General features: G+C 35.0%; 2 protein-coding genes and 1 pseudogene across 3 annotated transcripts; all 3 read left to right on the forward strand.

Moving 5' to 3' along the window:
• The first annotated feature begins 22,904 nt into the window (after positions 1 to 22,904).
• On the forward strand, positions 22,905 to 32,863 carry LOC114736062 (uncharacterized; annotated as a pseudogene).
• A 20,139-nt stretch (positions 32,864 to 53,002) lies between these two features.
• Positions 53,003 to 56,662, forward strand: LOC114735994 (protein DETOXIFICATION 14). Its single transcript, XM_028923785.1, has 7 exons — positions 53,003 to 53,348; positions 54,242 to 54,786; positions 54,869 to 54,955; positions 55,044 to 55,100; positions 55,214 to 55,452; positions 55,556 to 55,761; positions 56,204 to 56,662. The coding sequence occupies exons 1-7, from the start codon at positions 53,094 to 53,096 to the stop codon at positions 56,264 to 56,266; spliced, it is 1,452 nt and encodes a 483-aa protein (XP_028779618.1). The 5' UTR covers positions 53,003 to 53,093; the 3' UTR covers positions 56,267 to 56,662.
• An 8,573-nt stretch (positions 56,663 to 65,235) lies between these two features.
• On the forward strand, positions 65,236 to 70,595 carry LOC114735971 (origin of replication complex subunit 4-like). 2 transcript variants are annotated; one of them, XM_028923762.1, is made up of 16 exons: positions 65,236 to 65,574; positions 65,680 to 65,770; positions 65,860 to 65,916; positions 66,482 to 66,529; positions 67,346 to 67,396; positions 67,484 to 67,527; positions 67,605 to 67,668; positions 67,849 to 67,935; positions 68,185 to 68,276; positions 68,370 to 68,451; positions 69,205 to 69,290; positions 69,392 to 69,501; positions 69,630 to 69,722; positions 69,801 to 69,865; positions 69,986 to 70,129; positions 70,466 to 70,595. In XM_028923762.1, the coding sequence occupies exons 1-16, from the start codon at positions 65,465 to 65,467 to the stop codon at positions 70,499 to 70,501; spliced, it is 1,260 nt and encodes a 419-aa protein (XP_028779595.1). In that variant the 5' UTR covers positions 65,236 to 65,464; the 3' UTR covers positions 70,502 to 70,595. The 2 variants fall into 2 exon arrangements, with proteins under 2 accessions (XP_028779595.1, XP_028779600.1); XM_028923767.1 differs by lacking the exon at positions 67,849 to 67,935.
• The last annotated feature ends 1,494 nt before the right edge of the window (positions 70,596 to 72,089 follow it).

Consider the following 72,089-nt stretch of genomic DNA (forward strand, 5'->3'; position numbering starts at 1 on the left):
GACTCAAAATCAGTTAAAACATTTTTAATCGAGAAAGGGTACATGAACGGAGTTTTGGTGAACTTTTTTCCATGCACGCAGAGATTGGTCATAATTAATGGTTTTCACTTGCACAATACTATAATATAAATATATATTATTTATTATAAATTATTTAATTAATATATTCATTCCCTTTTCGAAAGACTTTATTGGACTAAAATTATTGTCTAATCTTATCGTATATTTTAGCATCGATTTAAATATTTATAATAATATAATACTAACAACTAAATTTTATTATAGGATATACGAATATGATTACTTTATGTTCTTTTTTTTTTATACGCCAGACGTACGAAAAGAACAATTCAGCTTTGTTTTAATTTTGAGAATCAAAGTTCTTGCCATCATTTTCATAGCATTAGCTAATTAAGCCTCTTTAATTAATTAATTAATTGGTAAAAAGGAAACTTTATTAAGACAAATGCCATAAAATATGGAACCACGTTCACACTATAGCAAACACCTGGATAGCATACTATCATAGTACAAAAAGGTAGAGCATTTTTAAATGGAAGTAACAAATAGATCTACATTTTAATATAATTAATATCGTACCACATACAAATTAAAAAAAATACTTCTAGATCATAGTAGCAATAGTTCATCAAAATAATAAGCTTGTTTCCTGTTGTTTTAATTTGATTTCAGTTTCATTGAAAAAAACAAAAAAGAAAGAAAGAAGGGTTGTCAGATAAGCATGGCCATAAAGTCATGTGCATGCAAAAACGTGATAAAGCATGATCCGTGATAAAGCATGATCATAAAGGTTTAAGGGGAAAATATGCTGAAGGATCAATATGAAAAGCTAATTTCGCTCAAATACATCAAGATTATGAATTTATTGTGCACCCCCGGAAATAAGGGAGCGTAGAAGGAGGAAACTGAAGAGCAGTTTAGTTCTTTTTTCTTTTTGTAATTTTATTTTGTATAGGTCAAAGCATCCCCAAGCTACTGTGGCTTTAAAACTCATTTAAAACTAATTTCTATTAGGTCGAGAGCATTAAAACTAAAACTTTCCTAACAAGTATGTTTCTCAGAAGTTAAACTTGTGTTATCTTCCTTATAGAGGTGAGACTGCTTACCCTTTTAATCAACAGCTCATTGGTTGTAATTTTTTTTTTATTGTAAAGGACCAAAGTATTTTAAAATAGTTTTAGAAATTATAGATTTTTCACTTAATTAATTTCTGAATAAAAAATAATCTGAAAATACATATAATTTCATCTTATTTTTAATTATGTATATTTTTTTTCTTTATCTGAGTTTTTGGGAGAACTGCTATAGAGTCCTAAGAAATAAAATTACTAAAAAGTCTAATAACAACTTAATAATATAGAATGACAAATTTGAATTCAAGAAATGACATGTTTCAATTACTCGCTTCTTCTTATTGAAACTTTTTAATAATACTTTTTTAAAGATTTTATAGTAATTTTTTCCTTTTTTGGACACTCTTTTGGGTTTAACCTGGGATCTGCACGTCCCTACATTGATGGATTGATTGCAATATATGCTCTCTCCTTTATCACATCAATCATGCATTATTTCTTATATATATTATCAAGTAATTTTAATTCTCAATTGTGCTTGTTCTACTGACAAAGCGAGAGATCCAAAATAGTAAATAGCATTCTAAAAATAAAGCATTTTAGATCTTAAAATTAACGGAAATAATACAATTCATATTCTGGTGGGGTTTTCCTTTTCTGAAAGTGAGATAATGATGAAACCAAAATAATTATGTGAAAAAAGTAATTTCTGCTCTAGAAGTTTTCACAAAAAAATACTTTAAGAAATTTTTTTTAGAACAATGTTATCTCAGAAATTGAAAAATCGTAACAGTATTACTCTGTCCTAACAGATTCAAAAGGTCAATGTTTGTTGACCAACCTATGGTTTGGTAGCATGCCATGTGGCATTCACCTCACTTTTTTTTTTTTTTCACAACTTGCTGCAAAAAAATTTAAAAAAAATTGCAGAACCTCTCTCCTCTCTTGGACATGCTTCTGCCCCGGCCTCCTGTGATACCTAGTTCAATCTCTCCCTCTCCCTCTGAAATTCTCAGGCCTCTCCCCTCCTGTGTTCTACCACCCATACCTGGTATGTTGCCATCTTTTCTCTCTTTTTCTTGCCTTCTCCACCTTCGCCAATCACCGATCTCTATCGTCATTAACTCCAACAAACCACTTCCACTTGGTTCATCTTTGCTGCCACTCACAATGATAATCAAAGCCCCTTTAGCACTGAGACTCAAAGTTGTGAGCATTTTCTCCCTCCCCATCGCCAGATCTCTACGAACCTAACACCCCCTCTACCATTGGAAGTTGAAGTCAAAGAAGATGAGAGGAGATGTCGACAATAGTGGAGAGACCTCCCATTTCTTCTTCTTCACCCTACTATTTACAACCTCTGTCAGCGAGGATGGTGGATTTTGCGGGAAATGGCGGATTAAGTTCATGATATCCACGGCGACGTTAGTGGTGTTCGCGTACTAGAAAAGGTAGAGGGAGGAAAAGAAAAAGAGGGAAGCGAGTTGAGGCCAAAAATTTTTGAGGGAGGTAAAGAAAGAGGAGGAAGCTTTTAATTGAGTTGAGGTTGCAAAGGGGAAAATTTTAATTCCTTGCTCGAAAGTTCTGAGTGGTCAAAAATTTCTAGAATATAATTTCATAATTGACAACCTATGTTTTACATGCATTTTCATATTTCTTTGGCTGGTTTTTGTCATTATTTTTTGTCTTTGATTGCATTATTTGAGTATAATTCATATTAAAATGCTTTATCTCGAATTAGGGCATAATAGAGATAAAATTGTCATGATTGTGATTAATTGATCTTTAAGGACAATGAATGCTATCCTGTTTTTGAATTTTGATTTCAGGTTTTGGGAGAATTAAAAATAAAAATTAAAAAAAGAAAGAAAAAAATTAAATAAAATAAAAACGAAAAATAATAATAAAAAAAAGGGGCCACAGGTAGTAAAACGGTGCGTTTACTACCTGCCCTAAACTTATCATCACCGTCTTCATTCAGCAAACAGAGAGCAGTGGGAGGACGGCGTGAGCAAGAATGAAGGACCAGAGGATTGGGACAGAGGAGACCAGAGGAGCTCGATGGCGGAAGCATGGTCTTGAGCCGTTCTCTCCCATCATCACCATCTTCATCTCCGCTGAATCTTCTTGGTGGCAGAGAGATCGTGGCAGAGATGAGTAGGGCAGAGAGACAGAGCGAAGCACCAGAGTCGATGGCGTGAGGAAGAACCATGCTATGACATATAAAATAATTAATGGATAAATTAAAGCAACAGAAAAAAGCAAAGTGATGAAGTTTTGATACATGACCATTTCCTTAACTGGAGTTTAATTAGTTGAGCCAAAAAAAATCGAGTGATAATAATAACTAAACCAGCCTATAGAATAATAAGGAAACAATTATTTGAACCCTAGAATTAATATCTTATTCAAGTATTGTTTCCTTTATATTAGTGTGTTATGGCTAGATCCCTCTGGTTCTCAAGTTTGAGTCTCATAAGAGACACCTATGGTGGGAGGGGCAATCACGAATCCCAGACCGGATTAGCCAGTTATTTGGATAATTGGTAATAGAATTTAGGATAAGCATCGGATACCAAATAATAGCAGAAAAAGAAAAAGATTTGTGTGTTGTGGCGCAAAGAGAGGAATAGCAAGCTGTGTGGAATAGAGGATCCATTGTTATATCATGAAGAAAAGACTCGTTGGATCATATAGTGCCGACATATTGTTAGATTAGAGATTTAGTGGGAATCGTCTTGTTGTGCACCTTGTGTCCTAAATATTAAGCACTTTAGTCTATTTTTTCTGTTAGGGTTTATTTCTGCATTAATAGTGGTCCAATGCTGTCACCAAAATCTTTACTTACCATGTCGAGGACAAAGCAAAGAGGTACACCTCGATCTCCACTTATTGAACCATTTCTTTTTTTTAACAAAAAAATTATATGGACGGAAGATACTCCCACAGAAACTCTCTGCCTCTCATTATTCTCAATTATTTCACGCTTTCCAAATGCATGGTTTCTAAGGTTCATTTGTTGATATGTTACTTTCTTCCCTTTTGTCAATGTCCCTTAATTATATATCTTTTCATCATTGATCAGGAAACCATGTTTTTATATATAAATACTCCTTCCGATTTTAAATATATGAGTTAGTTGAAGAGTACTCTTTGATCCTAAATGTGTTATTCCCTCTCATCCTTAATGCAAGAGCTGCTTAATCAATTTGGAGAAATTAAAAAAATCAAGTAAATTAATTATGACAAATGTAATGTGATCTTGGTTTGCATTGTCAATCATGATAGTTTCTAATGCAAATGATTAAAGTGGATCTTGCAGAGAAACCAACACATATTTATTATAAGTAATTAACTTAATTAATTTTCTTAACATTTGTAAATTAGTTATCTAACTCTTACGTTTAGGATCAGAGGATGTGGACCTCTCATGTGGATTCCAATCTCCTTAATAATATTTAGCTGTTTTTTCCTTTCTTGTTGTTAAGTGGCCAGGTGTTTCCAGTTTGCACAGTTACAAACTTCTTCGACCATAATCCACATCTTCAAATTCCACTATTATTGTACGAAGCTTTCCTTGCCACGAATGCTCCCAAATATTGCGATGTTTGATTGGAAACCATATATTGTTAGGTGATGTGTATCATAGTTAGTGGGAAGGAAAAAGGATAACTACACACACACCTATATGATTACGTACGTTTTATAGCTCATTATTGGGCCAACCTCCTTCCCATCACCTTGTATCACTTTACTGAGTGCTCTGTGAATCTCTAGTGAAATTAAAGTAGCTAAAGAAGGGAAAAAGATTGACCACCTTAATAAAACTATTTTGTAGGATCCCTGAGGATATTGTATTTGATTAATTCCTCCAATTGTAAATCCCAAAACCCGTTTGATGCGGTTAATATGGGCATACTACGAATTTTGCAATCTTAGACATCATGACTAGCTAGGTATTTGTTTGTTAGTGACGATTCTGTGTCTGTTAAACTCGCACTCGTTTATATTCTTGATTTTGATGCTTATTTATACAATAAATTTTTGTTCTTCGGCCAAAAGCTCATATCATGTCTGGCTAACCGGGGAAGAACTCAATATACTTTCACACACTTTCATGTTTTGTGCAATTTTCAGTTTGATTGAGCTAATTATACGCTGCTACAGATTTACCCATATTTGACACTTAATGCTTGATAGTTAAAGAAAAATCGTCAAATATGATGAGAGGAAGTTGGGGCAAATTTATATTTGACTATTATTATGGTAACCATCAAGTATATTTAACCAATATTTGATGGTCTAATAAAACAATCCTCAAATAGGATTGCAAGTTCCAGTTATTTGTTTAATTTTTTTAATTTACATATTGTAATTATTTTTGTATGGAAGTTACGCTAGAAATGATTCATGCGTGAATGCTTGGTTGTTGGGTTACATTTCCTAGTTATTGAAATGAAGCTATGAAAATACAGTGGTTATGTGGATAGGGTTACTATGTTTGGTCCTCTAACTAGTTCGCTTCTAATTAAAATTATGCATGATAATATTCTTTAAATTGAATAAGCGAATTGGATAATTACGACTGGTTGATGTATGATATTAACTGTGTCCGAGAATGACAAAATTTTTAGTCCCCGAAAATTTCCTCAATTATAGATTTGATATTGAAGATTAAATCTTATTAATCAAGCAGTTTTATGGTCATATAAAATTACACCATATGTGTATACCTATAATGATATGTGGATATGTTTGATAAAAATTCATTAACTTGATCAATCTTTTCGAAGTTAAGAATTAGCTTTCTGTTAATACTGTTGTTCTTGTGATTAATTGTGATTACTATATTGTTGTGTTACAAGAGGACACTAAGTTCAAGAAATAGTTGTTTTTAAGCTATTATGTTGCCGAATATTATTTTACAAGTGAAATGGTACATGATTGAAAAAAATTTATTTCAATTAGTAATGGTATATGGTTTGGGTTAATCATTACTAATACCTAGCCATCACTACTGACTGCTTTGTATTGTTAATTAATTAATTAGCAATACATTAGGTTTGTTCACTTGTGACTGAGTTTAAGTCAGGAAGCAAGTAGCTTGTGACTCATTGACTCATTCCCTATATTTCTCTATCTTTCCAAATAGCAATCAGTCATTAATAACTCCCTTTTATATGGTTCATGCGAGGTGGAGAATGAATGGGTACCAGTCACCTATATAAGAAGTACTGGGATGGACTAGCAGATTTCATTAAGTATCCAGTGAGGCATGTCAAAGAAGCCACCATAATTATTTGCCCTTATGCAAAGTGTGATCTTCCGGAGCTAGTTCCTCCATCCACTTGTGAGGAGCATTTAGATCAAGATTATGGAAACAATAAAAGTTATAATTGTTAATGAATAAAGTATGATGAGATAGGCAATGTGGTTAATAGTAGCTAGGCTTGACGTAAGTTGTGGATCACCTAACTTCGATACAAGTACAAATAAGGCATACTATCTTGAAAATATGACCAAAGCAACTAAAGGAAAATTGGAGGATTGTTCATAATGTTTAAGAGATTGAAAAGTGATGTGTAGAAGCCTTTGAATGGTGGGCGTATTGAATTCACAATTGTTTGCAATGTTGGGATTTCACAAGTTGAAAGCAAGAAATGGATAAAGAGACATGAGCTCCACAAAATTGCTTTCACTTGTGAAAGAAATAGTACCGAAAGAGAACAAGCTTTCAAGCCGAGTGTATGAAGCAAAATAGGTATTACGTCATATTGACCTAAGCTACGAGAAGTTACATAATTGTTCTAACGATTGCATTTTTTAAAAAAAAAAAGTTACATGCTTGTCCCAATAAGTGCATGTTATGTAAGGAAAAAAACATGAATCATTAACTAATAAGTCTCCTAAGTATATATAAAAGCCTCACACTATGAAGAGAATAGGAAAAGTCTAAAGAAGGTATTATAGTTATTTCCCATTTAGGCGCATGTGTAGCAATTTAGAATATAAAAAAAGATTAAGGTGACATGTAAATGAAGAGATTATAAATGGCATTATTCGGTATTCTACTGATTCTTCTAAATGGAAGAACTTTAACTTTGACTACCTTGAATTTGACCCCAAAAAAAGAAAAAAGAAAAAAGAAAAGAACCTACGTCTTGTATTATCTACTAATAAGAGGTAATTAAAACACTCTAGGAACAATTTTCATTGATCAAAAGTCAATTCAAAAGGTAGAAATTAGTAACTAGACACCAGTAGGGTGAATTCTGATCCCTTGTGCCCATATGATGGGAATTCTCTCGTCATATTATTATTGCTTTTTCTTATTTTTCTCTTTTCTCATTTAATTCTCGATTCAAATATTTTCCATTATTTTTTTACTCTTCTTCTGAATCAAATTAATTAAAATAATTAAATCTGTTGCCTCCATGTGATTATTTTTATTACAAAGATTGACCCTGTCTATTCGTATATAGGAATGAGCCGATCGATCACTTATAATTATCCTTTGCGATTCTCCCACGATCTCCCAAGGTTTGTTAGCCTTAGCGTCATGTTTAAAATTCCATTTCCTTCGTCATGAAGCGTTTTGTGTATCATGACGCATCTTCCAGAAGGTGTGTGGAGTGGAGAATCCATTATCATGGAGAAATAATAATGACTATTAGGATCGTTGAGACATGATAGTTGGAGATAACTAATTAGTGGGAATCGTCTTGTGTTACACGTAATATAATGGCCTAATTTTAAGTACTGCATTCTACTTATCTAATTATTTTTGAGATGTTCAACTCGCACTTACTGGTGCGTATATTTAATATTATTCTTCATTCCTCATACTTGTATTTCATCCTTTGAGATTAATCTACCACGTCCTCCCATGGGTTCTAAATCTTTGTATCACCTTTAAAATTATATTTCCTTGAATTTGTATCAAATCATGCAGACATTTTTTCGGGCTGATACACGACAAGAATAAAATCTTTAAAGAACAAGTTTTGAGCAAACATTATTAGCATATCTTGAGAAGGAGAATAATAATATGGGACCACAAATAGGACAATATATTCTACTAAAAAAAGGGGAAATTTTTCGAATATTCTATTTGAAGTGGGAGACTCACCAGAATGAGGAGGCATACATGAGGACATATTGGTTTATTGGAAAAAAATAATTGAGGAAAAAAATTGGCCACCATCAAAAATAGATTTTGTAGGTTCCTTGGATTGCAAGCGTTTGTGTTTGGATTAGTGGTAGGAAGAAATTTTTTTGAATAAAACTGATTTACAACAATTGCTTATTAGATGCTCCTTTAAATAGCTTATGACTAAATCAACATTTGTCAAAAAACATATTTTAACATTATTAAGACGTGTGTTTGGATATTTTTAGGAAAACCATTTTTATCATATATATAATTGATTATAAATTCAGTCCAAAAGAGTAAATTCTCGAATTGTGAGTCCTAGGAATTTTACAATCTTTCCATAACTTTAAATTTGTTGATTAGTATCGATTCTTTCCGTGTTAAACTCGCACACATTTTGTGAATATTCTGGACTCATGATGCTTATATTTGTCCTTTGAGAATGTCCCTAGGATTCTTAGACTCAATTTCACAAGTAAAATTCCAAAATTCCTTTATCATGAAGAATGTTGCGTATATATTGTGACGCATATCTGGGAAGAGAGCTGTGTGGAGTAGAGAATCCATTATCATGAAGAAAATGCTCTTTAATGTAATTTGGATCGTTGTGACATGATGATTGGAGATAACATGTTAGTGGGAATCGTCTTGTTGTGCACATAGTGGCCAAATTTTAAATACTATCTCTAATTTTTAATATAAAAGCTGATTAACTAATTTGAACAGCTTAAAGAAATTTATTAGTTAGTTATTTGTAATAAATATGTATTATTTTTTTAAAAATATATTTGCTAATTATATGTATTAGTTAGAATTTTTATTTAATAGAATCTTTAGTACGTGCAATTATAACAAAAACTACTTGTTCACAGGCTAAGAAAATAAAAGGTGAATTGCTGCAAGTTTTAATAAAGGATGTCTTTAATGTTGAGTCCCAGCCTGGATGCATAGCTTCCAATTTCTATGTTAGAAAACTCACCTGTCTCCCACTCACCAAGTTTAGAAAACCAAAGAGGTTCCTTTCCCACCATGGCCAAGCCTAAGTTGAAGGGAGCTCAGTGTTGAAGTCAAGACCCCTTAATCGGCGTCCTTCCTATTTTACTGAAGTATTTGTTTTTTTGTTCTGTAATAAGCCCAGACTTGTTCATTTAGGCCCAAGAGTCCTTTTCACTGTGTGTTAACGAAGGCCCAATTCAACGTTAATCAGATAGCTAGCGGCACAAAATTATTTGTTACCTCATCATGTGGCGTAATCTTCCATCCATTTGTGGGCCTTGGGCTTGACTAACACACTTAGGAGTACTTAGTTAGATCTTCAGTTGCTTTAGAACTTTTAGTTGTTTAAAGAAAATTTTTGTATATGTAACCCCATAAATTTTTTAAACAAGGCTATGATAAAAATGAGAAAACATTAAACCTTGATATATATACAAAAAATTTAAAGAAAGTTATCCACAAAAGTTACATATATAGTGGACAAAATGAGATTTCAATTTGAGTAAAGTTCAACTAAACTAAAAAAGAAAGCTGATTCAGAATTTTTTTTTTTTCATTTGGCAAGCTTATTGCTTACAGTCGGGGATTAAATATTGGTAAATGCCACCAAAAGGTGGCTTGAAACTAGAAAAGAATAAAAAAAAAGGAACAACTAGCAAAACGGAAAACTAACAGTAAAAAATATTTTAAAAAAAAAAAACAGGTGCGACAACATCCTGCATCATCGACCCCACTCTATCCCATAACTAAATAATGTATGTTTAAATGTTTAATTTTATTTTTTATCCATTATATTTTTGTCTTAAAAAAGCATTTTTGACCTTTTACAAGTTTAAAATTTATAATAAAATCAATATTAAGAAAAATCACAATAGTTAAATGACATCAAATATTTACTGTTGCTTTAAAGTTTCTAAAAAATCTATATTAGAAAGCAGAACACATAAATTTTTTTCATTTTATAAAATTGATCCTTTTATTAAAAAAAAAAACTAGACTGTTATAGCTGTGCAGCTTGTTCTCATTGAACTGCAACAAAAAAAGTTTCGTTATCATATATGATGGAACAAATAATAAAATGTAACGGATAAGAAGAGTGCTGCATGAGAACACGCAACTTCTTACATAGCCTCACATGATCATGGACTTCATACATTCCTAAATATCTTGGGATGCACTACATTTGTTGTTGTGTTCGATGTATCATAATCACTATGAGCGACAACAATCTTCAAACCTTTCATGCTCTTAACTCTAGACAGTGCTACATATAATTAGCCATGTGTAAACATAGGTGTGTACAAGTATAAACTAACGTAGCAAAGAGATTGACCTTGACTTTTGTTGATTGTAACAGCAAATGAGAGTGATAGTGGAAATTGCCTTCTTTGCATCCGAAATGGCCACCTATTCTCTGAGGGATTCATATCCATTCTATGAATAAGGACTTTTTGATTTGGATTGGACCCATTCAATGTGATAGCTTCTCTAACCGATTTCCCTAACTTAGATATACGGAGCCATATGCCATTGCATAATCTTGATGTTTGGTCAATGTTTCATAATAACATTATAGGTGCACCCACTTTTAGTGTTAACTTATGGGGAGACATGCTTGAACAGTTGATTGTGTTGAGGAATTCTGTTGTGTATAGATTATCAAAAGTATTAGTCTTATCAGTAGTCTTGCAAACGGAATCACAGCTTAGAAATTCAAATGACTCTCCAGGCAAAGATGATGACATATACTCATTGATGAGGTTAACCATCTCAATGATAGGTGCCAATATTGCTCTTTCATTGAAATATTCATTGCAATTTAAGGTGTCTATCAAAGCAGAGTAAGTGAATTGAACAATAGAATGCATTGGGTCTGGAGAATTTGAAATTAAGAACTTTGAAGGAATTTGAATTTCCTCAATTCCATCTGCTGGAGAACCTAATTTTCCATCTCCAACATCTAATAGCCATTGAGAGAACCAGGCAAATTTTTTTGTGGCAACAACATTTTGGGATGAAGACAAACACATGTTCTTTGTCAACCTGAAAATAGTGCAATGACTCTATACGAGGGATGAATTAATACATGCATCTACAATTGTTGCCCTATCTCCTTTAGGAATAACTGGGAGAATCTGACAGAAATCACCACCCATAATAATGCATTTTCAGCCGAAAGGTCTCTTACATTGCATGATGTCTTGCAAAGTCCTATCGAATGCCTCTATGCATAACTTTTGAACCATTGGAGCCTCATCCTAGATGATCAGTTTTGTACTCTTGATCAAATTTGCTAGTAGAGAGTTCTGATTTATTGAACACATAGAAGACTCATTGATTTGGATAGGAATTGCAAACCTTGAATGAGCAGTCTGACCAGATGGCAATAAAGTAGCTGTAATCCTACTCGAAGCAATAGTTATGATGATATCACCTTTTGATCACAAAGTAGAAGTCAATGCATTCCACAAGAATGTCTTATTGGTACCACTATTTCCATATACAAAGAAGCCACCTTCACCTTTTTGAGCATGCAACATAACCTCATCATAAATTTTTTTTTTATCGGTGTTAAGCAAGTTGAGCAACTTGTTCGATTCACATTGCATCTCAAGCTTGTTGTAGCTTAGCTCTTGAATAATTAGGTAGTGCATAATATTTATTGCCTGACTTCCATTAGGGATTAGTAATGATAGATAGTCATGTAGGCTCTTCCCATTTTGACAGAGTAAGGAATCGATATCTTTAAGTGCGGCTTGTTCTTTATCATGCAAACTACTATTTAAGCCTGGGAAGTATATATTGAAAATAGTAAGGATGAAATATAAGAATATAAATTGTGAGACATTAATTGTTCATAAATAATATATATAATTGCCTGAAAATGCAGGATCACTACGAGGGAAATACAACATATCCTTTGAAAGCAATTTTGATGTCTTACTCCATACATAGTCGGGCTGCTGAAGACTACAAGACAATAACATGATTTCGTAAAAAAGTTCCAGTTGCCCACATACATGCTTCTTTTATAGCTATTACGTACTCATTATCATCATCAAGAAGACCATATACAAAACATGTATCCTCAAAAGTGGTATGTAAAATATTATTAATTGTCTTGATTGCATCGAAGGAGGATGGGCCTTTAACTTTGGTCAACAACACATAAAGATAATATAATTTTCCCCAGCAGGCGGTAAAATATGCGTCATCCTACCAACGACAAAGCCTTTCTTCCTATGCTTCCATCTTTGCTTATTCTTTTGGTAGAAGTAATGATTAGGGAATTCAATATATGTCAAACTTCTAGCAAAACTATCATTTGAGCTTTGTTCCATCCAAGATAGAAACTGTGACTCACCTACCCTTGGCTTCTCCAATAATTCAACAACATCATCGATATTGGCATATATGACATGTTGGTTTGGTAGATGAAAACTCAATCTTTCTCCCGCAGGATTCCTGTGATGGATATTGAAGCCAAATATACGCCAAGTAGCTTCACATGAAGATATGTATCTACAGTTATAATATTGTTGGACATCATCAATAATTTTCTCTTTCCCACTGACATTGTTTTGGAATAGTGCAGTAACTACTCTATTATTTTACTTTACTGATGTACTTGAATAAATATTTTACCACATTGAGTGGTTGCATTTCTCAATAATATATGGCCTTGAAACAATTGTAGTAAGATTGGATTATACGGTACAACATACCGATTATCTAGATGAACACCTTTGATTTCAATAGTTCTACCATCATCTCTTTATCTATAAGTAGGGTACCCATCCTTTTCAATAATAGTACGATGATTATATTTCTTTAAAAAATATTTGGTGCATTTCCTTTCCTTCATACAAGGCGACTTTGGGTTACTAATACAACATGGGCCATGTATCATGTATTTCTTTACTAGCTCATACAGAATGGGGTTTGAAGATATATTTAGCATTTCTGCACACACAACTGCATCAATGTTTACAGGATCTTTGATTTTGTCTTTAGAGTGGAGGAACAAAAGTATATGAGCATGTGGGAGTCCCCTCTTCTGGAATTCAATTGTATAAACTTCTGAAAAGGTGAATGACGTGACATTACAGTAAAAAATTGCATAATCATAAATAAAGTAAACACAGACAATGATAGATAGGGCAAATAAAATAATTGAAGTAGCTAACCTGCTATGATTTCACAAGAATCTTTTTTGTCTTAAAAAATTTCATGAGGCAATGTAACTTAAGTTTAAAAACATGAATCAATATATCGGGTTGATTTGAGGGCTTGATGGCATGTTTTGTGCAAAATCTTGTGATCTTCGGCCAAGTAGGATTGCAAGTGAATGTCGGAAATAGATCAGGATACCCAACAGACCTACAAAGAGCCACTGCATCTTGATAATTGTTGACCATATACCTTGCACTACTTGTGAAAGAAGATGGTAGAATGATCCGCTTTCCAATTAAAGTAGCATTTCATTCCCCATTAACTACAACATCTGATAATCCTTGGTACAAGTCTACATGAAGCTCCTTCTGGTGTGTCTTGACCCAAAGCAGCCTTTGTAATTCTATCATTGTGTAACCATCGACTACAAATTGTTGGAGCAATCTAGAAGCATGCAAGATAGTAGATGTCTTGTTTGGTCTTAGCATCAAGCGATAACTGAAAAACTCATGCATACTTAACCTTTTCCTTGTTTTGGTCACCCTAATAGTCTCTTCTCTATGTTCAATATCATCTCTATAATTATCTTCTCCAAAAAGGAATAGGATAGGATGTTGAAGGGGTAAGTAAGATGCATGCAATTCAATGATTCTTTGAGGAGTCCCAAAATATTCTTGTATAACAATATCCCTAACTGAGCATGTCATGTCTAAATCACTGACAACTAATAATGCAACCTCAGAAGTTGTAGGTACATTCTAGATTCGACCATCTGTTTGTCTTCCACTAAGCACACACAATTTAAGTGGTCAATGTTGAGGACTACTAAGCAATGATGATGCAAGACGGTATTGTTGGACAAAAGGATTTACTTCATTTAACTCCTTTTTAATTTGTTGTACTATGTTTGGATCAATGACTGCTTCATTTTGATACTTACTGCAAGGAAGCCAACCAATATAGACGTCAAAGGTTTAAAGTATCTATATGCAAAGAAAGGTAATTAAATTTGATTTGGAGATTATTACCTAACAGCAGTAATTCTATTGGTAACCTCATTTTCTGTGTCATATATATATATATATATAGAGCTGTGAGTACACCGGATGACAATCCTCTGGTGGTAATAAACTTCAAATGTGATGGTAATTCATTCTAGATAATACAAATGTGTACGGACCTCCACCATTATTTTTGGAGTGATCTATCTTTCCTCCCAATGATGTGAATGAGAACATATTATTATATTGTCTAATATTCTGGTAGAAGTTTCTGGATTTTGGTGACTGCTTTTTGAAGAACAACCTTGTTAATGTTGGCGGGGGCAACGTCATGGGAGGCAAAACTACTTTGCCTTTTAGGCAACATAGCGAGAATGTGTCCACGTGCCTTTGCTTCCTATCTTTCTTAATCCTTTTATTAAACCAAAGATTTGCTCCGCAAAACTTGCAAACATGTATTGGATCCCTTTCATTTATATATCCTGTGAACATATATAATGTATAGGTTGCAGATGACAGTGATTAATTAAAGGAATAGTTTTTGAAATCTAATTGTAATGTACCAGTGAATGTAATCATGGAGTCATCATGATCAGTTGAAACATTATCTTGGGATAGAGAGTTAAGCCCATCAAACTATGCACTTGATATTTGGAAAAAGGATAGTAACATGATGTGAAATGCAATAAAATAAATTTAGGTAATGCTTATTTGTCATTTGGCAAATGTGACTAATTCTAATATCTAACCATTGTCCAAGTCAAACTGAGCATCATCTGACCCTGTACCATTACTACTATTATCTTGAAAGTTGAAAGTACTGTTCCTGTAATCTACATGTTCAAGCAACCATTAGTTAGTCACTATAAGCCTAACTACCACTTACTTTTCTTAATAGCATTGTCTTGTGCATTTCAAAACAGTAAATAGAAACTAATATCAACTGTACGAATATACCTAATTCTATCTCGTTGATAGACTTGTTTGGCTGACAATGTAATTGATTGACATGATCTAATTCTTCTGGAGGAAAACCTTTACATACCAAAAACAGAGATCATAATGACTTTTTTTTTAAAAATTTTTCATGGTACTTGTATGGAATTCCCCAAGTATCGTTTCCCCACCCTCCATCTATCTACACATATATATACACTTCCTTTTACTATATGTTAATAATTTACTTAATCCTATCAATATCGCATTGAATAAACTTTTTACCTTTTTTGCGATTCCCAATTATATTCTTAAAGCATACATTCTTATACATGCTAAATTATGCATTGTGCACTATGAATCCAATTACAATAATCCTTTTGCCATATGCAGCCAAATAAAGTTTTTTTAAGCTCTATGGTAGTCAAAAATGTATATCCATATTACATGCCCATAACTTTGAAATATATGGTATAAAGCCCAAAATGATATGACATAATTATTGTTTCATATAATATGTAAACTGTATTGATTATCACCTGATCTCAAAGCTCTTATTGCATCATCTTCTGATTGACCAGATGGAGTTCTTCCTATGTATGAGCTTTCATCACTCATAAACCCATTTGCTGGAAGTAATAATTCATCAAAAGTCAAGATATCTTGTAATAGAGCTAGAACTTAATGTGTTAAACTCTTACTTTGTTATACAATAAGCAATGAAGCACTATGCGGCACAGAGCGTCTAAGTGGATCTATTCACCGTATATGACATCTAGGGGGAAAAAAGTATAAACCATACCTTTATTGAGATATGTGTGTATTCTCTTCCTTGTTCTTTTATTGTTAATGCACATATTTTCAATGCCTCTCATTCATGCGCTCTTCCATGTTAAAGGCTCCTTTCTTCCTTCTGTATTTTTTTTTTGTATAAGGGAAGAGTAAAACAATTATTAAGACTCTTCAATAATCTGCTTGAATTGATTTCGACAGTATTATAGCAATACTAATGTCAAAGTGGACTACCAAATTTGATGGCAAGTTTGTTACATCTATCAAAGCAGTAGCTCTCCTTCTTTGCTTTCGTGTGCTAATAACACCAATTTGACTGAAAACATGATACGACTAGGTTTGATTTGAAGAGTTCACATCCATCGTCGTTATTAAGATATCAATGGACACTGCAAGTGGGTTAGATGGTATGAATATATATTGAATATAATGGGCAACTTCTATGATAGTAGCTTCAGCTTCCATATACAACAGTATAAAACTGATAGGTTAAACATACAAACAAAATAAAAAAAGATACCTGATTAAGACAATTCACATTCATTTGTTCTATGGGAGAATTTTGGAGTTGTCTTGCTTGGATTGTTGGAAGCCATAATATTCACATCAAAGTTGAGAGAGCTCTATGAAGATGATATTTGGCTATTATCTATATTATATTACTCATTTTCTATGAGCAAGTTTTTAACTTTAACAGTCAAAACGTACTAATGTCATGTGAACTGTTAAAAGCAAACTTGATAAGGACATGACTTATGTAGTATTGGCATGAGCTATGAGGTTTTCAAGGTAAGCATGCAAGCATTAATTATATGACACTGATATATACTTGACATGTATTTATTTGTAAGCCCCACATGAAATGAATTAAATATTATGAAATAACGCTAGAAGACAAGTGACTGTAATATGCAAAGGTTTATTTAATTATAATCAGGGAATACCTATTTCACCAGTTGAGGATAATTTAAATTTTTTACTAAAAGTAAAAAGATGATGGTAAGTCTAAACAAATCACTCCCCTAATCCTATTTAGAGGACATATAGAAGATTTTTCTTAGTCATATTTATGAATCACTTCATTAAATTTTATCATAAATATACTATATTGTCCTTCATTTATTATAATGCAGATAATTAATTTTTGGAAGATGTATATCTATTAAATAAAGGTAAAATTAGAAAGTAACTATATAATAATAGAGAGTTAATACAGCTTAAGGTCTTTCTTAATCTGTACAAAATATGTTAGAAGTATCTTATAAACAGGATCAAAAAAGTAATTTGGCCGGGTCATTTAACTCTTCAGTTAAACAAATCAATTTTATTTGATCCGACATATGAAAAGTTAAATGAGGAAAAAATTACTTATAAGTTTTAGGTAAGAAAATTAAATAAAAATAGGTCTCAATATTTTCATATTTATAAGTCAAAATTACATGTTTATAAAGTTTAATTGCGTCATTTACAAGTCAAATTTAACTATTTATTTTTCTTAGTGAAAATTTCATACTTACTAACATGTATCATTTAAATAAAGTTTCAACTAAATTCAACTTATCAAATTAGTGAATTCAACATGTTAACCTATCTTTGGCCAAAAAAAAAAACATGTTAACCCATCCAACTTGTTTTTTTGTTGGCAAAAATTTTTTTTTTTGTATGGCAATTACTTCCAAATTCTTAAAAAAATAAATTTGTGGAATCTATGTATCTCATTAATCTAGCTAGTGAAGAAAAATTCCCATCTATCTACTACCGTCTATAGTCATCTACCACATGTTTTACAATAACGGTTTACTTAATGCCATAAAAGATACTCATTCGATCTTAATTGTAAAACATATTTTATAGTGTAAAACGTTACATTTAAGACTGAATGGAGTATAATGACTTTCCAAAAGCTTTTAGAGTTTAAATTTTTTATTCTAAAAATATCATTTGTCATTTTTAATGAAAAATGGAGGGGAAATATATTTTTTCGAAATCAATGGTATTTATCAAAAGTATAAGGGTTAATATAACTTTTGGTCCTTTAAATTTAAGTCAATTTTGGTATTAGTCCCTGGAATTTCAAACACATGGTATTGGTCCTTGAAATTTTAGCCATTACAAAACGTTGATCCCTGGTACCTACACACCGTTAATTTCATCTGACACTGTTAACTTGATGAGGTGGAGACATAAGTTGGCACACTAAGCTTGATGACCTGGACATAAGTTAAAGAAAGAAAGAAAAAATGCACGCACACAACAAAATGAAAAACAGAGACAAGGACGCTTACTAAATATCCAACTATGACGCTGTTGATTCGGTTTATAAGGCGTTAGTCATTTGTTAAAAAGCATAGCTTACAGCAATATCCAAATATTATTATACGCAACTGAAGTTGATCATATCCAGCTATGATGCTGCTGTGGCGTTATTAAAATCCATGATATCCGACTAAAATAAAGTCAAGTTATAACTCAAATTACATCTCTGTTTGTCTCTGTTTTTGAGACCAAAAACAGAGCTAATAAAAGAAAAGGTATCTTCGTGCAGTGGGAAGCAAAGAGGAGGAGGAGAAGTATCCATCCATCATTGCCATGGTTCTAAAATCTGATAACCAGTTACTTTCCTGCTTTTGTAGTGGATCTAAAGTTTGATACTCATGGAGGGAAGGGACATGTGACGTGAGAGCTGAATCAGAACCTCTCTGAACATGGTATTTCAACATGTGCTGCGAGAGAGAAAGCATAGACGGGACTTTATATGCAAGATAGAATGGGATGAATGATTGAGAGGGGGTGCATTATATTGGTTTGTGTGTCTTTGTGTGTGTGAACTTGATTATCGAACCGGCTTGGATTGAATGGACCTGTTAAGCCAGAAGAGAATGTGAGTGAATCAGGATAGTGCCAGAAGAGATGCAAGGATAATGAACACTGATTGACTAGACCTTTCTTGCCTTCACCCTTCCGTGCCATCATTGACCCTCCTCTTGCGCTTACTCCCCCCCGCCCCCGGCCCGCTTTCCCGTCTCAACCACGGTGTGCGTTTTTAAATTCTTTTATTTGTATTTTTTTCTTTTTCCAGATAAGATGCACGCATGTACCAACTTATATGTCCAGCTAATCAGGTTAACGGTGTTAATACCACCTCAGATAAAATTAACGGCGTGAATGTATCAGGGACCAACATTTTGTAACTGCCAAAATTCCAGGGACCAATACTATTTGTTTGAAATTTCAGGGACCAATACCAAAATTGACTCAAATTTAAGGGACCAAAATTTGTATTAACCCAAAGTAAAAATTAAAATTAAAGCAAACTTAAAAATTTTTAATAATTAACTATTTTTTTTATTCTAGTGATGAAATAATTAAAAGTGATTTGTATTAAATACGGAATTATTAAAAATACATCCATTAATGAAACAATGATGATAACATAAGTATAATTGTAACACGTCTACGAAAATTTTTTCCTTGTATGTATTTATACATTTGGAACTGAAAGTAATTCAAAGTAACATAAAATAAATTTAGGAAGAAAACATATAGACATATTATGTTTCTAAATATTAATTAATTTTATCATCTTGAGTTGTATAATATTTGTTGATTTGTTGATTAGTGATTTGTGGATTTTTTGATTGTCGATTACATAGTATAGGATAATAATAGCCTGAATAGTATTTGATAGGGAATGCATTAGGTGAAGGCAAACAAACTTGATTAAACTAAACAGCACTACATTCAACTTGGACTACACAGAAAACATAGGTAGGGATACTCAAACAGACATGTGACTTAAAGTGAGAAATGAAATGTGGGAGCTTAGTGTTCCTAAAGCTACGATAACTTGAACTCAACACAGTAACAACATGGAACTTATGAATCTAACTTCATAGTTCCTCCTACAGTTATAGGAAATCACAATGGACTCACAAACACTCTAACAAATAACACGCTACTTCTTCTTCTTAATGAGCTTATAGACTCTTCCTTTGTCTGGATCATTGGCAACTGAGACTTATGAAGAACTGGCAGAAACATCCACTTCAACATTTTTTTTGTTGGCCGACCTTCTCCTCACCTTGTTAAGCACTAGTGTCACCTGGTTGGCAAGCTCAGCAAGAGGAACGTCTTCATCTTTAGTTTTCTATGGTTGAGTAGACCTAGTGAGCAAGGGTGAGACATTTTCATAGCTATCCTGACTCTCAATAACTTCAACCAATAGAGGAACATCCTGGAGCAATAAAACCCAAACAAATCTAAACCCTTAATTAAGGACTTCAACAACAACAAGTAGATGCTAATATTATTGCTGCGTTTATTGTTATTGTATTCACGCATCCAAACCTGGCTATCATTGTTGGCGTCATGAGTATCAGCTTCACCAACTTCAGCACTTGCCTGTATAAACTACTGAATAAGGTCTTCACAAAAGGTAAATTGCCCAACGCTGATCACAAATGTTGGATGCTTCTTGTTATACTCTTTAAGCTTTATTTTTACAAGTAGTACCTTTCCCACTAGATCATTTTACTCATCTTGGAAATCATATATTGGCCAATTGTCCTGTGATCATTGATAATGTTATAGCATTAGTTCTTTCTTCCCCACCACATTTATCGTATTTTTTTAGTCTGCTATTAAACATGTCCATTTAACTGCCTTCACACTATCAAAGTAACCAAACCTGTTGCATGATACATTTCAACTCCATGGTTGTCTTGTTAATCAATTGAATGGCTTGCTTGTCCCAGAAGATCATTGAAGCAAATCCATATTCATCTTCTACTGTGTAGTGAATGCGGAGCCTTGCAATAAACAAATGACAATCATACCATGGGAGGATAAGAAGGGCTGTACAAATTAATACTGAATTCCTCATGATTCTTACTTTGGTTCTATAGCATCTGGAACTTTCTTGCAGTTTGGTCATACAATTGAAGTATCCTCCAATTTGGTTTTTGCAACACACTTTGAGCATCCATCGTAGGTCCATCCATGATAAGTCTTTAGCTTCTTAACTGTGCACTTAACCACAAAACTCTCACCCTAATGTCATAAAGTCATATATCATTGCTATAACTTATAAAATCTCCTTATAGTGTTTTTTTTTTTAAATTTTTAACGTAAAAAGTCTATATACTAACAATGTGTTGCTGTTGAACTTCATTAGGGGTTACTTTCAGCTGACCATGAAGTGAGGTGGCACTTGAGGATTGGCTTGACTATGAAGATAACTGCTTATTATATGAGCACATCACAGGGGAGCTATCATCATCAATGCTATATATATGATGAGTTAAAAGTCATCAGTAATACATGAAAAAAAATTACAAACTATGACAATTGCAATATATGCTTAGAAAGTAGCTGTTATAAAATGTAATAACTAAAATATTAATAAATTAATAATTAATAATAGTAATTAATGATTTAATAAGAATGAAAAAATTTTGTAACTTCTAATTAATAGGTTATTTATCAATAAATGACAATTCACCAGATATACTCCATTATAACCTTTCAATTAATTCTTTCACTTCCTTGATAGGAGGGTTGAAAAATACTCTAGTGGTAGAGAATGAACTACACACAGTCGAAGCTCCTACAATCACGCCAAAAAGAATATCATTAATCTTTAATAATTAAAAACTAAATCAAACACAAAGAATATGAGTATATGAGCAACACCATCTTTGGAGAAACCAATCCTAGCCAAATTGAATAGGCCAACAACAGGAGTTTCCGTGTTTTGTAATTGAGCCATGAAAGCATCAGTTACACAATCATCAAAGAGTACGCACTCAATATCAATTTCCCTGCCAACACATAAGATGGGTTAACATTATGCCAATATTGAATTAGTGAATTATTGAAGTGTCAAATAGGCATTATGTGGCTCAAGAAATAAGTAAGTGGTCATACTGGGCATTAGTCAAGATAATGCGAAGCTTGAACTTAGTTTCATTATCCCTGCGAAACTCTTCAAGTGTGCCCATGGCTTTCACGAACACCAACACATTTGCCAAAAAAATATTAGTGACAACAATATCGTAAGATGATATTAATACTTCACGCACATTGTCCAGGGAAGAAAAATTTCATGATACCATAAAGATGGTTAACGTGGTGCTCTAGAGTTCCCTTCAAGATCTTAGAAATTGGGAAGAATGAATATGAATAGGGTGGGAGTGATACATTATGGTCTACGAAGTAAGTTTGTGGAGAGAAAGTGATCTTGAAAGCATGTGTTGAAGCCCTGTATTGAATTTCTATTCAGTGACACAATGAAGTTAGCAAATAAGTACATGTTCCCTTCCAGAATATTAGTTTTATATCTGTCCGTAATTTGCCTATTCAACACAGTTGCTTGAATGGTAGTCCCCTGTTTTAGAATGACCAATCATTTGTCAATATCTAAGGTTACAGAACTAAGTTGAATGAAATTATTACATGAAACAATACCTCCTCATCAAATAATAGCATTGTGACACCAAAAACATCACCAGGAGCAGCTTTTTGGTAGACATCCCATTTGTGCATAACCCTCACTATTATGCTCCAACATTCAGTATCGTCATGTAAGTTCTTAATCAAACTCAGCCACGCCATTTTTGCAGATCTGAACCAAAGTATGCGTGATACATCAGAAATGCAAGATTGAACAATATATAAATATAAAAAGCTACAAGTGCAAATACTATTAAAGAAATGAAAGAGAATGAAGATAAAATATAAAAACCCCCAACCTCTTATGTGATGTACGGATTCCAGATTAAGGTTGAGGATTACAAGGGTCAAATATGGGCTTTCCCACCAGCATATGTCTTTATATAAGCTTTTACCTTTAATGCATGGGTGGGAAAAGTCTGAAAATCATAATCTTGATTGGCACCTATGTGCACCTTCCTATTTGTATACCTTTGATTATCTACATAGCTATGCTACTTTATCATCAGACCAGACCATGGACCCATAAAGGCCCTTTATGTCAAAAAGTTGCTTTACAAAGTGAAAGCACTTCGTAATATAGATTTTTACTAAAATAGTATACAACTGACATGACTATTCATGACCCATAGCATATTGTAAGATATACTGCCCATATTCTTTTCATGCTTTTTGTTATCCATCAGTCTAACTATTCTCGAATTAGTGAAAGTTTGAGTTTTTAGATATACCTTTAACTTCTTTTAGTGAATCAAAAGTACTACCATGTTAAGCGAGATCCTACTTTAGACAACTCTAAACCATACTACCTATAGCCTACATTACAGCTAGACTTGGATGGATCTTATCCAAAATGTCTAGTTCTCACGATTTTGGTATATGACGAGATCAAATAATAAAATAAGAGACCTGAAGCATGTTGGCAAAATAGAAAAAGTGCCCTGGAGAATGACTTTATTACATGAAAGATTAAGAACAACCATGCCAGTATTGGTAGAGATCGAGACGTGTCATTACACTTGAGAAAAATTAAACATTAAATCATAGTCAAATGCGTGGTTAAAAGTACTTGACCATGCACATAATTTAGGATGCAAAAGTCAATACAATTATGTAAACATTATATATACATTGCATAATAAATATATGTCAATGTTTCTTCTAGATCGTTAAAAACTATAAGCCAATTGTGATAGATAAAAATATAAAGTAAAAACTAAAGATATAGCAACAAAGGATAAATGATAAACATGACAATCTAACAAATAGGAAATGGAAAAATGAAATCGTTTATTGAGATTTTGATTACGTGTAATAAGCCTATCAAAATGTAAAATCAACATCATGTTGCTATGGCAGCCTTCCTGACAATAAAAAAGTCACAAGATTCTAAAATGAAATACTAACACATGACAGCCAAGAGTTTATAGGTAGCTGTGTATATATTGAATGCCAGTATGCAAAAGAAAGAATTATTTCTGATTAAAAAAAATTATTTCTTTCACCGTTATTTTACTCATATTAGCATTGATGAATGTTAAGTTCTTACCTTAATTATGAAATATCTATGATCCCTTTCCATTTTCCTTTTTGTGGCCAAACTCTGATCCCATTTTTCATTAATAGAGTGACTGAGAACTTTAGTACTATAGTCAAAGAGATTTACTTATATTAATAAAATGTATAATTCAAAATCTAATATATATCTATATCAAATTATAACATAATGAAATATCTATGATATATATTATAAGGGACAAAAAACTTCTGGGCTTATGTAAAACTATTTTTATACCATACTAATAAAATGTATAATTCAAAATCTAATATATATTCTATATATCTATATCAAATTATAACATAATAAAATATCTATGATATATATCATAAGGGACAAACAACTTCACGGCTTCAGGTAAAAAAAAAAAAAACAACTTCATGGCTTATGTAAAAAAGATTTTTATACTATACTAATAAAATGTATACTTCAAAATCTAATATATATATATATATCCTTATACATCTATATCAAATTATAATATAATGAAATACCTATGATATATAAGGGACAAACAACTTCTCAGCTTATCTAAAAAAAATTGTATACCTTTCAATTATTTTCACTGATACTTTTAACCACACATTTGACTATGATTTAATGTTATATTTTCTCAAGTGCAATGACACGTCTCCATCACTATCAATACTGGCATGGTTTACTGTTACTCTTTCATGTAATAAAGTCATTTTGCAGGGCCCTTTTTCTATTTTGCCAACATGCTCTAGGTCTCTTATTTTATTATTTGATCTACTTATATACCAAAATCATGATAATTGGACATTTTGGATGAGATCCATCCAAGTTCAGCTATAATGTAGGCTACAGGTAGTATGGTTTAGAGTTGTCTAAAGTAGGATCTTGCTTAACATAGCAGTACTTCGGATTCCTTAAAAGAAGCCAAAGGTATATATAAAAACTCAGACTTTCACTAATTCGAGAATGTTTAGTTAGATATACCTTTGACTTCTTTTATAGGTAGCTGTGTATATATTGAATACCAACATGCAAAAGGAAGAATTATTTCTCATTCAAAAAAAAAAAGAAAAATTATTTCTTTCACCATTATTTTGCTCACATTGGCATTGATAAACATTAAGTTCTTACCTTAATTATGAAATATCTATAATCCCTTTGCTTTTTTTTTGTGTGGCCAAACTCTGATCCCTTCTTCATCAATAGAGTGACTGAGAACTTTAGTACTATGGTCAAAGAGATTTACTTATACTAATAAAATGTATAATTCAAAATCTAATATATATATATATATCTCTATATATCTATATCAAATTATAACATAATAAAATACCTATGATATATATTACAAGGGACAAACAACTTCTCGGCTTATGTAAAAAAAAATTGTATATCTTTCAATTATTTTCACTAATACTTCTCTTCTATATCTTTATTAGATTCAAGCAATTTAATCCAATCTCCTCCTCTCACTAGATGACATTACTAATTCTTTCTTCTGTAAAGAATTTGGATTAGATGATATTTATGTATTCAATTCGTATTTCATATGGTAAAAATTACTATGTCATAGCCACATACAAAAAGTTTAACACATACGCACGTAACATGGGAAAGCAAGTTGCAAATGTTATGGATAGCTATTCCACTAACATGACTCTACACAACGGTTAAAGAAAATATCTTAAAGGTGAAAGACATTTATCTGACACAGGAACATTGATAACCTCTCAAAATTCCTACTGAATTAAGCTGATTTAACATTCTTTTATTGGGTTTATAAGTCAATTTTGCAGGAAACAAAGCCTGAGGAAAGTAAAGAATGGAGAAGGAGCTGAAAAGAAGTATCCGCCGCGGCCTTTGGAAGAATCCGCCGCGGCGGATAACACAGAGAGGGAAGACTGAGCCTCTGTAAAATCCGCCGCAGCGCCCTGCTGCATCCGCCGCGGCGCCCGAGCTACATTAGGAAGCAACCCATTCGGTGAAATCCGCCGCGGCCTAGTATCACGTGCGCCGCGGCACCTGAGTGAGAATCCATTCTGTAATAGGCGCCGCGGCGCCTGAAGCAATCCGCCGCGGCGCCTGGCCCCTCGCAGCTGTGCGTTTTACTTCCTAACTTAAAAAATTAGGGCTTATAGAGTGAGAGAGGGGTTTTTCAGAGGGAGTTCGACTTTTGAGCAATTTTGGAGGCTGGCTCTGCTAGGGTTTGGAGTTTTGAGGCTTGGAACTTTTGGGCTTGAAGCTAGAAGAGATTCAAAGCTTGTATCTTAAATTTTCTGGGTTTCCTTCTTCTTCCCTTCTTGTTTCTACTATGACTACTAGATATTCCTATAGTTGTAGTTCTTTACTTGCCATGTATAGCTAAATCCGTTTTTCTAGGGTTATTTTGATCTATTGTATGGATTGAGATTTGGGTTTTACTATCTCTTTAGTGTTAATGATAATATTCAGTTGTTTTTACTTTGAGCTTAATGCTTCCTTTTGTCTGGCCATCATTTGGATTGATTGGTTGATTAGTTTAACTTGAGAAAGTTAAACTAATTCGTGAACTTAGGTAAAAACATGCTAGTCCAGAAATTTATTTGAGTGAATAGATGGTTTGTCGATTGATCAGAGATGTATTTGTTGACCTAGCATAGACTAAATGGGTATTGGTTTTTAAAGAGCAACCTTTTCAAACAAAAGCAAGAGATTGCTGTGTTTTAATGGTGTTTGCAACATTTGGTTTTGACTTGAGAAAGCTTAATCAATTCTATAAACCCAGGCTAACTGAATTTATTGTGAAACACTATTTGAGAAGTAATTAATCCAGTTTCATGAAGTACTTTAGTGAAGAATAACCCTAGTCTATTAATTGTTTCAAGGTCGATTCGATTTTATACTGCTTTAAACCATTGCTTTCTTAACTTTCATTTCACAAACTCTTTTACAACAATTATTTCACTTAACCTAATCAAATACACAATTATGATTTTTCAACTCATCTAGCCTTAGTCTCTGAGGGAACGATACTTTTTATATTACTTGCGACCCGTCCACTTGCGGTCAAGTTATTTGGTGAACAAGTTTTTGGCGCCGTTGCCGGGGACTAACGGCTAGAGTTTTTGAGGTTGATTGTCCTTATTGTGTGCTTGGTTACGCTTAAGTTCCATTTAGCATTTGTAGTAATTATAGGTAGTAGCAGTAGTTTATTTTGTTCATTTCTCTTGATAAGTTTGATACTTTTGTTTTTGATTTGAATGTGCAGGTAACCCCTGACGCATGCAAGGAAGACTGGAAGTTATTGTGGAAGAAGTTACTGAAGAAGTATCCAGGTCGGGAGAAACTGAAAACACACCGGAGATTCAACAACAACCTCAGTTACTTCCACCCGCCGCCGCCGCCGCCGCCACCACCACCTGAATCAGAATCAGAAGAAAACATGGCGGAGGAAGATGAGAACGATGTGTACACCCTGGATGACTATTTGGATAAAGAAGGGCAGACTTTTCACTCAAGTATCCGGTTACCAGACATTCAAGCCAGGAATTTTGAAATCAAGCCTGTTATGATTCAACTACTGGGGATGATGGGTACTTTTGAAGGAAATTTTAAGGATGATCCGAATGAGCATTTGACCAAGTTCATAGAGGTTTGTGAGAACTTCAAACAAACTGGGGTTACTAAAGATGCACTGAGATTGAGATTGTTTCCCATGTCATTATCTCACAAGGCGAAAACATGGTTGAATTCTTTACCTGAACACTCCATTAAGACTTGGGATGAGCTTGTATCTAAGTTCAAGGCCAGATTTATTCCAAGGGGCAAACGTGCTACATTAAGGGGTGAGTTGCTCTCTTTCGAGCAGCATCCGGATGAGCTATTTTATGAGGCTTGGGAAAGATTTAAGGATATGTGGAGAAATTGTCCAAATCATGAGCAGAAGAAATATGTTCTAATGGAAGCTTTCTGGAATGGATTGAATGATCAGACAGTGACAATGCTGAATACCGCTTCAAACGGAGGAATCGGAAAGATGAAGGTAAATGAGCTATATGAACTGTATGTGGCATCTAGCACTATGCAACAATATAACAAAAGAAGGCAAAGTTCTGGGAGACATAAGGAGCCTAGTTCTTCATCATCAAGGGATATTGCATCGCAACTTGAAGCAATATCTAAGAGATTTGACAATCTGGAATTGCAGATTAAGAAAGGAAATGCTGCAGGAGTTCATGCACTTCAGGCTCCGGGATACACTTGTGACCATTGTAATGAGGAACACCATTCTGATCAATGCCCATACACCTTGGAGACAGTCAATTATATGAATAATGCACAAAGAAGACCACAAGGGAACCCTTATTCTCAAACTTACAATCTAAATTTGAGAAATCATCCAAATTTCTCTTGGCGAAATGGGCCAAGTCTGAATCCCCCACAAATATTACCATCCGGTGCTAAACAAATGGGGCCTCCTGGTTTTCATGGTCAACCACAGCAAAATCAATTGCAACAGCAGCATCCTCAAAAGGAAGATTCCAAAATTGAGAAGATGTTTGCTCAATTATTGGCCAATCAAGAATCTGCAAGGGCTGAGAATAAGGCAACATTTTCTCTCTATGAAACTGCCATCAAGAATCTTGAGGTGCAAATGGGTCAACTGGCTTCACAAATGAATGTACTCACAAGAAGCAGCTTACCAAGTGATACCATTCCCAATCCAAAAAGGGATGGTAATGAAGAGTGCAAAGCGATCAATTTGAGAAGTGGAAAGCAGTTACCTGACATTCAGAGGCCTAGTCAGACCGGCAAGGACACCATTAACAGTAAGGCGACTGATCTTGATACAAATGAGCTTGCAGAAGAAGGTGGTATAGTAGAAGAGGAAGAAACCAAGAAAAGGAAACAAACAGAAGAAAATCTCACTGATGTGGTTCGAGGAAAGAAAGTAGAGGGTGAAACGGTTGATGATAAAAAGAGGAAGACAACTCCCCCTCTTGCTACACAGATGCCGCCGCTTCCATTTCCTCAAAGGTTCAAGAAGAAAGATGAAGATGTCCAGTTCAAGAAATTTGTGGACATGTTTAAGCAATTACACATCAACATCCCGTTTGCTGAAGCATTAGAGCAGATGCCTAAGTATGCTAAGTTTCTTAAGGATGTTCTCTCCAAAAAGAAGAGATTTGGTGAATTTGAAACGGTGGCTCTGACTGAAGATTGTAGTGCCATCTTGCAGCGAAAACTCCCACCCAAACTGAGAGATCCAGGCAGCTTTTATATTCCTTGTAACATAGGCAAACACTTCAATGGAAAAGCCCTATGTGATTTGGGAGCAAGTGTTAACTTGATGCCTCTAGCTGTATTCAATCGATTAAACTTGGGTGATGCAAGGCCAACAACAGTTACATTGCTCTTTGCTGACAGAAGTATCTCATATCCAAAAGGGATTGTAGAAGATGTCTTGGTGAAGGTAGACAAATTCATATTCCCAGCTGATTTCATTGTGTTAGACTGTGAGGTAGATTGGAATATCCCCATTATTTTGGGACGGCCATTTTTAGCTACTGCAAGAACCCTCATTGACGTAGAAAAGGGTGAGATCACCATGCGAGTAAATGATGAGAAGGTGATATTCAACATGAATCAAGCCTTGAAGTTTCCAGATGATTCTGCTCACTGTAATTGTATTGATGTGATTGATTCCACGGTGCAAGAGGAGCTGATTAACTCTTTGACCAAAGACCCATTAGAAGCATTGTTGATTGGAGAAACAAGTAGTATTGATGGCAAGGTTGAAGCTTATGCAGAAATGATGAGTATTGAAGCGTTTCCGTATCGAAAAGCTAAGACTTTTGAGCCTCTAGATGTGACTAGTGCTTTGAGCTCTCCTCTAAAGCCTTCTGTGGATGAACCGCCGGTGTTGGAGTTGAAGACTTTACCATCACATCTCAAGTATGCCTACTTGGGTAATTCTACCACTTTACCTGTGATTGTTTCTTCTAAGTTGTCCACGTTGCAAGAAGAGAAACTGTTAAGGGTCTTGAGACACCACAAGAAAGCTATTGGGTGGTCCATAGCTGACATCAAAGGGATCAGCCCTTCTATTTGTATGCACAAGATTTTATTAGAGGATGGTCACAAACCTTCTATTGAGCATCAAAGGAGATTAAACCCGGTTATGAAAGAGGTAGTCAAGAAAGAGATCCTTAAATGGCTTTCTGCTGGAATAGTCTACCCTATTTCTGATAGTTCATGGGTGAGCCCAGTTCAATGCGTCCCTAAAAAAGGCGGTATAACTGTAGTGGCTAACACCCAAAATGAGCTAGTTCCAACTCGTACTGTGACTGGGTGGAGAATTTGCATGGATTATCGAAAGTTAAATACAGCAACCAGAAAAGACCATTTCCCGCTGCCATTTATTGATCAGATGTTGGATAAACTTGCTGGGCAAGAATTCTTTTGTTTCTTGGATGGGTATTCAGGATACAACCAAATTGTAATAGCCCCAGAAGATCAAGAGAAAACAACCTTTACTTGTCCATATGGCACATTTGCTTTCAAAAGAATGCCATTTGGTCTTTGCAATGCTCCAGCAACATTTCAAAGATGCATGATGGCCATCTTTGCTGACATGATTGAGAAAACAATTGAAGTGTTCATGGATGACTTCTCTGTTTTTGGAGATTCTTTTGATTGTTGTTTAGATAATTTGGCGGCTGTTTTGCAAAGATGTGAAGAAACTAATTTGGTTCTGAATTGGGAAAAATGTCACTTCATGGTGCAAGAGGGCATTGTCCTTGGTCATCGAGTATCCAAACAAGGCCTAGAAGTTGACAAGGCAAAGATATCTGTTATTGAGCAATTGCCTCCACCAACAAGTGTTAAGGGTATTAGAAGTTTCTTGGGTCATGCGGGATTCTACCGTCGGTTCATTAAAGATTTCTCTAAAATCACTAAGCCTTTGTGCAATTTGTTGGAGAAAGATAGGGAGTTCAAGTTTGATGACACTTGTATGAACTCTTTTGAGGAATTAAAGAAGAAGCTCACCTCAGCACCCATTTTAGTGGCACCTAATTGGGAGCTACCCTTCATCATTATGGCAGATGCTAGTGATTTTGCCGTTGGAGCAGTTCTAGGACAAAAAGTAGATAAGGTCTTCCATCCCATCTACTATGCTAGTAAAACGTTGGATGATGCCCAACTTAACTACACTACTACTGAGAAAGAATTGCTTGCAGTGGTGTTTGCTTGTGAGAAATTCCGGTCTTATATTGTGGGCACCAAAGTGACTATCTATACGGACCACTCTGCCCTAAAGTATCTGTTTACCAAGAAAGATTCCAAGGCACGCCTAATTCGATGGGTCCTTTTGCTTCAAGAATTTGATTTGGAAATTGTTGATAGGAAAGGCACTGAGAACCAAGTGGCCGATCATCTATCTCGATTAAGTAGTGAAGCTCAACATGATCATTGTCAAGAGATCAATGCAGCTTTTCCTGATGAATGCTTGTTCTTTGTGGATAACTCAACTACTCCATGGTATGCAGATCTGGTTAATTATCTGGTTTGTGGAACTCTGCCACTAGACCTTAACTCCATCAAAAGAGGAAATTTCTTCACGATGCAAAGTTGTACTTCTGGGAAGAACCTTATTTGTTCAAAAGATGTGCCGATCAGATGATAAGAAGATGTGTTCCGGAGGTTGAGCAGCAAGATATTCTAGAGTGTTGCCACTCTTCAGCTTATGGTGGACATTTAGAGGAGAGAAAACGGCTGCCAAAGTCCTTCAAAGTGGTTTTTATTGGCCTTCACTATTCAAAGATGCATATGCCTTTGTGATTCGATGTGATCGATGTCAACGAGTGGGAAACATATCAAGAAGGAATGAAATGCCTCTGAATAATATTCTGGAAGTTGAACTCTTTGATGTTTGGGGAATTGACTTCATGGGCCCGTTTCCAAAGTCTCTAAATCAAGAGTACATTCTGGTTGCTGTGGATTATGTCTCGAAATGGGTTGAAGCTACTGCATGTGTATCCAGTGATGCTAAAACGGTGATCAAATTCTTAAAGAAAAACATCTTCACGAGATTTGGAGCACCTCGGGCTATTATTAGTGATGGTGGTTCTCACTTTTGCAATCATCAATTTCAAGCTCTGATGAAGAAATATGGTGTAAAGCACAGGGTAACTTTGGCTTATCATCCTCAGTCAAATGGCCAAGCAGAAATATCCAACCGAGAGATCAAAAGCATTCTTGAGAAGGTAGTAGGTGCAACAAGAAAAGATTGGTCATTAAAACTGGATGATGCTCTTTGGGCCTACAGGACAGCATATAAAACTCCGATTGGGATGTCTCCCTATCGGTTGGTGTTTGGAAAAGCATGTCATTTGCCTGTAGAATTGGAACATGGAGCTTATTGGGCCATAAAAAAGCTCAACTTTGACTTTCAAGCTGCTGGTGCAAAAAGGCTCCTACAACTGAATGAGTTAGAGGAATTTCGCCTTAATGCCTATGAAAGTGCAAGGCTCTATAAGGAACGGACCAAGAAGTATCATGATCAGAAAATTATTCCCAAGATCTTTGAAGCGGGCAAAAGGTGTTACTTCATAATTCCAAATTGAGACTATTTCCGGGCAAACTCAAATCACGTTGGTCAGGGCCATTCACTGTGGTACAAGCTGCTAACCATGGTGCAGTGGAGCTGGAAAATGAAAAAGGTGAAAGATTTCATGCAATGGCCAACGTTTGAAGCATTATTGGGGTGGAAAGGTGGATCGTCAAGTTTCCACGATCTACTTTGCTGAACAATCATAACAAAGCTGAAGAGTCAGGCTGAAGACTATAAACCAAGCGCTACTTGGGAGGCAACCCAAGCTCTAAACTTGCCTTTGATGTGTTTCTTTTATTTCAGTTGTGTTTTAGTAGATTTATGTTTGATCTTTGTTTTTGTAGGCCTCTTGGTTTATTCCTCAAACTTTGGAGCTCAGCAGGAGTGGTTGATTTCTAATTAGCGCAACCAGGGAAGTGCACCTAACTTCAATCTCTAGCAGTGGCATTGACCTTGTTGGTTTGAATTGTGTTAAATTGAGACTTGTGGGTTTTGCTTTTATGTGGTTGTTTGTCTTGTGTTTGTTTTTATGCTTATGCTTGTGTTTAGTCTTGTTTTATTATGTGTAGGGTTCTTGATTGTGGTAGGTCCGGTTTGTGTTTGTTAATTTTTCTTTGTATGCTTTCTCTGTGTGAGGCGCCGCGGCGTGTTTGATGAGAAGCCGCGGCGCCTAGTCTTCTTCTGAGTGCCTGTTCTGTATTAGGCGCCGCGGCCCCTGAGTTAATCCGCCGCGGCGCCTTAGTCCTAAGTTGAATGTCTGTCTCGGTAAAAACCGCCGCGGCTCCCTGATTAATCCGCCGCGGCGCCCTGCTTTGCCCAGCTGCAGCAATTCTGTGAAAGGCGCCGCGGCTCCTTTCATAATCCGCCGCGGCGCCTTCTCGCACTTCCAGATTTGTGTTCCCCGTTTTAGCCTTGTCATTTGTCTCAATACCCACTTTACCCAGATGTATCTGACCGGTTTTGAGGGTAAGTTCATTGATTTAATTTTAAAAAACCTAACCCTTTGGTCTTTTCACTCCCAAGCCCAATTTCAAGCACCACCCCTTTTCATATTAGATACCCCCGTCGGTTCCTCCTCTCCCTATCATATTCGAAATACTCTTTCCTTCCAGCTCAGAATTTTCTCTCCCTCTCCCGTCGCCTCGCCGTCTTCCGTCGCCCATCAGGCTCGCGTCGCCGGTCGCCGGTCGCCGAGCTTCTCCGTCTTCCACCGCCAGTCAGTGTCTCTACCGCCGCCGCCCTCATTTCTCCCCTCACCGTCGGCCTTCCTCTTTCCTCTCCTTTAGTCGACCGAATAGGTACTCTTTCTTACTCTTTTGTTTATTTTAATTTCTTCTAGTCTAGTTTAGATGGAGATGGGTAGTGTTAGGGTTGAGCTTTGTGGTTAGATGAATTTTTGAACTCTAGATGGTAGCATTTTGATTATCTGAAGTTACATTGTGGTTAGGTGATAATTGCTTATTACCCAACTATCTGTAAACATTTTGATGAAAATGTGATACATGTGAAATTGAGCGATCATAACTTGGACCTGATTTGAGAAAAGGATATGCTTGTCTAAATTTTCAATAACACCGGTTCATTACCCAAGTTATGTTGTTCTATTTCACTTGTAGCTGATTTGGAAATGTTATTCTGATCTAGTGAAATTAGTTTCAATTGGTAGCTACTGATGGTTATCTGATTTTGAAATCACTAGATATAGAAGAATCTTTGTAAACTTGTTTTGAATTGGAGGTAGTTTTATAATTCAGGTTGAGAAAGGGATTAATGGTGAGATTGTGGTCTAGCTCCTTGATTTAAGTTTGGGGGATAGTTTTTCTTTATTTTTAGGTTAGTTTTCTTCTTTTTCTTTGTTTTTGTGCTTAGTTTGTGTGTGGTGTGCTTTGTTTGTGTCCTCTTAGCAGGTAACAATCCAATGGCCCCCAGGAAGAAAGCCCGTGCCACCTCCCCTGATCCTCCAATTAAAGAGCTCATTGAGAAAAGAGGGTTGCATTTCGAAAGAGAATTCCCGTGCAAAAATAAATTCGGGTTCTATAAAAAAGCAAGGAAGCTCGTCTCCTCAATTTGATTGGTCCCAAAGGTGAGGGAATGAGAAGTTGGTCAGAAAATTCTATGTGAGGGTGGCTACAAACTTGAGTAATGAGATGTTTATAAGGTGCAAGCGTTTCCTCATTACTCCGGTGAGCATTAGGAATCACTATGAGCTTCCCGAGGTGGACAAGTGCCAATATCAGTATTATCTCAACCATCAGAAGGAGATTCCCCTCGATGCCATCTCAGCAACACTCACCGATTCTAAGGAGATGTGGGTGCGGCCTAAGAGAGGCCAGGCATATATCCTGAGAAAAGACATGATACCGGAGGCCAGGATTTGGTTGCATATTGTCACAAGAAACATTATGCCAACCACGCATCTCAGTGAAGCCCCAAGGAATCTGGCACTCCTGATTTATCTACTTATGATCAAGGCAACAGTAGATATACCAAAATTGATCTTTGATGCTATCTGGGATGCCTGCAGAGCCCACAATACAAACCTCGTCATGCCTCACCTCATCTCAGATTTGCTATCGAAAGCAGGGGTAGAGTGGAAAGACAAAGACCGCAAGTTCAAACCTGTGTCACCATTCAACTACTCTAACCTGGTGCCTGAACGAGAACAACAACGGATCACTGAAGCCCTGTTTGCTGAACAATTCCCTGACGAGTATAGGAGGCAACAGGAAGCTCAAGCCAGTGCCAGTGTTGACCCTACCACTAGAAGCTTGGATCTCCTTCATGAGAAATTGGACAGAGAGATACGTCACAGGAGACGTAGACAAAGGCGCATGGAGGAGTTATTAGTCCAGATTGCAAGGAACTTGGCCATTGATGCGCCGGATGTGGAGGATACAAGCACTGAGGCAGAGTCACCGGAAGAGGAGCAGAAGCTGGAACTTCTGGTGCTGGTATTGGCTCGGGCGATGATATGGCTGTCGATCCATATGAAGAGGGTGCTGAGGATCAGGGGGATGAGCATTCTGAGAGGAGGAGGACTAGCTGGGGCCATTTCTGCTGCTGTTGTTGCTTGCTTTGCTGTTTTTTTATTTTTGTGTGTTTCTGAATTTTCTTGCATTTTGGTCTTTTTTTGTGTGTTATTTGCTTCTATGATTCTGGCAAGGCTACTGATGGCCTATTGAATGATTCTGACTGTTGACCAATATCTATCATTGCTGATTTTCACAGCATTAACTATTGCGAAATGATTGAACATGTGAATGGTTAACAGATCTTTTGATTGATTAATTTGTGGATGTCTTTAGTAATTAATGATTTCATAATGCTTATCTGATGATGATACTATTGATAGTTGTGCATACTGATATACTTGTACAGGAAGCAAAGCGAAATTTTGACCTTTCATGCAGCGAATTTATTGTTTTTTTTCAATTCTGCCTGCATGCCCTGATCCTTACTTCCCATTGTTGACAGTGAGGACACAGTCAATTTTAAGTTTGGGGGTGAGGATTGAAATTTTTGGATAATAGGACAAAAGTTTTGTGGATAACAGAATTAAATTTGAAAATTTTGTGGATAACAGGGTTATATTTGAAAATTTTTGAAAGGTCATTTTGTTGAGAAAATTTTGAAACAGCTGAAACAGTAGAAATTTTGTCAGCTTAAATTTTTGCTCGGTTGATTTTATGAAATATAAGCTGAAGTGGCAAGTGGTAGTTGAGGATGTATGAATGGTCCAATGATTGAACAAAATGCTTGGTTACTATGCTTGATAGGAAGTTTTGAATTGCTTTTCGAGACTTGATTTGTGAGGTTGAAACCTATGTTTCTTTAATTTTGGAGAAGCTAATGCACTAAAAGGGTCAAGACATTTCAAGGGGTTATGTTGAGGTTGAGTGGATAAGTTAGCCTATATACTCTTGTTTCAACTAAATTGTTTCATAACCTTCTTATGATTTCTCAAAGTTTATAGTTTGTTCTATATGAATTTGAAAAAGGATTAGGGCAGTTCTTAAATGCGTTTGAGCCTTTCAAGCTGACCTTATAGGTTTTATCCTTTGAACCCATGCTTTGAGCCTTAAAAAATATATATATATATATATGTATCAGTTTTGTTTCAAACCCTAACCTCTTCCTAACCCAAAACCAATTAAGAAAAACCATGAAATCCCTAGCTTTGAGATAAATGGAAGTTGAAAGGATAAGGGGTTTGATGAAATGTGGAGATTTTGAAAGGTTGAAAAGGGTAGTCAAGTATTCTGACAAGTTAAAGTGTCAGGTGCTAAGTTGTTTTTACTTTGAAAAAAAAAACAAAAACAAAAAACAAAAAAAAAACAAAAAAAAATTGTATACTTATCTATATACAAATAATTGTGGTACAAGTTTGGGAGAATGAAAGTGGTTGAAGTAAGTTCTGATTGTTGGATATCTATTTATCTCAAAGTATTTGTATGATCTACTTTCCCCTTTCTTTCTTAAACCATTACCTCTTGGCCACGTTATAAGCCGAAAAGTCCCTTTGATTTCAAATGTATATGGGGTGAGCTGTAAACAGAGAGAGAGAAGAAGTTAGGATTATGAAAGGATACGGTTGAAGGTTAGTATGTTGGCTAAAGTCTCTCATTCCACTGAAACAGTATCTTAAGAGATGCTCATTGACTCTATACACACACTCACACTCCAAAATCATTGAAAGTTTGTTTTAAGTTCATGAAACTTGTTTCTTTGGGTGATTCAATAATTTCCTATCCTGTATAGTATCTTGAGCATTTAATGAGGATACAACTGTTCCTACAATCTTTAATGTGCAATTTTGTCACTTAGTCGCTGGTTTGTTGTTTTACTCGAGGACGAGCAAAAGTGTAAGTTTGGGGGTGTGATAACCTCTCAAAATTCCTACTGAATTAAGCTGATTTAACATTCTTTTATTGGGTTTATAAGTCAATTTTGCAGGAAACAAAGCCTGAGGAAAGTAAAGAATGGAGAAGGAGCTGAAAAGAAGCATCCGCCGCGGCCTTTGGAAGAATCCGCCGCGGCGGATAACACAGAGAGGGAAGACTGAGCCTCTGTGAAATCCGCCGCAGCGCCCTGCTGCATCCGCCGCGGCGCCCGAGCTACATTAGGAAGCAACCCATTCGGTGAAATCCGCCGCGGCCTATTATCACGTGCGCCGCGGCGCCTGAGTGACAATCCATTCTGTAATAGGCGCCGCGGCGCCTGAAGCAATCCGCCGCGGCGCCTGGCCCCTCGCAGCTGTGCGTTTTACTTCCTAACTTAAAAAATTAGGGCTTATAGAGTGAGAGAAGGGGTTTTTCAGAGGGAGTTCGACTTTTGAGCAATTTTGGAGGCTGGCTCTGCTAGGGTTTGGAGTTTTGAAGGCTTGGAACTTTTGGGCTTGAAGCTAGAAGAGATTCAAAGCTTATATCTTAAATTTTCTGGGTTTCCTTCTTCTTCCCTTCTTGTTTCTACTATGACTACTAGATATTCCTATAGTTGTAGTTCTTTACTTGCCATGTATAGCTAAATCCGTTTTTCTAGGGTTATTTTGATCTATTGTATGGATTGAGATTTGGGTTTTACTATCTCTTTAGTGTTAATGATAATATTCAGTTGTTTTTACTTTGAGCTTAATGCTTCCTTTTGTCTGGCCATCATTTGGATTGATTGGTTGATTAGTTTAACTTGAGAAAGTTAGACTAATTCGTGAACTTAGGTAAAAACATGCTAGTCCAGAAATTTATTTGAGTGAATAGATGGTTTGTCGATTGATCAGAGATGTATTTGTTGACCTAGCATAGACTAAATGGGTTTTGGTTTTTAAAGAGAAACCTTTTCAAACAAAAGCAAGAGATTGCTGTGTTTTAATGGTGTTTGCAACATTTGGTTTTGACTTGAGAAAGCTTAATCAATTCTATAAACCCAGGCTAACTGAATTTATTGTGAAACACTATTTGAGAGTAATTAATCCAGTTTCATGAAGTACTTTAGTGAAGAATAACCCTAGTCTATTAATTGTTTCAAGGTCGATTCGATTTTATACTGCTTTAAACCATTGTTTTCTTAACTTTCATTTCACAAACTCTTTTACAACAATTATTTCACTTAACCTAATCAAATACACAATTATGATTTTTCAACTCATCTAGCCTTAGTCTCTGAGGGAACGATACTTTTTATATTACTTGCGACCCGTCCACTTGCGGTCAAGTTATTTGGTGAACAAACACTTTGTCCACTATGAACTAATTTAAAATTACTGAAGCACTATAATTGTTGTTCATACTCATGCCTATTTGACCTAGGATAATTTGATAGTCATCTACTAAGCCTACTAATGATACATTAACATCTACATACAACAGCCCCGTACAAGAATTGATGTAGATGGAGACATGTCACTGACTCTAACATATTAGTCAATCTGGTAAGAATATATATTTTAATATTAGAATTTGTATTGATATTTGAAGAAATCTAGTTAGAATTTATACTCTAATATTAAAATTTGTTATTCAAAATCTAATATATATATATATCAATTATAACATAATGAATTGAGAACTTTTTTTATTAGTTATAAACAATAATCTTATTTAGTAATCATTTTTCTCCACAGTAACAATTATAGAAAAAACTGGACCTTATTACTACAACATATCTATGTATATTATATTATGTAACTGAGGAATATGAGAAATTAATCCAAAATCTATTTTGATTAACTACTGCCATCTATGTGCGTGCGTGTGTGTGTGTATAGATATTATATTATAGTGTAAGCTTGACAAATTGATTTCTTCATTTCATGTAATTTATATATGAAATACATGAAGTTACATATCTTGCAATAATAATGTACTGTTTTTGCTTATAATTTCTGTAAGCCAAATATGCTACTTTATGAGGAAAGCCTTGGTTAAATAAAATGAAACAGAGATGTGCTTATTGGAGAAATATTTCCCACAGATATAAAATAGAAAATTTTTTAACCTAAGTCATGAGATATTTCTAACTACTGACATGCTCCTAAATAAGTGAGTCATCAAGTCATCTAATGCTGCGGTAGAAGACTATAATTGTTGCCCTTATCCATAGCCATTTGACCTACTTAGGTTGATTAGTATAAAGGGAAAAAAACCTACTTATAATAAATATGGCATGCAATATGCACTATGACTATCACAACACCTGATATATACACAAATATATGAAATAACCAATCAAGTTGGCAACAAAAAAGCAAAATATCCCATCAAGCTGAAGAAATCTGGTCAACCCTCTGTCATCTAACCCCATTCCTGAAACGACTCAAGGAAGTTTGACTCAGTTCTTTTATTTATCAACTCTGATGAAAGTGAGCTACATCTCATAGCTATGAGCAGGATTTAATGAATACTAATTAATGGATACTAATTTTTAAAAGCTAACACCATATTGTTTAGTTGGGAGTCTGAGCATTATCGGTTCCAGCAACACCGCAATCTCACCTATTAATAAGTACCAGTCTTCACTTCCATAACCAACACAAGCTTCAACCAACCAAAGAGGACAACAAACGATGAGCACTATGGAGGATTTCATTAGTTTAGAGTTTTTCAACTTACTATGCTGCCAGAGGAACTATAATGTCACAAGTGTTCATGTCATCTGCGGTCCATTGATAGTTCTCATGACAAGAGATGCACTTACAGGTAATAAAATATTCCACACCGCTGTTACTAAGGAAGTCACTGTGGGATCTTTAGGTTGGTATGCAAAAACATACTTTATTATCAAATGCATTTACTGAATTATGAGGTGCCAAGGTTTCTACTATAAGCTATTAGAGTGTACATAAAGATATGACTACAGTGACTATAAGCATTACAAGAAGATTTTATGTGAACACATGGGTAACCCGCGTGTGGCTATGCCATGGATGAATCATGAACCTTTGCTGATTCATGACTTGTATTTAGAGGCATACATGAAGATCTTCCCCATTATACAAACCCATACTATAAGGATAACTCGCATGGTGTACCGAAGAGTTGAATCAATAACCCTAAACCTTGACCCACCTGCTGAAAACAATGATACTGCATATGAAGCTTTGAACACTGAAGCAGATCTTCCACGTACAAGCAATTTTGAAGCAGAGTTAGGTTTTGCATCAAGCAGTGATGACGATGAGTGACTCAAGCTTTCTTGCTAGCTATATGTATGGAAGAAGCCATTGATGATTTGTGGCACCTTAATATGCAGTATCTTTTACTACTATTTTATTTTAATAATAGTATCTTTAGCAGTATCAACTCATTGGTATTAATCCTCTTCTTTTTTAATTATGTATTTATTCTCTACTCCTCGTTTCACTTAATAAAAAAACCATATCATATTTTCTTCCTCCTTCCAACCATGAAATCCCCTACTCAGATAGCATCAAATTAATAAACTAACCATCAAGAAACATGGTTGACTATAGCATCAAATTACACAACCATACATGCTGTTGTAATGACGTGTCTTGAAACTATCCTTAACCAAACATACTCAGCACGCTAAATCTATAGCCGAAACACTGAAACTACATAAACACGTCTTCCAACTAAACATACAGTCTCATAGTTGGATATCAAATACTAAACCAAAGAAAGTACACTAACATGACACTAGTAAAAAAAACGACAACATTGAAACTTTGCCAACATGTATTTGTCTTCATTCACTTAGATTAAATCATTCTTCAACTTTTGGACCTAATGATAGGTTGGGTCAAACTTCACCTTTGTAGCATCACTGTAAGAGAGCTTCAACAGGCAACCTAATAAAGGAAACCACACATTTTGCCATAAGACAGTGTTAAGTAATAATGCACTAAAAGAACTACACAACAATGAGCTTAGATAAGATACTATCCTTCACTTACCATTTTCAGTAGGTATTCCACTAATTACATACTCCATAATGTTAGAAAGCCCATGATACTTGCCTATCATTATGCATGAGAATAATATCCCTGATTGTATGCTATCATTAATTGTAGTTTATTACTGAATGATTCTAACCGGATTACTCTCACCGTCCAAACCCTATATATTGTAATCATCTCATATGGAATAATATAATGGAGCGAAATATTCAGAATTTCGATATGGTATCAGAGCTATGGGGTGGGATCCATCCTGAACCCCTACCGTAAACAGAGAGAGCGAGGAGAGAGAGTGAGAGAGAGAGAGAAATGCCGACGTCCTCAGATCTGAAGGCCAGAGAAGGACGTGACCGACACCACCCCTCCAATCCTCACCGGAATCCTCCGATCGGCGCGTCCCCAGAAGCCGGCGTCCAACGGAGCAACGCGTGAAGCTCACGCGCCGTCACAAGCTTCTGCGCGTGAATCCCACGCGCCGTCACAAACCGCCGCGCGTGAAGCCCACGCGCCGTCGCCAGATCCATCCCAGTACAGTACTTCGTCCAGAAGATGAATCCATCAGACTTTCCACCACTTTTTGGGTCTGTTCATAATATGCCTGTCACAAAGGCACCATTCCAATGGCTTTTATGTCTGGCACATCCTCAAATACTCAAGGTACTCCTTCACCAGTAGCCCCCTCTAAAACTTCTGATTCGATGCCAGATTTGACAACAGCCACTGAACAGCAACCTATGATGGTGGCTCACAAACTAAATGGCAGCAACTATCTCCAATGGTCCCAGAGTGTATTGATGTATCTACGTGGGAAGCGTAAGGAGAAATATATCAATGGAGAAGCAAAACAACCGGCATACAATGATCCCAATTTTGACACCTGGTTCGCTGAAAATAATCAGGTGATGTCTTGGCTATGTAACTCAATGACTCTCGAAATCAGTGAGGGATACCTTCTTGCAAGCACAGCCAAGGAGATTTGGGATGCTGCTAAGCGCACTTACTCTACATTGGACAACACTGCTGCTTTGTTGGACCTAAGGAGGCAACTCAAAGAACTGAAGCAAGGAAACTTGACTGTAACACAGTACTACAGTACTCTGACAAAGATATGGCAGCAATTGGATCTCTTTGAAGTACATCCTTGGAAGAATATTGATGATGCTAATTACTACAGACAGCTAGTTGAAAAGGGACGAACATATGATTTTCTGTTGGGCCTGAATGATGCTTTTGAAGAAGTAAGAGGCAGAATTATGGGTCTAAAGCCCCTTCCATCCCTATTTGAAGTCTTCAGTATGGTTAAGTTCGAAGAAAGTCGGAGACACCTCACCCAGGGTAACCAAACTCCAGTTGATGGCTCAGCTTTAGTCACAAGGGGACCCCAGACATCAGAGAGCTCTGAAAGAAAAGGGAACAAGTGGTGCAATCACTGTAACAAGAAAGGCCACACCAGAGATGAATGCTGGAAACTACATGGAAAGCCAACCCATGGGAAACAGCAACAGCGTCGAGATGGAAAAAGCCACCACACCTCCTCCGAGGAAAGAGGCGATGATGGAGATCGCTTAACCAAAGAAGAACTTCAACTGCTCCGTAAGATGCTTGAAAGGCAAAACTCATCAAAAAAGGTTCCCAACGTGAACTTGATTCAGTCAGGTAATTCTATTATTGCTCTTAATGCAATGGTCACTAGTGATGAGACATGGATTGTTGACTCTGGTGCTACAGACCACATGACTGGTAATAAATCCCTCTTCAAAACTCTCAAATATTGCCATGAGAACCTCCGAGTAAAAGTGGCAACTGGACTATATACTAAAGTTGAGGGTGTTGGCACTGTGGCCCTCTCTGATGATTTGGAAATTCATAATGTTTTGTTTGTTCCTGCTCTCACTTGCAATCTTATATCTGTAAGCAAACTGACTAAAGGACAAGTATGTCGGGTGATCTTTGATGATGTTAACTGTGTTTTTCAGGATTCGATCTCGGGGAGGAAGATTTTGACTGCTAAGGAATGGGATGGACTCTACTACTTTGAAGGAAAGGATATGAAGACAAAAGGAGCAAGGAAGGCTATGGTTAGCCCCAATTCTCGAAATAAAAATGTAATGTTGTGGCATCAAAGATTAGGCCACCCCAGTTTTGATTATATGAAGCATGTGTTTCCAACATTATTCAATAAAAATTCTTCTCCTTTCCAATGTGAAACTTGTCAAATTGCCAAACAAACTCGCACATCTTTTCCCAAGCATATTTACAAACCCACTAACCCTTTTACATTGATCCACACCGATATTTGGGGACCTGCTAGAACCAAAACCCGAACAGGCACAAGGTGGTTTATCACATTCATCGATGATCATACACGGGTTACATGGGTTTATCTTATGAAAGAGAAATCCGAAGCCTTACAAATTTTCAAAAACTTTTACTCTTTGTGAAAACCCAATTCCAAACTCCCATCAAAGTACTGAGGAGTGACAATGCCAAAGAGTATGTGAGTGGAGCCTTTAGGGAATTTCTTGAGCAACAGGGAATCCATCACCAAACCTCGTGTGTCTATACCCCACAACAAAATGGCGTTGCCGAGCGGAAAAATAGGCACCTTTTGGAAGTAACCCGAGCCATTATGATGGAAAGAAATGTTCCAAGCCTGTTTTGGGGAGATGCAGTGCTAACTGCAGCCTATCTTATTAACCGAATGGCCTCCAAATTCTCAACTTCCAAACCCCTATTCAAAAACTCCTTGAGACCTATCCCGCCTCACCTATCATCAATACCATCCCACAAAAGGTCTTTGGGTGTGTTGTCTTTGTCCATAAACATGATGGGGAAAAACTAGGTGCTAGAGCCGAAAAATGTCTTTTTCTTGGGTATTCCTCAACCCACAAAGGATATAAGTGTTACTGTCCCTCTACCAGAAAACTCATAATCTCCAAAGACACAGTTTTCTATGAGGATGATGCATACTATCCCAAATTACCCATTCAGGGGGAGAACTGTGGAGTAGAATGGCTAATTACCCCTGAACCTGAGACCAACGCACCTCCTAATCCTCCAGAACTCTATACACCGCACGAAGAAATCCCTGAACCTGAACCGGAAACCCCTAAACCTACACCTCAACCAGAACAGCCCAAAACCCCCACAAACAATACTCACACAATGGAAATGAATGCTGAAATTGATGCAGGGGTGACAGAGCACTCAAGATCTCAATCAAGTGAACAAGACAGTAGTAGTGGGGTTCCTTCCATTTCAAGGCAGCAACATGATTCCAATCCGGAGTTGGATCCTGAAGAACTAGGATGGCCTATTGCACTTAGAAAGGGGGTAAGGTCTTGTACTCAGCATCCTATACAACGATTTGTCTCTTATGGCAATCTATCTGCTAGAATGCAAACCTTTGTGGTGAATAGCTCACAGGTGAAAATTCCAGAAACATTTCAACAGGCCATGAAAGATCCTAACTGGAAACATGCAGCATATGAAGAGTTGAAAGCCCTGAAGGAGAATAACACGTGGGATATAACCACACTTCCTAAGGACAAGAAAGCAGTGGGTTGCAGGTGGATCTTCACACCAAAATTCAACCCTGACGGAAGCATCAACAAGTACAAAGGGAGATTAGTTGCAAAAGGGTACACTCAAACTTATGGGATTGATTATCAAGAAACGTTTGCTCCCGTGGCAAAGTTCAATACCATCCAAGTACTCTTATCCCTAGCTGCTAATCTTGACTGGTCCCTACATCAACTGGATGTAAAGAATGCTTTCCTAAATGGAGACTTAGAGGAGGAAGTATACATGGAAGTTCCAGATGGAGTAATAGCTCCACCTAATTCAGTTTGCAAACTGAAGAAGTCATTATATGGCCTGAAACAGTCTCCACGGGCATGGTTTGATAGGTTTGCCAAAGCAATCAAAAGGTTTGGTTACAACCAAGGACAAGCTGATCACACTCTTTTTGTCAAACGCAATGATGGAAAGGTAACGATCCTAATTGTGTATGTGGATGATATAGTCATAACTGGTGATGACGAAGCTTCGATCTCTCAACTCAAGAAAGCCCTGGCTAGGGAATTCCAAGTGAAGGACCTAGGTCAAATGAGGTACTTTCTCGGAATGGAGGTTGCTAGGTCCAAAAAGGGTATAAGTGTGTCACAACGGAAATACACGCTTGATTTACTCCATGAAACAGGGATACTTAGGGCTAAACCGAATGGAACACCTATGGAAGAGTCATGCAATCTGGAGGTTAAACCAGAAGGGGTACCAGTTAACTCAGAAAGATACAGAAAACTTGTGGGTAAACTGATCTACTTGACCCATACACGACCTGACATTAGTTATGCAGTTGGGGTGGTAAGCCAATTTATGCACCAACCTCAGGAAGAACATATGGAGACTGTGTACAGAATCCTTTCCTACCTCAAACTCAATCCTGGAAGGGGAATATTCTTTAAAAAGGGGAATACAAGAAACATAGAAGTCTATACTGATGCAGACCATGGGAGAGCTGTAGATAACAGGAGATCTGTCACAGGTTACTGCACCTATGTTTGGGGAAACCTTGTGACTTGGCGAAGCAAGAAACAGACCGTAGTCTCAAGAAGCAGTGCTGAAGCTGAACTAAGAGCTGTAGCTCTAGGGGTGTGTGAAGGAATGTGGGTGATTAGACTCCTGAAGGAATTGAGAATTCCCTATGAAGGGCCAGTGAACCTCTGGTGTGACAACCAAGCCAGTATTGAAATGACAAAAAATCCAGTGTATCATGACCGAACAAAACATGTCGATATTGATCGGCATTTTATCAAAGAAAAGGTAGAAGGTGGTATCATCAACTTAAGCTATGTGCATTCGATTGATCAGATTGCTGACATCATGACTAAACCTTTAGCCAGAGTCAAGTTTGAAGGGCTTCGAAGCAAGCTGGGGATGGTTGACATCTACTCTCCAGCTTGAGGGGGAGTGTTAGAAAGCCCATGATACTCGCCTATCATTATGCATGAGAATAATATCCCTGATTGTATGCTGTCATTAATTGTAGTTTATTACTGAATGATTCTAACCGGATTACTCTCACCGTCTGGACCCTATATATTGTAATCATCTCATATGGAATAATATAATGGAGCGAAATATTCAGAATTTCGATACATAAGAACAAATACATCCTTCTTCATTGTGATTGCGTCGTACTCATCCCTCACTGCCTTAACCCAGCTTCCATGCAAGATGCATTTAACTTGGTCCCTAGCCCTATTTATTTCAGAAAAGTGAATGCCACTCACTTAAATGTATTATATTTAGTCCAATCGCCAAAATAATAGGTAGTAGAGAAAGAAATCTTGCCATAAAGTACTCTTCCGACGTGTCTTAAGTATCATAACAAATTCTTTCTCATAAAAGCCTCTATATTTACTCAGCTTCACATTGGAAATATAATTGACAAAGCCACACATGTCTATAACCATAGTAAATTGCTGATAAGATATATTGCAATCATTTCATATAGTTATGAATGGATAATCAAAAGGTCAAAATGGGTTATAGAAGCCGTTGTGATATACCAACCTAGAAATCTATTGTCGTCCTTCAACGCCCAAGATATATCATGCATAGCCTTCAAATACAAGCTCCTCTCAAGTGGTAAGTCCAGACATTCATTCAACACCAAGGATGGAATAAGCTCTATGTGGTATACTTGGTGAACACGCTCACCGCCTACTGCAACACGCATTCCAGAGATAATGTAACACCTAGCCCTTGACATCCTCCATGTGAATCGTTCCATGGCTTCATCACTCTTCATGTAGCAAAGCATACCGATACCCTACAAGACTTGCAACAAAGATTAGCATCCCTTCAACAAAAGTACATACTGATAAATAATAAATGGTCACAACCTTCTCATCATATATCACAAAGTCCATTGACATGTTTTCCTTCATGGGACGGTGTTGGTGGCCTATGAAATGGCCAAGATCCCAAGGAAATATTCTATCAATCTTCACTGTTACCATCTTCATAGCCACACCTGGCTCAAGATCATTAAGAAAAGCCTTCAGTAAGAAATACATCATCTTTGACAAAATATTCCTACAAATAATAGAACAACAATTTATTTTTAAGCATGGATAAGACCAGTACTGATGAGTATGCTTTATTAACTCCCAAGTGACGGCTCATCAATTGTCTCAACCAGCATACATAACTAATAAATGGATAGCATTTACTTTTTTTAAAACAATGAAAACCGTACTAAATACCACACACCTGATTAAAACGATGAGTCCAGTAATATGCTAGCAAAATAAGATGAACTAAACAAACTCTTCCACCGTATATCTAAGGTGAAAAGATGAGAACAAACATAAGAGAAGAGGTATAGAGAATGTAAGAAATGGAGAGATAAATGCCTCATGGATGAATCAGGTCCCTATATATACCAATGGTACCAAAGATCAAGTCATCTATCAATTAGCTGGCTTGAATGGAGCCCAACGCACTATATTTAAATAATATCTTCACTTATCTGACTTGTGAACAGTGTTTTGAGTCTGGAACCAAGAATAAGCCATATTGCAATCGGCTTCCCAGAGTATCTTGTTATATATTGATGTGAGGTTTAAAGTTGGAGAAAAAAACCCACTATGCAGTCTCACGTAAACAATTTGATCATTAAAAAGTCTTATGATAAGTTAGCAGTATGCAATGACAAATTTTAATACAGTAAATGATGAAAAGTCCATACTACTTACTTATTTTGGGAGTTTTTAATGATTAGATTACTTAATTTTTCCTTTCAAATTAGATTAGGGCTAACTCTAAGCTTTGCAACAAAGGCCCACATAACAGATGAGGCTTAAAATTCGGGATAATGATATACCACTCTGTTCTTATTTATAAGTTACTTGTAAAGAAAAAATATGTTTCCAAATATAAGTCACTTATAGGGTAATTAATGAGCTTTTTTTAATTTTATCCTTGTTGACTTAATAAATGCAAAGAGAGATATAGTAAATCGATGAGAGGAAATATAAAATATATTTTAATATCCTTTCTTTAATAATAGTAAATGTGAAAAAAATTATCAATATAATGTATTTCTTGATTTGAATGTTGGTAGTATAAATAAGTTATAAATAGAAGCAAAACAACAACCATGAAGTTGGTTTGTCTTTTGCATCTATTTTCAAAAACATCAACTAAGAAATCTCAATTATAAAGGCCTATCTTGTATAAAAAACCAACCAAAAAAAAAAAACAAGGCCTATCATGAAAAGAGGCCTTTTGAAATTTATCTGTGGCCTAACTTCTCATTTTCACATTGTGGGCCATTTTTCTGAAGATGATAGACATAATTTCAACACAGCCCAATTGGCTTTATAGTCATTAAGGATTCCAACAATATTAAAAGTGTACACAAGCAAAAGAAGCATAGATTAACGAGAAAATCCATTTTAAAGGCAGTCATAATACCCAAATTCAAAATCATGTCTCTAAATCTAACAAATTCTAATCAATGATTTGGACCAAAATAGATTTTTAAAATGTTGGGTATACTGTAGGGCTAGATTGAGAGGCCCGTCCTGATGAATAGGGATAGGATAAGAAACTTATAATGTGTCTTGTCCTGTCTTAGTGTTGTAGCAGTCCCAATGAGAACGAAGCAGGATCAAGATGTCCCTTTTGTTTTTTGTAAAATGTTTTTTGTCATGTGGTTGGACTTATTGCATTAGATTTTGGTTGTTTTTTAGTTCTTTGGGCTTAGCCCTTATGAAAGCATCTTTTTGTTTTCTCTTTTATTTCTTTAGGGTTTAGGATTTAGTAACATAATAATTCTAAAATTTATTTTCACCATTCCAAAAATCATAAGCAAGTATACAAGCTCTAAATAAATAATAACCATTTAACTACATATGTGCTGTTTGGGAAAGCTATAAAAATAAACATTTTGTATTACACATATCTTAAATATTTTGTATTTTTAAATATGTTGTATTTTTAACATTTAATAACTATAATATGATAAAAAAATTTAAAAAATATTACTACCAGGACAAGACGACCTCGTCCTTTTTTTTTTTATCTTATCCCGAAAAATTTCAGGACAGATTTATCCCAACACTAATTAGGTTTTATATTAAGAACCGAAGGAATATATATGTGTGTGAAAAAAATTTTCTCATAAAACATAAAAGATTGTTATTTTAAGTGAACTAATTTTTCTTAGCTCTTTGGCTTATAAACTGGTTAAGAAAAATATGGCATGGTTCATTTGCATGCTATCAATATTCCCATGTCTTTGGCATAAGCAAGGTTTTTATTTTCCTCAATTAATTTATTCCAGTAATTAATGAGAATAATTTACTTGTATTGGCTCTTCTTATAAATGATAATCATACATCCAATTGTGCTTTTTGCATCATATATGTTCATGAATACTAGTATAATAACAAGCTGTTCCTCACATAAAAATCAAAGATGAAGCTGTCAATTCCTCAATTTGTTTGTGTCGTCTGGGAAACATACTCAGTGATGTCGATAAGGTTCTAAAGATGATCTGTCCATACATAAAGCTTTAATTTTGAGGAGACTTAATGGAGAAAATGAATGTGAAGGACGTCATAATTGTGTGTCAAATGTTTGGGAAAATATTAAGTTGTTTATGTCCACTAAATCAAGTTCACGAGTAAATTTACAAATACCCTCATGCGCATTTTAACAAAACTAATAATAATAGAGCTTTAAAAAAGAAAATTTTTTTTTGTCATACAATTGTATCAAGGAGAGCATTGCTGGTTACATAACTTGTTGACTAGATGATTTTGGTAAATTTGTTCCGTTTTTTTTCCCCAAAAAAGCCCGACTGTCATTAAAAAACAAAGAGAGAAAGAGGGATAGAATGATAGAATATTTAATTTTGATTTTGTAGTTTATGTGAATAATAAATTAATTGTGGTCATGTTGGTTTTAATTCCAGCGCAGGCCCAAACAAATATCTTCGAATTGAAGTTGCTTTTTACTTGCGGGAAGTAAATTTGAGCCATCCAAACCTGATCCCAAACAACAGACTCATTCAGTTAAAGAAAATATAGGATCACTTATTGGCATACTGCAAAACGAAGAAGCCATCCATTGGTCAATCGGTTTGTGCCGTCAAGAAAACAAATTCTCAATGATATGGATTAGGTTCTGAAGAATCCTGTCCATAAAAGCTTTAGACAAGAGTTGGTGGAGAAGATGAATGTTAGCCATGCATGCCGTGATTGTGAAGTTACCTCATCCATTTCTTATCTCATTTATGGCATCTTAGTTATCCTGCTTCCGGTTTAAATATAAAAACTAAATAAAGGATTTACCTTGGTTTTAAATTTAAGACCTCGACCCCCTCATCCGTGAGTTTAGCTGTTGAAGGGCTGGACAAGGTCATTAAATTAAAAGAAGTGAATTCAATTCTTAAAGCCGCTGCAATGTAGTTGAGGGAGGTAAAACATGAAATTTGGAGCTAATTCCCACATACCCGGCCAATGACCCAAGGCAAAGCACATTGAGGTTATGTCCAAAAGGGCTTTTGGTGTGTGACCAACAGGCAACTTGATGGTGTGGCTGAATAAACTTCCTACCCTTGTAGGTGAACCCAACGCTTTACCTTAATTTTTTTTCACAAAAAAGGATACAAGACATCAATTCATCTTGCCTCCAAAATTTATAAGTTGCTACTTAAAGTATCTCTATTAATTGTATGTGTTAAGGGGCTCCTAATTAAGAGGTAATTCTAATACGTGTTATTAAAGTGGCTAGTTTAGAAAAATCAAAGCATATTTATTATAAATAATTAATTTAAACCAATTTTATTAACAATTGTAAATTATTTATCTAGCTCTTATATTAATAATTGAATGTAGTATGTTATGTTGTAGTAAATCAAAATGCTATATATGAATGCTGAATCACTATTAAGAGCGACCCAAAAAAACCAAAAAAAAAACCGGAAGAAAAGAAAAAAGATTTACCAAGAATCTCACAAAATTTTTAAATACTGCTGCATTCAAATTTGAATTTTGTACAGGTAATACAATATATTATTTTGCAAATAAAATTAAAATACATATATATATGTTGTTACTTCCAGTCACTATTATAAGTCATTTTTAGTTAATTTACATATATAAATAAAAAAAGTTAAAAATATTAAATTTATCATAAAATTTAATTAATTTGTAATATTATTTTTATTAACTACACTAAATTACAGCATCATATTAATTTTTATTTTCCACCATCACCTTTATTAAAAATGGACATATATGAGGAAAAAAATATTTTAATGCTCCTTGAAACTAAGAAAATAACTTACTGAAAGGACCAAGAATACTTGTCAATGCCTTATAATAAAAAATAGAAGGAAATTTTGCTACAAAATATACATATAGTACCGCCTCTAATTTTAAATATAAGAATTAATTGACTAATTTGAGTGGACTAAAAAAATAAGTTAAATTAGTTACTTTTAATAAATATGTATTATTTTTTCTAAAATATCTTTATTAATTATTATTATTAAAAAGACTCATTTAAAAAAAAATATATAAATATAAAAAACAAAATAGATTGAAATTTTATATTTATGATTAAAATAAAAATCAAATGAGATTTATACTACTAAAAAAGATGAGAGGTACTATCATTTTTGCACAGGAAAAATGATTGGAAAGAGAAAAGAAAAGAAAAGTACATAGCGTGGTAACAAACGTGTGTAAAACAATGTCCGATTTGGAGACGATGACGCGTGCTTCCGTCTCTAGAAGGATCGGAACGATTTGATTTTGATTTTGCTGTGGATCACGCACCATCAAGGAATTAGGGGACGCCGGAGCCCCGTGACAGTCGACATTAACGGCTTCTGACTATATTGCCGCTATTAGAAGAGTGTGTTTGAATTGGTATCGGGTAAAACTGACTTTTAGTTTAATTGATTTTTGTAACTGAAATTAAAATAAAAGTCAGTTAGTATAATGTAAGTTATGTTTGGATTGATGCTTATAAAAAATAAGTTAGAAAAGTTAAAAGTTGTTTAGATGATTAAATAAAAAAATGAGTTCAGTTATAAAAATTTATAAGAAAACATGAAACTACAGTTTGAAATGAAAAAGTTATATTTTTTTTTATTGAGTCTAATTGAGATTAAAAGTTAGAAGTTGGTTGGGCTTTTAGCTCTATCCAAGCAACTATTTGGTTTTAAATAAGTCGCAAACTATAATTTTACCTCTTTCCCTAAACTTTTACTGTTGGAAACTGTAATCCAAACATAGCTTTAAGTTGTCAAAGCTTTCTTGTTTCTACTTTAATCCCACGTGAATAAGGGCACAGCAAATCTCCGGAAGCTTTTATCTTTGAAATAAGAACTTATTGCGTCTGTGACCGTGAGCGTGCCAGTCGTAGAGAGAAAAAATGGATCATGGGGGTCTCTTGGGGAAAAATTGGGAGTTGAAGAGAGAGGACCGTGGGCTAGGCTTAACATGGGTTGTGTTTGGTCAAGAAGTGAAAGATGTAAGCTACCTAGCCGGCCCTATGGTGGCTGTGAATTGGTCACTCTTCTTTCTGCAAATTATTTCATTGATGATGGTGGGTCATTTGGGCAAGCTTGCTCTCTCAAGTACTGCGATTGCCATCTCTCTCTGTGCTGTCTCTGGGTTCAGCGTTATTGTAAGTCACTCTCCATTCTCATTTTTCTCTTAAGGCAACTGATCATCCATTTGCTTTTGAAATGAGAGTAACAGTTCCATGCAGCCTATTTGAAAGAGTTCCTCTCTCTGTTTTTTTTCCCCCCCTTGACAAAAGAAAGAGTTTCTCATTGAAGTGTGCAAAAGTATATAGTAAACGAAGGAAGCTATGCAGAAGAATAAAGGCGGCAATTTTCTCTTCGATTGAGCTTACATCTATTTCAATATGTCATTTATGATTTTTTTTTTCCCCCGATAAAAATGTCGTGTGTGATGTATGTATAATGGCTGTGAGATTCTCTCTTGCCATTTGAAAGGAGAGAGAGAAAAAAGGGTATAAGTGGGTGGGTCTACCACATGATGATTCTTTAACGTTGATTTATGGAAAGTAGAACTACTTTTTGAAGGTAACAGGAGATAGGAGAGAACTAGCAGCTGGGTCTGTATAATGAAGTTTAGAATCACCTGCTATTTTGATCAGTTCTGCCATAATCTTTTCCTCTCACCGGGGGATAAAAATGAACAAAGGAAAACTCTATCTGAGAACTAATTACATAACTTTTGCCCCATGGAATGCGTGGAGATAATAATATACAAGTATTTCAAAAATTGTGCCCATATTTCTGGCATTTAAACCCTATTAAAATATGTACAAAATATTAAAGGAAAAAATGCAAAGTTGCAAAGGGCCTGATAAAGTACTTGAACTTTGAAGAAAGATTAAAGAAATAGAAAGAAAAACAAACAGGCTACACAAAGACCATGAGGAGTCACATTGTTTATGACTTATAAATATGTTTTTTTTTTTTTTGTAAATTTTATAATTCTTTATCATATTAATATTGGTGGCATTTGTATTCTGTACACATCAAACAGTATGGACTATCATGTGCACTGGAAACTCTATGTGGGCAAGCCTATGGAGCTCAGCAATATCGAAAATTTGGTGTTCAGATTCACACTGCTATCTTCTGTCTTGCTTTATCTTGCCTCCCTCTGTGTCTTTTGTGGATGTTCTTGGGCAAGCTGCTTGTCTTCATTGGTCAAGATCCTTTGATTTCACATGAAGCAGGCAAATTTGCAGTGTGCCTCATTCCTGCTCTCTTTGGTTATGCAACACTTCAGGCACTAATTCGATTCTTCATGATGCAGAGTTTGATCAGTCCACTTTTCGTAACTTCTTCGGTTACTCTTTGTTTCCACTTGGTTTTCTGTTGGGTACTAGTTTTTAAATTTGGAATTGGTTGCCTAGGAGCAGCTTTTGCTATTGGTGCTTCATATTGGCTGAATGTAATGTTGCTTGGATTATATATGAAATTCTCTAGTTCATGTGCAAACACCCGGGTTTCAATTTCCATGGAGCTTTTCCGAGGGATTAGAGAGTTCTTTAGCCTTGCTGTTCCTTCCGCTGCAATGGTTTGGTAACTTTCTTGCCCCCCAGAGCCTATCTTATGTTTTGTGTAACTTTGTATGTTTATTAAATATTGATGGGAAAAAATTCAGCTTTGAATGGTGGTCATTTGAGCTGCTCACCTTGATTTCCGGTCTTCTGCCAAATCCAGAGCTTGAAACTTCCATCTTATCCGTATGGTATATCTTTATTTCTCTGTGTTCCAGCTTTTAAAATCTAAGTAGAACTAGTCAGGTAATGATAAACGATGTTTATTTTCATGACCAGTGTATCAACAACCACAACAATCTTTACAATACCCGAAGCAATTGGCTCAGCAGCAAGGTTTGCTTCAGATAAAATTCATCAGTGTATAAATACACGTTCGTTTACAGAACTCTCCAGCAGTATATTAATGTAATTTTGTTTTTGGAATCTCTTGTGATTGGCATTTTCAGCACTAGAGTTTCAAATGCATTAGGAGCTGGAAGTCCACAAGTGGCACGCGTTGCTGTTTTTGCTGCTGTGTTTCTAGCTTCTTCTGGGGCTCTTTTGATGAGCTCGATCATGTTTGCTGGCAAAAATGTTTTAGGTTACGTTTTTAGCAATGAGGGGGATGTTGTGGACTATGTCAGAGATATGGTTCCTCTATTATGTCTCTCTGTTATAATGGACTCCTTAAATGGTACCCTTTCAGGTTGGCCCCCTCTATTCCTCTATACTATTCAATGGACATTGTTTTCTTTTATACTCTGAGATAAAGCTATACAACATGGAATTTGGCTCTTGTTTCAAAACAGGTATTGCTAGGGGAATTGGTTGGCAGCATCTAGGGGCATATGTGAACCTTGGATCTTACTATGTTCTTGGCATTCCAATAGCCGCAATGTTGGGTTTCTGGGTAGGCTTGAGAGCAAAAGGCCTTTGGATTGGAATAACGATTGGTTCAACATGCCAAGTGGTTCTGTTATCTATCATAATAAGCTGTACAGATTGGAAAAGGGAGGTTTGTTCTTCACCTTCAAGAGTACTATTTAATTACCTCTTCAAATTTGATGCCTTAGTTTTTATTTTTGAGCAACTTAAAGTTCATTTGAAATGCTGATGAGCTGATAACACTATGGCCCTATCTTCAATTGCCAAGTGATTTTGCTATCTATCACTCTAAGTTGTACAGATTTTTTTTCCCCCCTTGGGTGGGGGAAGAGGTTTGCTCTTCACTTTCAGGAGTACCATTTCAGTACATCTTGAAACTGGATGCATAATTTTTACTTTTGAGCAATCGAGAGTTCATTTAAAATGCTACTGGGCTGATAACTCATATAGCCCTATCTTCAATTTTTAATATTCGGTTGATAGTTCATGTACCAATCTTGCCAAGGTATGGATCAGTTCTGAGCATTTACTGTGTTGATATGTCCTTATTGCTGGAGACTCTGAATTTGCAGGCAAGAAATGCAAGGGAGAGGGTTCTTCACGGAAGATTGTCAGCAGAAAATGAGCCAATTTGAGCAATTAGGGCATTTTACTCAGAAGGTCTGAGCTTTTGGTGACTATTGGTAAAGCTTCTGTCTGTAATTTCAGAAACAAGGGATCAACTTGCGCTCTTATCAAGGAAGCAAATTTTTTGAGAATGAGTAGACTTACCTTTTAGAAACAACCACGGAAACAAGTGGTATCACTTGATCAAATGACATCACAGCCTCAAATTTTTGTCTGTTGGGTTTATAGTTAGTGTTCTATATGTGGCAGAATTTTTTTTTTGGTGCTATTTTTTTGCCAACATTTTTGTGCTAGCTTCTCTGTGCAAATATGTAAAATACCCGTATACAATATGTATTGACTTAAGCAACTTCACATAGCACACTCAATATTAGCTCGTGTTATTGATGTAAGTTTTCACCAGAGAATTGATATTATATTATTAATATATACGACTGAAATGGATACGAATGGAATTATGAAGAAGCTCAAAAGCTTCTCTATACAAATATGTAAAATACCCGAATACAATATGTATTAACTTGAGCAACTTTACATAGTACACTCAATATTGGCTTGTGTTATTGACACAAGTTTTTAACGAAGAATTGATATCAAATTATTAATAGATACAACTGAAATGAATAGGAATGGAATTATCAAGAAGCTCAAAAATAAATTTATTTTATTACTCTTCTAATCCTAAATATGAGACTCTTATACACACTAGGATAATGGTCTTATATTTAAGACCGGAGGAGTATTTGATTATGAAAATAACAATACAATACTCTTAAAAATAATAAATGACAAATCAGAGAGGTTAAGTTTCCAAATATTAAACAACGAATTCACTAGCTTATACTATTGTATCCAGCTTTTATACAACACGCCAAATAGAGCTTTACCATAATGCAAAAAAAAAAAAATCATTAATTTCTTTTGCATTAAGATGTAAATTTGGTTTGAAAGTTTCCACTCAAGAATTCTGTATATCTGAAAGTATTTTTAGGTGTAAATTTAGAATCATAACAAAGTTATCCCTTACAATTAAAAAACTTAACGTTCACCGTTAAAATTATAACATTGATCATTGATAATTTTAATAGCAAAGGACTAAGGGGCAATATTGCCTTTTTGACAGACTAATTACCACTAACAATCATAAACTTCAATTCTCCTCTGCCAGGTCAAAAACTTTTATTCAAAAATTAGTTAACAGGAAGATAAAAGGATCAGGCTTCTTCACGTATTCCTAATAAATAAAGTATGAAACGCTGATTCCAACACAATTTTGTATACGTGAGAGGAAGACTTAGTCTAGAATTACCCGAATATTGTTGGCAAAAAAACAAAATACCTGAATTGTCCAATAACCTTGCCTTCAAAGTTGTGAAGAGAAACTTGCCAAGAGCCAGCTGAAGAAATCGTGCATTATGTGTAATTTATACACTAATATTTTTTGCCAATAATTTATACACTAATATTTACATATTAATACATTTGCTTCTTAATATAAAAATTAGTTAATTAATTTGAGTAGATTAAAAAAATTAGTTAAGTTAGTTATTTGTAATAAATAAGTATTATCTTTCCTTTGCTAATAATATATATTAGTTAGAGGTCTAGAGCTACTATTTGATGAAACATTTATATTATGCAACTACTATAAGAACTATCTTTAAAAAAAAGATAAATATGAGAAACAATATAAATTTGGATCTTATATTTAAAATCCAATTGAATGTGAAACTATTTTTTATATTAAAGAACGGAGGTAATATTTCACCTACTTGTATAGTAATACTCCTCCTGTCCTTAATATAGGACTCAATCCTTGAGTTGGTTTTGGTCCTAAATATAAAACTCATTTCTCATATTTATCAATTTTCTCTAAATTACCCTTATAGATACTTTCTCAACTATAATCAAGTAGAAAAGGGAGATGATGTATTAAGAAAGATGATTATGGTGTTTTAGGAAAAATGTGTCGCTTTTCTTATAATTAACTAACTTACCTAACCTCCTTAATCCAATTAAATTAGTTAAATGGGTCTTATATTAAGGACCAAAGAAGTACCTTTTAATTTAAATATTATTTTTGTAGGGTTATGCGTAGATGTTTTTATTATTATTATTATTTTTATAAGGGTTAAGGGTAGCCATCAACTTTTTCCAAAAGTACATCTAACACCATATATTTTTCTCATGTGTAAATCCATCAATGCAAGTTGAAAATAGATGCAAAACTATCAAAACTGTTCAAATAACTTAATTGCCCACAATATTATTCTAAAAAGACCTAAATACCCCCAATTAATAAAAACACACTCTTCTTTGCACACTCGATTCATCCTCATCCTAAGAAACCTAGAAGACCAAGTTCCACTTTTAAACATAATCATCACAATCATCACGGTATGAAATAAATTAGATTCAAAATCAAAAAAATAAGAAAAGAGATCAAAACACTAACAATCTTCTTTCCTTCCTCCAATCCTCACTATCACTATTACAAGATAGAAGAATGGCAAACAAAAAGATAAAAGTAGGGCTATGCAAAAAACCCAAAATTTGGTCTGTCCAGTCTAACTTGCAACAACCCAATCCAACCCGATTAGGAAAAAAGCTGCCCGAAAAAAAAAAGATTAGACCAATCAGGTCAGACTGAGTAACTAGGTAAGATTAGGTTCAAGACTGATGCTTCAAACCATTTGGTCTGGCCCGATCTAGGTAGATTTTTTTCCCTTTTCTTTGTTTATGCCCTAAATGCTTTTAGCCTTTCTATCCTCTCTCCTCCCCTTTCGACTTAGCCACCCCTTAAGTTTCTCAACTATGCATCTTCAAAAGGAAGATGAAGACAGGTTAGATTATTGTTCTCTTAGTGCATTGAAGATGTAGAAGGTGATGATGGTTCTTGGAGGGTTTACTGTTTGAGTTTATATGAAGAAGATGAAGGCTAATGAGATAGAGGAAGAATAAAATATATTTTAAAATGTAAAGTTTTTTTTAAAATTATTTTATTTTAATAGAATATAATATAGAAAAGCTAAAAAGACTATCCACATCCAAGTATCTACTGTTTAATGATCATGTTCACATGTATTGTGAGCATTAAAAGAAAATGACTGTCCAAGTCTAACTTTTCTTTACCATTCATCACTTGTTTTTGTTTTTTTGTTTTTAAAGAAAAGGAAGCAGTGAAGTCTGGTGCACTAGTCTAGAAGCCCAGGAGACCAAGTCCAACCCGGGCTTGGTCTTAGGCTAAACCAAACCAGACTGGTTTTTAGACTAAATATTATAGCCTGGTTATTTTTTAGACTAGACTTCGGGCTAATACCTAACCCGGTCCAACCTAGTCTTTGTGTAGCCCTAGATGAAAGTATGAGTAAGTTGAATTAGTTGAAAATTAGATTATAACAAGTGTTGTTACATGGATAAGCACAGTTAATAACCTTGAAAGCATCCCTATAGAAATACCAGTCTCTAACAACATTGCTTATACTTCCTCCAATCATCATAGCATCAAAAAAGATAACCTCTCTCCTCTTGTGAAACCAATCGACGTCATCTACTCCTCTATCGAACTTATTCTCTATGGACCCAACAGGTATAGCCTCTCTTGATGCAGCCTCCAAGCTCTTCTCCTATCACCGTTGTCACCAAGTTCCTCTAAGTTTTCTATATTCTCAAATCGACCTGACCACACCCAAGCTTCTCTAGATCTCGTCGCCGTGGTTGCCAACCTTCTCTAAGCTTCCTCTACTCTCATATTGATGTGGCCGCACATAAGCTTCTCCAAATATTGTCACTGCTGTCTCTAAACTTCCTCTACTCTCAAATTGTTATGGCCACATACCAGTGACAATGAAAGTATGCACGAGATGGGAGAGGGAGAGGGAGAAAGAGAGTGAGAAGGAGGGATGGAGTGAGAATTGAGAGGTTAGGGAAGGAGAAGCAGATCAAAGGGAGGGAGTGAGAATCAAGAGATTGAGTTTTCTAGGGTGAGATGAATAAAGAGGTTAGGGGAGAAGAGTGTTTTTTTTTTTTTTTAATTAAGAGTCTTTTAGTCTTTTTAGAGAATATTGTGCACCCTATCTCTAACACTATGTTTGGTACAGGGTTTTCGGAGGGGAGGCGTTGTTTGGCTAGTGTAATTTTTTAGGAAGGGAGGGGAGTTGCTCTTTTCTGCTTGTTTGGTTAAAGTATTTTTTAAAGAAGGGAGAGGCTCTTCTTCCCTCCTTTTCTCTTCTAGCCTCCCCTCCAAAAGTGAGGTTTTTTGGAGGGGAGATGAGAGATAAAATTTTATCTTCTCAAATTAACTTAAGTAAAATATTTTAATTCCTCTCTCACAAGAAGTTGCCGCCACCCAATTGTGAGTCTATCAATCATCATCTTCTTCTAAGCTTCATTACTCAACCCTCTTATTTTTCAGGTGCGTGTTCTTTGATTTTTCTACTTGTATATATAAGCTATGGTAGGAGAGAAAACAATGACTTTTCTATATGACTTTTCTTTGAAGCCCGTGAAGTCCATTGTTAAAAAAGTCCAGAAAGATTCTATTACTCTTTGGGTTTTCGCTCTTCGTGTAAGTAGCTGAAAAAGTTTGACATGCTTCTTATAAAAGATAAAAGGATCAAATCAGGCAAACCAACAGAATTTATCTGTCTTATTCGTTGGCTAAATCGTTTGCTAGAGGAATTGTAGGCTTGTTTCGAAGATTTATTTATAGATGCTTCTCGTTTTTGCAAGCTTATTATAGGAAGCAGTGCTTTTAAGCTTGTTATAGGTTTGGATTGTCTCTCACATTGGTGGAAAGGAAAAACCCCACATATATCTAAATTTTTTCCAATATTAATTATCAGTATAGTTTCAAAAAATATTTTTTTGGATGCATATTAGACGCAAAATGGCTTTAAGTTCTAAGCCTTTGCAGAGTCCTACTTAGCACCTAGAAGAATAGAAGTTCTGGTTGACATATTTATGTTAACTCATATATAGTTTTTAATTTGTTTTCCCTTCAAATTTGACTAATATATGTGATACTATCACTAGTGTAGCAGTGAGAGACCCTTGATCACATATAGATTTTGTTAAATTATAATTTACTATGTAGTTCTCATTCCTACTCCTATTCCTTTTATTGCACATATATGCTATTATTGATATTAAATTAGACGTCCCATAATATAAAAATTAGCAAACCAAAAAAAATTATTTGTGTTTATCTAACTAATTAACATTACAGTATCTATGATTTGATTCGAAGTATTTTTTATTTATTTATTTAGATGGAATTGGTAAGACATCAATATATGTTGATTTACCAAATGTTGATTCAATATTTTATGTTGATTCGTTGATACTTGGAATTGTATCGAAGAGCTATAGTTCAAATCATTTGTGCTATTGTATGGTACTATGTGACTCATATGTGGAATACGAAAAAAAATGTTATAATATGAGTTCCAGAAGAGAAAGAGTAGGTGAGAAGTAATGGCTCCAATAACTAATAGTAGAAATGATTGAGACATGATTGGATGGGTCTTGAAACTATTTTAAAATTATGTAGTATGTTAGAGAGAGAGGGCGGCTTACGAGCCACACGATATGTAAGTGTGAAAGAATAAGTTGCTAAGACTCTTCATATATTGGCACACAAAGCAAGAAATCATTCGTTAACTTTATTTTCAAAGGTCTGGCGAGACAATTAGTTATCATCTCTATAAAGTATTAGACGCTACTATTGAACTAGAAGAAAACTTTTTGGTATAACCTAATGGTTCTTTAGTACCTCCTGAGATTCATAATAAGGGTAAATTCTTCCCTTTTTTTAAAGATTGTGTTGGTACAATAGATGGGACACATATACGTGTTAAAGTATCTCCAGCAAATGTCCTTCGATATCGTGGTAGGAAAGAGTATCCAACACAAAATGTTTTAGCAACATGCTCATTTGATCTAAGGTTTGCTTATGTGCTTCCAGGGTGGAAAGGCACAGCATCTGACTCAAGAATTTTAGAGAATGCATTGACTCGAGAAGATAGGCTTAAAATCCCCCAAGGTAACTTCTTGAATAATTTTTAAAATTTATCCAATGAATCAAGTTATTATCACTCATTCATATTAATTATTTTCATTCATTATAGGAAAATATTACCTTCTAGATGCTGGTTTCATGTTAACAAGTGGACCCATCACACCTTATAGAGGGGTTTGATATCATTTAAAAAAATATTCAAGAAATCCACCTCAAAATCACAAGGAATTATTCAATCTAAGGCATGCATCATTACGAAATGCAATCGAAAGAGCATTTGGAGTATTGAAAAAACAATTTCAAATTTTATCTAGTTCATCAGAGCCTACTTATTGGGTCAAAGCTCAAACATTGGTAATACTTACATGTTGTAATCTTCATAATTACTTGATGACCACAGAACCTGATGAAGATCTTATTAGCAAAGTTGATGAGGAACTTGCAAATTTAAATGAAAATGATGATAGTCGTACTCTAAATAATGAAGGTGTGGAGACTACTCAAGGCAAGCTTATTAGAGAAAATATAGCTAATGAAATGTGGATTGCCTATCAAGCTCAAGCTCAAGCTCAAACTCATTGATTAATTGGCGTATTTAATCAACATTCATTTTTAGTACTTGTATTTATTATTGTTAGAATGATTTATATTTTTAATTTGATTGAGTTTTGTTTTCAATACTTATATTTGTTATTGTCAAAACAATTTATGGTGTTAATTTGATTGAAACTAGACTTATCTCTATTTTTTTTTTTCAATTCAGATTTTATTATGTTATAATGAACAGGCCTATAGAATGGCAACAAAATCAAACAATGGCAAGGAATTGCTCAATTGGACAAGGGCTATGGATGATGCCCTTATTGATGCCTTCATGTGTGAGTATGAACACGGTCGAAAAGTTAATAGAACATTTACCACCACAAGTTATGAAAACATTGTCCAACTGTCGAGTGCACAATTTGGTAGGAAGATTGACAAGGACAAAATAAAAAATCATTGGAAGACGTTAAAAAGAAACTTTTCAGAAGCTTATGATATATTTAAAAATGGTTTAAGTGGTTTTGCTTAGAACTCATCGAGTCAATTGTGGATGCTAAGCCTCAAGTCTGGGAGGCTCTAATTCAGGTATGATTTTTACATTTTATATATGGTTGTTTTTTTTTTATGTGGAATTGAACTTGTGTTTCTTGTAATATGTATATGTATCATCTCAGTCTAAACCATTTGGCGAAATACTCCATTTTCTAATTACAATAAGATGATAATCTTATATGGAGCTGATAGAGTTGGTGGAGATGAGTCTCTAACAGTAAAGGAGAAGTGAAAACGACGTCATTAATCTCCTATGGAAGTAGATTATGAAACTATTAATGACCTGAATCAACTTATCTCACAAAAGGAGTACACATTAGATGGTGTTGAGATTTTAAGTGATGGTGATACTAGTAAGGAAAATCCCTTACCTTCCAAACAACCATAAGGAGAAACTAGTGATTATGGTAAAAAGAGAAGGAAAGAGCATGCTCAAGATAAGGAGACCGATCTCAGCACCATGAAGAGCGTTGTATTTGACATGGCTATAGCAATTAGAGAAGGCAATGAAGCATTAGCTCGAAGTCATGATTTAATTCATGACGTTTTGAACCGGGGAAATGATTTATTACATGAGTAAAATGTTATAAAAAAAGAGTTTTATCCACAAGATTCCTCCCATGTCAAGTGAAGAGATTTGGCATTTGATAAGTGAATGTGGATTTGATATTGACAAAAAGCCTCGGATTTATAACTATCTTATGAGTGATGTTGACAAGTTGAGATCAATTGTTCAATGCCCATCTCCAGCACGTAAAGCAGTAATCATGGATATGGTGTTTGGCTCTTCTTCATATTCTCATTAGGAGTAGTCTTGTATCATGTTATTAGTATTTGAATTCTTTTTTAACATGGATGATATATTTGCTCATGAATCTTTTTTCACATGGATCTTTTTATTTTGGAAATGTGGATGTTTACTTTGATTGTAATATATATTGGTAGACAAGTTCAATCTATTTAATATATATTGGAAATGTGAAAGTTGGTTCAATTAAAAATATTATAATTCTTGTTATTTTTTAATTATTGTTCAAATAACAAGTAGTCATAAATAATTTGTATTATGGCAAGTCAAATTTGGTAAATTATATTATTCATATTTCTATCTTAACAAAATAAAAAAGTGAGAAATTTCATTTTAATTTTATAAGGTTAAAATAGTCAAATTTTGATTAGTTTCTCTCCCTTCCCCTTCCAAACCAAACAAGTTATCATTAAAATTTCTTTCCTTCATTAAAATCCCTTCCCTCCCCTCTCCTTCCCTTTGTAGCTACTCGCCTCTTTCCTTCCCTTCCCTTTCTTTTATTAGAATTCCTCCCCTCCCCTTCATCGAGCCAAAAACAGCATAAAAGTAACAAAATAAAGTCATTTTAATGGTTTTGATATTTTTGCACCTATTTTAAATTTGCACACAAGAAAGGTATATAGTGTTTGATGTATTTTTGGAAAAAATGGATAAGTATTTTTGCACTTAATTTAATTTAATTTAATTATTTTAATTATAATTTTGTTGACTTCGGTGAAACATATGAATCATTGAGGTTTGACCCAAGCAACCATGCTTCCATGAGACATGGAATGGAAGCTAAACCTCGAAGATCGAAGTCCTGGTCAAGTTGCGGATCCGTATAGAACCTATGCTGACCCGGATCGACCCGACTCCCCTGATGCAAGAACTACGGAGCTGCAATTGAGGAAGGACATGGGGAGCTACCCTGGTACTTCCCATTCGCTATTCGATTGCAAATAGTGTGTCTTTGAATCTTTGATCGCCGAAACGGTTGGATATTACTCGATACTTCTGAGGCTCTGAGACTTGCACTCAACTGAGCAAGAAGAAGAGTCTCTCTCTCGCTGATATTTTGATATGTGGACCCACACCCTACCACCGCACAATCCAGCCTTCTCTTTTGTTTGCTTCATTCCGTCCTTTTGAATTATGTTTATCTGCTAGCTATTTAGTTATTGTTTGAATTTTTGGGTAGCGATTAGCCACTGAACAGGGTTACTAGGGTAGTGATTAGCTAGTGAACTAGCCAGCCGAAACTTAATTACCGGTAATTCGCTCGCATTTCGAGTATCGGAACCGATGGGGCGAGAAAGTCACAAAATGAAGGCATTAAGCCTTCTGAGAAGTAGAATCTGTGACCCCAAATTTGTATTCAAGCCTCTCCACGATTCTCCGGACAGCAACTACAGGTCTTGCTCCCTTATATCCGTTTTGGTTTCTATCAGATATTTTATTGCATTGTTTGCGGACAACTAAATTAGGTGCTGAGAAAACTACGTGTTATTTATTTGCAGTAAACTGAAATTCATGATATCAAGTTCAATTACTGAGGCATGCAATAATTCTATTCTGCTCCTTGGTCCCCGTGGCTCTGGGAAATCTGCGGTTTGTTGATAAGTCTTTTAGAGCAAGTTCTGATCGGATAATTCTTCATATTTTTTTCCACTTCAAAGTAACGTCTTAAATATCCCTAGGTTCTGGAGCTTGTTGTTGGAGATTTATTGGTGGAGTATCCGGACATGATTTCAGTGGTATGGTTACTATCTTGAGATATCATTTGGAATTAAACCAAATGTGTTGTTCTTCATATTGTTCAACATAGAATGGATTTACCTTCGTATTTGATGACCACAATTGAAACGAAACTTTCATTTTCTTCCATCAAATCACAGGTCCCTTGTGCTGGCCAAAAATAAACATATGAAAAAAGTTCCCATATACATGATTAATTGAATAATGTAGGATTTTACATCAACGATGGAATAACACCATTAATATCATTGTAATATAGGGTGTATTGGTATAATGAATTGGTTTGGTAATTAAACTTTGGTAACATTTTCAATAGTATAGTGATCGTGTATAATCCTGCACTTAAAATCACCTATTCAAATGCATGGTAATTACACATAATGTCATGCTAACTTAGGATGACATAGTAAAATACTAAGATAACTTTATTTGCTGGTTTTTTATTAATGGGCACGCATCAAGTGATAATGTTAACAGACATGGGTTGAATAAAATGGGAATTAGTGGATGTGAAGTATGTTTGTTCTCATTTGAATCACATTTTTCTTGGATTTTGTTTGACAGATCAAGTTGAGTGGGCTTTTACATAGCGATGACAACTGTGCATTAAAGGTTATATCTTAGAACCTGGGTTTAGATTTGATGCAGTACTAATTGAAATCTCTCTCTCACTCACTCTCTGTCTCTCTCACGCATGCACGGATAAACATGTGTTCTAATTTTTGAGTTTTCATTTTCTCTTTATTGGTTTACTTGTCATGGAAAATGGATTCTTTGTTGCTCTAGTCTCTCTTTTGGAGGGCCGAGATGGAGTCTGCTCTCTGCTCCTCTTGGAGCCACATAGAATCTGGACCCCGCATGATGAGAATGTTGATGCCATTCACATTCTGTACTTTTCTTTGCTACCCGAAACCTCAAATTCTGCTAATTTTCTGCTCTTAGCTAATCAAGATAATAAAGGAAAATTTTTTGGCATAAGACCTAGTGAGTGCTTATCTATTTGAGTGCCTTTCAAGATGCGGGATAGACCTTTTACTGATTTAGAACTTGTAAATGCTCAGAGAAATTGGATGACGATGGACCCAGATAAGATTTGGATGGGGAGAGATTCTGACTACGCATATAATAGAATTGACAAATTTTAATGTTGAAGATAGAAATCTTTTCTATTTGATCCTAGGGACTTGAATTTGCGCACACAAACACTTGAAAACTATTTACATTGTCATGCACCAATGAATATAAAGAGTATAAATATGAAAAATTCAATATACTGATTTTTGTCTGTTACTTATTACTTTAATTTTCCCACATCTTCTTGTAACCTAAGTTGAATTTGTTTTGACTTGTTGATTTTATTATCATTGCTGCCCCAATTTTTTTCCCTATATCATGTCCCATTTGTTGTTTTTTTTAATGATCAATCAGGAAGTAGCTAGGCAGTTATGCATGGAGCATCAATTGCAATTCTCAAAAGCGGTAATAAGGCTAGCCTATGCAAGATTTATATTATGCATTATAAACTTTGGAATAGTGATTTGTTGATTTTGATATGCACTTCTATAGGCATCGTTTGACGACAACTCTCAATTCATGGTAGCAATGCTAAAGTGAGTAGAAGCTTTCTTGATTAAAAAACGGGTAATTTGTTTAACTTTCTGAAACAACTGTTATCTTTGTTTTCCAGGGAGTGTGGATTAGCACATAAAACAATTGTATTTATTCTGGATGAGTTTGACCAGTTTGCCCAGGTAAGACTCCACCTTCTTTTTTTCCCCCTTCAACCAGTACTGAAATCCTTCCAGTGCAAATTATGAATTTTATTTGACCTAACTGTGTCCTGTGAGAAATGTTATTTATGATTCTATGTTTAATTTAACTTAAATTTTCCAATTATACATTTATATTATTCCCATTCTGATATTCCACAGGGTAAGCAGAGGTTGCTTTATAGCTTGCTGGATGCTATGCAATCAATAACATCACAGGCTGTTGTAATTGGCATTAGTTGTCGGCTGGTGTGTTCATTGCTTTTGCTTCCCTCGTAAATTTCAAGTTGCTCTGAATATCAAATTAGTATACTGTATCACAATTTCCTTGCCTGGTTGATCAACGGGGAATAACTCTCTAATTTGATGGTTTTAGTGGTGATTTTTGAATTGTTATTGGGTTGAGAATTTGCTAATTTAATCTGCTTGAATATCTTTTCAATGGAATACAATCTATTATAACATGAATTCAGCATATCAATCTGATCCACTTTGCAGGATGCAGATCAGCTATTGGAGAAAAGAGTACGATCCCGTTTTTCACATAGAAAGTTATTGTTCCTTCCACCTTCTACAGAAGACTCAAAGAGGTAAATTTCTTGTAATTTCTTCTAGGCTGGCCATTTTGGCTCGTATGATGACTATGAGAATAAATGGTTTATTTTTTGACTTTTTGTATGTAGAATTTTGGAGCAAGTTCTGTCATTACCAGTGGATTCAAGTTTTCCACATGATTATGCTGTTGAATTTAATAGAAAGGTTCAAGTATCCTTTTCATGCTGACTCTTTCATCTTGATAGTTCCATGTTAGTTTGGAAAACTTCTTAACATCCTTTCCTAGGAGAATGAATGCGTTTGATGACATCATCTCAAAATGTCATATGGTTTTCATGAAAATTTTTCAAGTTAATCCCAAAAGTTGAGATTTTCTTTAACATATGGATCATTCACATCTTGAAATTTTTTAGGACAAACGTTTAATTAGTTTTGTTCTGAGAGAAAAGAATGTATAGTAATCTAAAAAATAAATTTGTAAAGAAATAATCTATTCCAAAAATACTACAGCTGTGGAATTAATTATTGCTCTTCAAGTTACCTGGATCCAGGTTTTCCCTTTTTCTTAAGAGATACTAATTGTTGATTGGGATAAGACTTGTTATTGCTACTTATAGGTCTTCATTTATATTGGTAAGTCTATGGAAGATGAGTCTTCAGAATGATCGCAATAGTGCCACCCAGAAAACTGTTTATGATACAAATCAACTTGGTGTTTGTATGCCTCTTCTATTTTGCTTGTGAAGACTTAGTAATTGGTTTTTCATGTGTTTCTAGGTGCTAGTGTTCTTATTTTTGTCAGTGTGGTTTCATCATTTCTGTAATGAGTTATTGATTTGATTGAAAACAACTAATTTACCCCTAGTAGTTAGTGGTGTTTATGTGCAGAAAAAATAGCTTTATTTCAGGGGAAAAAAAAAAATATTCTTCCCCATCTCTTGTGGAGTCCTTGACATTATTTAGGATATTTTGGAAGATAGGAGGTTCAAAGAAACCTTCAATAAATATTTGAATTTGGACTCCTCAATCAAACATTTGCTGAGGTTTCTGTAAGTATTTCTTTATACCTGTCTAACAATGATTCTTTTAAAGCTTCCTGTGTATGAGATAGACTACCCGACAGACTTACGGGAGTTTGATGCTTTTCTAGATTTTGTGCTGTCTCATGTATGGATTTGCAGACTGGCTTTTTGACATACGAGAACTTTGAAACGGCGTTTTCAAGTATTCTGAGGCAACCCAAACTGGAATGTTTAAAAAGTATGGCAATTATTTATACTAATGTGCACGAGAACACATGCAAAGTAAATAAACAATCTTTGTAATTCCTTTTGTTCTTTTTTAGAGTAACTGATTGCTTTTTGTTACTTTATATCTTGGTCAAACAGATTGCTCCATATTAGAACTTTACATCCTGGTTTGCATGAAGAGGTTGGAAGTTAAAGAACAGACCTTGTGCAACTTCAATTCTATTATGAAAGGTCAAACTTTGATAGTTAATGCGTCATTAGTCTACTGTTATTACATTATTCACTGAATTTGTGTGTCATACTTTGCAGAGTATAAAAATGTGCACGATTCCTTCCAGACTTCTGATTATTATGCACGAAATGTCTGCTTAAGGGTGTGTGTTTCTGATAATGTATTTGAGACAGTGCATATATATGGACAATGAAGTTCACGGTGATGTTTTCTTTGATTTTGTCTACAAGCTTATTGGGTGGTGTTTTGCTTTGTAATGCAGGCATTTGAACATCTTATCAACCGTGAACTGATATGTTTCACAGACAGCAGAGGATATGGTTCATCGGTCGAGTTCCGCCCTGTAAAGCTTTTAATCTCTTCTGCTGAACTACACCAAGGACTAAAAGCATATCATTCATGCCCCGTAAGCTACTTACTGAATGAGCCAGCCTATTTTTTATGGGCCTTATCTTCTAAACTATTTAGTAGCTTTCTGGTTTATTTTCTTCAGCTTTCCTGGTGTATAAATGGATTTTAATGGGGGAAAATGCTTTCAAATTAGAAACATTTTTTATAATTCAACGATTATCTTACATTAAAAAAAAAAAGTTGGGGAGGGTTTGAACATGATAACTAACTTCGAAGAATTGCAGCCAAGGATCTTTCTTATTATAAATACTGTTAGATTACGAATCATCACAAGCAATATCTGTGATGATAGTGACGGGAAAATAACTTCACTACATTTTTTTTTGGGCAGGCTATCCTTCACAAGTTAATGGATCGTGAAGGCTAAGATGCTCCAGGGAGATATTTTGCGTGTTCAGTCTGATGAGCTCAGCCTGAAGAAGGTAAATTGTCGATTACGTTGGTACTAGAATTTGTCAGTTGTAGCCGCATTTTCTGCTGAAGAAGGTGCTCTTTCGTGAAATTTACTTGCTAAAACAACTTTTTTTGTATCTGTAACTGATATATGGCAAAATTTTGATTCATATATCCGTATGTTTTAAATTAGACAACTCCAAAGTGGTTGAAGATGTGTGTTTAACTTGCTGGTTGGCATTTAGAGGATTTATAGCCAAGTTATGGATGTGTGCCTTCAAAATTAGCCAGGAAATGGCAGACAGGTGATCTACGATACATTTACGAAACGAATGTAAAGGATGCATTTGGAAAGAGATGAAGAAAAAAGAAAGTAATGTGCCTTATACTTAATATGATTTGGGTCCTATACACAATCACATTCTCTTGAACATAACTCTTTTTCTGAATGCATCTTCCTATTTTGTTGATGGAAAGGATCCAAATGCGTATAACACTTATGTTAGTAAAAACATCTTGACTTCAATTGCTCCACCAGTGTTGCAAATAGCTAATTCGTTAAAGGGATGTTTTACATTAATTTATTAAGTTCGGAGTTGGCTCAAAAATATTGTTAATGGCTAAATTATATTGGTGAATAGCTAAAACGTTGTAATAAGTAGTTAAAGAAGTGTTCTATATACCTGAAACAGAGGCCGTTTGCATTATTAATTTATTGAAATATGGAATTGGCTAAGATGTGTTGTCAATTGCTTAATCATAACTGTGAATAGCTAGTTCGTTACAATAAACAGTTAAAAGGTATCGTAAATAATTGATGTTTGGATGGGTGGCCTGGCTGATGTGATCTTTTCTTAGTGAGTGGCAAAAGCCCAACATTTTGTAAATTCCAATTTGATAGGCAGTTATCAAATTGAAGTCACTAATATGGTTTTCCAAATGTTAGGAGTATTTATTTGGAATTTTTCTTTTTTAAGGGAGTAATACATTTTTTTTGCCTTTTTAAAAAATGTTATTGCTATTTTCATATTATTAATATTAATAGTACAATTTTTTCTACCTTTAAATTTCTCTACAAAAAATTAAAAACAGTGTAAGAAACTACTCCATATAACGCACAAGGGTTAAGTCACTGAAAGTTTAGTCTCGTTAGATGTTATTAATTGATATACTAAATTTGTTATCGAAACAATTATACTACTTCCGGTCTTAATTATAAGAACTAGTTGATTAATTTGAAGAGATTAAGAAAATAAGTTAAGTTAGTTATTTGTAATAAATAGGTGTTGTCTTTCCTAAAATATCCTTGTTAATCAAGTATATGGCTAAAGAACTACTATTATTAGAAGGATTACCTGGGAAAAAATATATAAATATGAGGGACAAAGAGGATTAGGTCTTATAATTAGGATCAAACTAAAAGTCAAACGAGATCTTATATTAAGGATTGGAGGTAGTAATACATCAAGTTAAGAAATTTGTTCCTATAACTTTTCAAAACAAATGGATGTTAATAAGGTGGGAAATCAAAGACATAGATTTTCCTTCAGGCCTAGCCCCAA

Source organism: Neltuma alba, unplaced genomic scaffold (genome assembly GCF_004799145.2).
Source record: "Neltuma alba isolate B1F8T4 unplaced genomic scaffold, ASM479914v2 tig00002720_pilon, whole genome shotgun sequence".
NCBI classification, from domain to species: Eukaryota; Viridiplantae; Streptophyta; class Magnoliopsida; order Fabales; family Fabaceae; genus Neltuma; species Neltuma alba.

What these genes read in the sequence shown, in the direction of transcription:
- LOC114735971 (XM_028923762.1), top strand. Translation starts at nt 65,465, where the DNA reads ATGGGGCGAGAAAGTCACAAAATGAAGGCATTAAGCCTTCTGAGAAGT. An exon ending in CTTCAATTCTATTATGAAAG is followed by an intron (nt 69,723 to 69,800) that starts GTCAAACTTTGA and finishes CATACTTTGCAG; the next exon opens with AGTATAAAAATGTGCACGAT. An exon ending in AAGCATATCATTCATGCCCC is followed by an intron (nt 70,130 to 70,465) that starts GTAAGCTACTTA and finishes TTTTTTGGGCAG; the next exon opens with GCTATCCTTCACAAGTTAAT.
- LOC114735994 (XM_028923785.1), top strand. Translation starts at nt 53,094, where the DNA reads ATGGATCATGGGGGTCTCTTGGGGAAAAATTGGGAGTTGAAGAGAGAG. An exon ending in CCTTCCGCTGCAATGGTTTG is followed by an intron (nt 54,787 to 54,868) that starts GTAACTTTCTTG and finishes GAAAAAATTCAG; the next exon opens with CTTTGAATGGTGGTCATTTG. An exon ending in ACTTCCATCTTATCCGTATG is followed by an intron (nt 54,956 to 55,043) that starts GTATATCTTTAT and finishes TTTCATGACCAG; the next exon opens with TGTATCAACAACCACAACAA.